General features: G+C 34.0%; 8 protein-coding genes across 13 annotated transcripts; 5 read left to right on the forward strand and 3 right to left on the reverse strand.

Moving 5' to 3' along the window:
- The first annotated feature begins 609 nt into the window (after positions 1-609).
- Positions 610-3,973, forward strand: LOC149403586 (squamosa promoter-binding protein-like 15). The gene is made up of 4 exons (XM_089609396.1): positions 610-1,184; positions 1,950-2,315; positions 3,031-3,155; positions 3,259-3,973. The coding sequence occupies exons 2-4, from the start codon at positions 2,080-2,082 to the stop codon at positions 3,696-3,698; spliced, it is 801 nt and encodes a 266-aa protein (XP_089465522.1). The 5' UTR covers positions 610-1,184; positions 1,950-2,079; the 3' UTR covers positions 3,699-3,973.
- Positions 3,974-13,314: 9,341 nt separating this feature from the next.
- On the forward strand, positions 13,315-19,407 carry SEP3 (K-box region and MADS-box transcription factor family protein). Of its 4 annotated transcripts, none has more exons than XM_089609391.1 (8): positions 13,315-13,767; positions 15,559-15,649; positions 16,997-17,064; positions 17,162-17,261; positions 17,566-17,607; positions 17,721-17,798; positions 17,946-18,094; positions 19,119-19,407. In XM_089609391.1, exons 1-8 carry the CDS (start codon positions 13,583-13,585, stop codon positions 19,204-19,206), a joined length of 801 nt encoding a protein of 266 aa, XP_089465517.1. In that variant the 5' UTR covers positions 13,315-13,582; the 3' UTR covers positions 19,207-19,407. The 4 variants fall into 4 exon arrangements, with proteins under 4 accessions (XP_089465517.1, XP_089465519.1, XP_089465520.1 ...); XM_089609393.1 differs by having other exon boundaries at positions 17,721-17,762; XM_089609394.1 differs by lacking the exon at positions 17,566-17,607.
- A 6,223-nt stretch (positions 19,408-25,630) lies between these two features.
- LOC149403588 (uncharacterized) lies at positions 25,631-27,048 on the forward strand. The gene is made up of 2 exons (XM_089610097.1): positions 25,631-26,412; positions 26,723-27,048. Exons 1-2 carry the CDS (start codon positions 26,016-26,018, stop codon positions 26,737-26,739), a joined length of 414 nt encoding a protein of 137 aa, XP_089466223.1. The 5' UTR covers positions 25,631-26,015; the 3' UTR covers positions 26,740-27,048.
- A 1,551-nt stretch (positions 27,049-28,599) lies between these two features.
- LOC149403589 (uncharacterized) lies at positions 28,600-34,199 on the reverse strand. 2 transcript variants are annotated; one of them, XM_089609062.1, is made up of 3 exons: positions 33,992-34,199; positions 33,705-33,714; positions 28,600-29,025 (listed from the first exon to the last, which is right to left on the reverse strand). In XM_089609062.1, the coding sequence occupies exons 1-3, from the start codon at positions 34,184-34,186 to the stop codon at positions 28,802-28,804; spliced, it is 429 nt and encodes a 142-aa protein (XP_089465188.1). In that variant the 5' UTR covers positions 34,187-34,199; the 3' UTR covers positions 28,600-28,801. The 2 variants fall into 2 exon arrangements, with proteins under 2 accessions (XP_089465188.1, XP_089465187.1); XM_089609061.1 differs by lacking the exons at positions 33,705-33,714; positions 33,992-34,199 and having other exon boundaries at positions 28,600-29,072.
- Positions 34,200-38,481: 4,282 nt separating this feature from the next.
- On the forward strand, positions 38,482-46,456 carry LOC149403590 (Calmodulin-binding transcription activator protein with CG-1 and Ankyrin domain). 2 transcript variants are annotated; one of them, XM_089608869.1, is made up of 13 exons: positions 38,482-38,724; positions 39,062-39,196; positions 39,286-39,401; positions 39,842-39,930; positions 40,064-40,109; positions 40,216-40,630; positions 41,102-41,232; positions 41,311-41,395; positions 41,861-42,018; positions 42,099-42,745; positions 44,127-44,706; positions 45,617-45,925; positions 46,280-46,456. In XM_089608869.1, exons 1-13 carry the CDS (start codon positions 38,706-38,708, stop codon positions 46,367-46,369), a joined length of 2,820 nt encoding a protein of 939 aa, XP_089464995.1. In that variant the 5' UTR covers positions 38,482-38,705; the 3' UTR covers positions 46,370-46,456. The 2 variants fall into 2 exon arrangements, with proteins under 2 accessions (XP_089464995.1, XP_089464994.1); XM_089608868.1 differs by having other exon boundaries at positions 38,483-38,724; positions 41,807-42,018.
- Positions 46,457-46,513: 57 nt separating this feature from the next.
- Positions 46,514-47,673, forward strand: LOC149403591 (uncharacterized). The gene is made up of 2 exons (XM_089608870.1): positions 46,514-46,973; positions 47,045-47,673. Exons 1-2 carry the CDS (start codon positions 46,857-46,859, stop codon positions 47,438-47,440), a joined length of 513 nt encoding a protein of 170 aa, XP_089464996.1. The 5' UTR covers positions 46,514-46,856; the 3' UTR covers positions 47,441-47,673.
- A 299-nt stretch (positions 47,674-47,972) lies between these two features.
- Positions 47,973-49,683, reverse strand: LOC149403592 (nuclear transport factor 2B-like). The gene is made up of 3 exons (XM_089609617.1): positions 49,525-49,683; positions 49,112-49,417; positions 47,973-48,333 (listed from the first exon to the last, which is right to left on the reverse strand). Exons 2-3 carry the CDS (start codon positions 49,406-49,408, stop codon positions 48,259-48,261), a joined length of 372 nt encoding a protein of 123 aa, XP_089465743.1. The 5' UTR covers positions 49,409-49,417; positions 49,525-49,683; the 3' UTR covers positions 47,973-48,258.
- A 470-nt stretch (positions 49,684-50,153) lies between these two features.
- Positions 50,154-56,969, reverse strand: HK3 (histidine kinase 3). The gene is made up of 12 exons (XM_089610115.1): positions 56,552-56,969; positions 55,640-56,192; positions 54,890-55,183; positions 54,632-54,801; positions 54,344-54,556; positions 54,057-54,243; positions 53,909-53,960; positions 53,588-53,817; positions 53,398-53,496; positions 52,266-53,311; positions 50,808-51,098; positions 50,154-50,681 (listed from the first exon to the last, which is right to left on the reverse strand). Exons 2-11 carry the CDS (start codon positions 56,114-56,116, stop codon positions 50,876-50,878), a joined length of 2,991 nt encoding a protein of 996 aa, XP_089466241.1. The 5' UTR covers positions 56,117-56,192; positions 56,552-56,969; the 3' UTR covers positions 50,154-50,681; positions 50,808-50,875.
- Positions 56,970-70,623: the final 13,654 nt, after the last annotated feature.

Raw genomic sequence — 70,623 nt, forward strand, 5'->3', positions numbered from 1 at the left:
TGCCATTCGTTTATTTTTCTTTTTCTCAATTAAATAATCTTTTTCTCTTCTTCATAGACTCATCGTTCTACTTTTGCACACTACTTCTCTCATCAGTCATTACAAGGCCTACAAGGCTAAGAATAAAGATAGGTAGGTATAGGTGTATTAGGTTTAGCCATAGGGAAGAAGATTAAAAGATAACTCACATTATCCATCATCAAACGTTTTTCTTCTTTCTTCTTCTCACTCTCTCACCAATTCCCATACACAAATCCGAAAAATAAAGGGGCCGTTTAGTTTAGTTTTCTAAACTCGTTTTCTGTTTTTAAATTCTGTTTTCTAATTCTAATTTTTAAATTTAAAAAACAGATTTAGAATTACGTTTCAGAATATTTTAAATGTTGTTTGGTTATGTTTTCCATTCAATTGTATAGAGATAAAATAGAAAATAATTTTTCATTGTTTTCTGTTTTCTAAACAAATTTCAAAGAAAACAGAAACATGATTCTAAATCTGTTTTCTGAATTTATAACCAAACAGTTTTTCTAAAACTGTTTTATAGAATTTAGAATCAGAAAACAGAAAACAGGAATAGAAAATATAACCAAACGGGGCCAAAAAGTACACAGTCTCAAAATGCCAATTATTTATTCAGTCCTCCTATTTTACCTTTGGTGAAGCTATAGCTCTCTCTCTCTCTCTCTCTCATGTACTTAATGTCAGAAACTAAGAAAGTATGGCTGTGATGATCAAGATTCAAAACCAATCTCCTTTTTTTGACATCTTTTTCACTCCATGAAGTACTTCCATGGTTAGCCATAGGGAAGATTAAAAGATAACTCACATTATCCATCATCAAACGTTTTTCTTCTCTCTTCTTCTCACTCTCTCACCAATTCCCATACACAAATCCGAAAATTTAAAAGTACACAGTCTCAAAATGCCAATTATTTATTCAGTCCTCCTATTTTACCTTTGGTGAAGCTATAGCTATCTCTCTCTCTCTCATGTACTTAATGTCAGAAACTAAGAAAGTATGGCTGTGATGATCAAGATTCAAAACCAATCTCCTTTTTTTGACATCTTTTTCACTCCATGAAGTACTTCCATTGTTATTCAAGTCCACAGATTTTCAAGCTTGATCACACAATCTTACAACGGTCGGATCAGTCATAGTTCCTCTCTGCTTTGCTTCTCCAAAGGTATAGTACCTCCCATGATTCTTTTTGCTTTTGTTTTGTGAGACCTTTTTCTTATTATTATTTTTTTTTTCATTTTTTTGTCCTTTTTTTTTATATATATATTTGTTTAGGATGTATGAAAAAGACTGCAATTTTGGGGCATCCTTTGGTCTCTTTATGTTGCAATTAGGCTGATCCTGATTTCTTTGGAAATATAAAGGGTAACGATATTCTAGAAGAGTTGGTTCTCTCAACAGTGACATTTTGAAACCACAAAAACAGTATCAACTAGCAGCTCTGTATCTTCAGAAGTAATGCCTTTAAAGAGACGACATAATAATAATAATAATAATATCTGTCAAGAAATTTCATCAAAAGGATATGTACTTGAAAGCTTTAAAATTTCATCTGGGTTCAAGGATTTTTTCTCTTCCCTTGAAAAGGTGTGGCTGGAACGCAATAAATTGGATGATTTTTATGTGTAGTGAGTGACAATCATATCCCTTTATGAATACTTGTCATGATTATTGTGATAATATACTGTTGGTGATTGATGATTATTATATATAATAGCTCCAAGAGTAGAGACAAAGTGCAGGTAGTTAGTTAGTGAAGTCTTCACCCTTGGCTTGTAGAGGAGACAATAAAAAAAAAAAAAAAAAAAATTAAAGCAATCTAATTAAGCCATTAAAAGTTTTTATCTTGACCAATTTAACCTTCCTTGTAGTTCAAGGCATTGTGCTTAATTACATGTTACATTTTTTTTTCCATTTCTTTCTCAAGCAGGAAATCAATGGGTGGAAAAGAAAGGTTGATGGAAGAGAATAACATAAGCACAAGCACATAATAAAGATAATTTTTTTTCCCGCCTCCAAAAGAAGAAGAAGAAGTCGGTTGACTTGCGACGCAAGAAAACATGGACAAGATCGCGAAGCTGAAGGATTTTGTGGGCCCGAGCGGTGAGCCATCGCCGTCGTCGAAGAGGGCGAGGAGCGGGGCCCACGTGGCTTCGTGCCTTGTGGACGGGTGTGATTCGGACTTGAGCAAATGCAGAGACTATCACCGGCGACACAAAGTTTGCGAGGCTCACTCTAAGACCCCAATTGTCACAATTTGTGGCCACCAACAGCGATTTTGCCAGCAATGTAGCCGGTAAAATTTTATTACAAGTTTTTCTTTTTCTCTTCTTTTTTTTTGCAACAAATAAACTTTGAACTACCATATATTGTCAATGTCACTTGTGTTTTTTTTTTTTTTTTTTTTTTTCTTTATCAAAGTGGTCTAAAAGCTATTGATTTCTTTTTTATATAATATAAAAAGTATTCTAGGTTTTGCTGTGAAAAAAATTAAAATTTGTAGTCATTGAACCAACATATCTTATCTTATCTTGTCTTTTTTTTAGAAGAGTCGTGTTGAATTGATTTGGTAGTATTTAAAAAAAAAAAAAAAAAAAAAAAAAAAAAACTGAAACGTTAATATTTCCTTGAGGAAATTCAACACTAAACAATCTAAAACCTGCATACGAACTTAAATAACTTTGTTTTAAAGCTTAAATCTTGCTTTAAAAAATTTAAAGTTAAATTTTATTTTCATGTTTATATGGTTAGAAGATAATTTAATCATTTTGATTTATTAAAGGAGAATACTAAAATCCTTTAATTAAAATCTCTTAAAATTATTTGTTTGAGAATTATTTTACCAAACAAACTTAATTTTTACAGGTCAAAACTTTTAATGACTTATAAAAATATGCTTTGGTCTATTATACACATACATAGCCCTATACCAAGAATTAAATCATAGATGAGTGATTGAGAAAAACACGTGTTTGTTTGTGACCACTGAAAAAAAAAAAAAAAAAAAAAAGGTTTCATTCTTTGGGTGAGTTTGACAATGAGAAGCGAAGCTGTCGGAAGAGACTCGACGGACACAATCGCCGGAGAAGAAAGCCTCAACCAGACTCTTTGACCTTGAACCCTACTTTTCATCAAGGTACTCAATTCTTTTTTTCATTTTTATTTTCCATTTCTTTTTCAAAATCGTCACTTGTGGATTTTATTTTTGATTTTTTAATTTTTTTTAAAAAAATTTCCAGGCACGAGATTCCCGCCTTTTCACAGCCCGCAAATGTTCCCGAGCTCGGCGCTGGCCATGAGCTCCAACTCCGAGGGCGACACGTGGCACTACAGCAGCCAGTCCACGATGTTCGCGCGGACAGAGTACCCGAGCCGCTCCGCGTTGTCTCTCTCTCACCATCAGTCCGACGTGGCCGCTTCCTGTGGGGCCCAGAGAGCGTTTTTCTCCGATTGGAGCTCCAATTGTGCTCTCTCTCTTCTGTCATCCACGTCACCACCTTCTTCGGCCCAGGCCCAAACTTTTCAGGCCCAAGCCCAAAATATCGCTTCCTCTATTCGTTCTTCTTCTGGTTTGGCGGTACAAAACGACAATGCGAGCCAAGACTACTTGTTCCGTATTGGGCCTGATGGGTCGTCTTCGTCTAGTGGGCCCAATCACCACTATCGCTTGCCTCATTGAGTTTTAATTATTAAACGTGTTTAAAAAATTAATTTTTTTTTTTTTTTTTTTTGGTATCTAGCATAGTTGTTAATTCCACTTGATGAAATTTCCACTGGTAGCAAAACTTTTTTTTTTTTTTTTTCAATTGAATTAACTTGTGACGTGAACACATTTGTTGGTTGGTTGGTTGGTGGGATTTGGCAAGGAAGTTGCATCTGAAAAGAAGAAGCAAAAAAGAAAGTGTTGATATTTTTTTACCCAAATGTTATTTTATGAAGATGTGAATATAATGAAAATATTGTTTTTGTTAAAACATTCTAATACGACTACTAGAAAGTCATTTATATATGATTATATATTATAAGTGTGTACGACATGTTCATATGGATTCCATGTGATTAACTTTTTTTTTTTTTGAATAATCGCATGAAACTTCCATTAGAAAATGGGTAAAATACCCATTAATACATGAGAATAATATCTTAAACACAACTCGAACTTAGGTCGGAAAGAAACTAACACTAAGTACAGGTCTTCGCTCATCTTGTGCACACTTCCGTCAAGAGGAGAGATATGAAACACGTGAAAATTCGAGCACTCATTTGGCTCTTTCAATAAACTCAAAATGGTTGATGGAAAGGTCCCACAACTGCAGTTCGATGACTATGAAGAAGATAATTCTTCAACCTGAATAGACAAAACTCTAACAGGAAGTCCAAAATGGGATGGTGGAAAATGGCTAATCCATTTCGAATAAAAAAAAAAATCAGACAAACACCAAAATAAAAAAGTACATTCAACATCCAAAACAGGAAAATAAAAAAAATTAGACTCAAAACTATAACGCAAGTTAATGAGATCTCTCTTATACCCAATGCATAGACACCAAATTCCAACCCACACAACAACAAAACTCACACCCCAGATCTTGGCACGCCAGGGCTTGACCTCGTGGACGGCAAAGTGACGGACTGAACGGCAACGGCTTCATCAACGAGAATCAGATCTACCGAAGATCGAGTAGGATCCATAACTAGATCAGAAATTTCAGATCTGGTCGTCAAACTGAGCAGCCCTGCAAAATCCGTCGTCGTCAAAGACTCCTACACCATCAACGATGAAAGAGATCAAGCGTCTCCAGTACAACACATCCGGCAAAGTCGAAGCAAGTCGGCGAACTCCAAAACCGACGTCGGAATCCGATGGAAGCGAGGATGAATAAAGAGAGCTTCAATAGATAGACGAGAGATCCTTCAATCCCCCCTCCCGGGTCGGAGCCGACCAACGCCGACGTCCATCTCCCACGAGGGAAGTGACAAAAGCTTCAAAGAGAGACTAAGTTTTTCCCAGATCTGGAGAGGTGGCTAGGGTTTATTTTTTATTTTTTATAAACCTCCATGTGATTAACTTCTAACCGACCAAAATTCTTGTGTGCGAACAGATATACATATATAGAGAGAGATAAAATGCGGCAATGTTGTTAGATTGTCAATTAAATTTTCTTAAAGTTAAAGCTATTACGCAATGTGTACGCTAAATAACATTTGTGAGAAATATTACAAAATATAATATTTATAACGCGGGAATAAAAAAATTTGCACGGAAATAATAAAAAAAGCGAATATAAGAAATTAGATAGAGATAAACTGAATAACAAATGAAAAGTAACACAAAAATAAATCTAAAACCGGAAACAACAAGGAAAGAAAAACGGAAGACGTTGATGACCGTTCAACGGTTTCCTTAAACCTTATATTACTCTCACACGAGTGTTGGAGTTATTTAACGATAAGCCTCCCAATATACAACGACGTTGAGAAGAATTTTGGGAGGAGTTATTTAACCAAACCTCTAACAAAACCAATTATCGGTTATAAAGGAAAACAAAGTGTTTTCGGGAGGAGAAGAAAGTAGAGAGAATTGTTTTCTTGATGTGTGCTTCGAATGAGAGCCCGATGCCTCATTATGTATCCAAAGGTCTGAGAGTGGCTACACGAATTTGAACCATAAACCGTTTAGCCTTTATGGCTTTTAATATCATTAATTCTCGTTAAATGCCTTAAACAACCATGGAACACGTTCATGTCCGTTTTCGTTGAAGTGCAAAAATCAATGCATTAATTGCACGGTTACACAATTCTATAATTTTATTCCCAACATAACAAAAGAGTTATTTGTGGAATTAAAACAAGTTCAAGCCCAAGCCTAGTGCGGCTCGGCACGATTAGACGGCGGCGGTGCCTGTGCAGTGGACTTGTGCTAGCCTAAGCCTTTGACCCTTTACAAAACTCGGTCACCTTTGGAACCAGAGTCTTTTTAACAAGTTTGTTATATAAGCTCGCATATTTATTCATTCTTTCTCGATGTGAGACTCTTGTATTCACTTCTTACATAGCTTAATGTGTTTATTTAAGCATACATTGACCATCAATTTATCATTTATTATAACTTCGAATCTGGAAAACTAATAATCGATATTATACATTTTTTTTATGTAAGGAATAAGAATACGATAGAATTACTCAATTCCATTGAGTGGACCCCACGCAAATCATTCTCTAAAATCAACAGCTCACATACTAAATACTCTTTATCATCCATTATTCTCGTTTTACTTGAGATCATATAGAATATTCATACACGAATTAATAAATAAACCTGAGAGTGGTATCCGTGATCATGAAACCTAGCTAATTGGCTCACGTGTAGAAGCATTTGCCTTGCAAAATATTATTAAAGTATTCTCTTTACTTTTTAATGCACTGTTTTAGATAAATGTTGTCGTCTAAGTGTAAGTAAGATCACCAAAATGGCCAAGAAAATATTATTCTTTTTTAAGTGAATATGGCAAGCAAGCCAACTTTATTTAGGCTCTCCGAAAACGAAAAAAATAAAGAAGAAAAGAACACGATTAGACATGAAACTATTATCCACCTTACTATAAGTGGCATCAATTATTCAATAGTCCATGACTAGCACTGTTAATATATCTTGGATCCTTGTAACATATTTTGAGTTTCGACCAAATATGATATTCTCTAAGGATTTATTTGCGCACATTGTTCGCCATTGTAAGAGTTTTGTTTTAGGATTCTAAACTAGTCCAATTTCATTTTTTAGGCACGCATATTAATTAAGAGATATGATCGGATATTGTTGTTATGTGATCTTGTGGGTTTTACTCTCTATGATTAAGTACAACTATATCATTACTAAAGTCAATGCATTGACTTATTCAGTCCAAGGTCTTAATATGTGTTTTGACTTGCGCGTGCGATATTTGTGTCTCGAATCCACGTGTCATTGTGGTAGCAAAAGTTGGGATAGGCTTAGGTTGTTATTAATTTTGTTATATAAGATGGATTATGGATATACAATTATGCGGCTATAATAATTACAATTGTAATATCTTATTATAATAATTATTAATTATCCTACGTTCGATGCTGGGCCTACGCATATGGGCTTTTTAGTCATAGCCCGAGCACTGGGCCCACTAAGATGTGACTCCCTCCTTTAACTTTAAAGACAGCTTTCCCAAACTGGAATGTGGGCCCACTCTTCATTAACGCTTGAGGCTGACACTGCCTTTCCCAAAATAGAAACTATTTGACATCGCCACAAAGTACTCTCGTGGGACCCACCACTCAATTACAGCCATTGGATCTGCGTCCATCAAAGTGTGGTCCCCACACAAACAAATCATTTAATTCCCATTCCCACTTTCTTCCTACTTTTTTTTTTTACACGTTTAAATTAGGTGTATAATAATACATGTATAAAAAGGTTTTAAATAAAGCAGAATGTAACAAAATTTACAATTGAAAACCATGAATGAATATGAAGTGATAATAGTAAAAAAAAAAAAAAAGTGATACACGACGAGTACTTTTTCATTTCGAAATTCCTATGTTTATACTAATTGTGGACTTTGTTATAGTTTTTCTTATTTAGGAACAAAATATTGGTATATTTGTGGAGTGTGTGTAATACCATGTATATTGTACCGAGGTGGTAAAATGTAAAACTATAGCTATGTTTTATATTGTTAGTCAATAAGTAAAAAAGAAAAAAAGGAAAAAAAAAATATGTAAGTGTGATCCAGATAGTAATTATGGGAGATATTGGTTGAAAATAAGACAAGAAGGTAGTGGTTCGCAATCACTATCACATCACAATTTCTTTTTCTCTGGCTTCATCGGATCAGCATCTTTTTTATATTATGTGCATTACAATATAATGTGCATATATATATATATATATATGTATATGTATATTACATACGTATAGGCTTTGATTTCATGTGTACTTGTTATCTTCTAGAATGTGTAGTATATCTATTAGAGAAGTGAAAATGATGAATAATTAATTTGAGATTTGACCGTGTAATATATTTTGACAAGTTGAATTATAGCATTTTGAAATAGTGCACCACATCGTATTAAAAGTTACTACTTCGTTTATTAAAACGAAAAATTCCATCATATACTTGGAAAAATAATTAGGCAATAATTAAAAAAAACTTAACGTTCAGTGCGCGTCTAAATTGAGAATTTCACTAAAAATATGTCATAATTTAAAAATGGAGACATATTGGAAAACAAAAGAACTCACGTCCAACTGTCATTCAAAATCAAGGCGTAGGCCAAAACCAATACTTATGATCATTATTTGTAGACGACGACATAAATATACACTACTACAAATTAACATATTGGGTGCGTAAGAATATTAAGTGCGACATGTCACACCTAATAGTCGCACCTAAGCTCATATTAGGTGCGACATGTCGCACCGGATACTCGTCCGGATGACTAAAAATTTCGCTAATGTTTAGTGTTATTCGGTGCGACAATGTCGCACCTAATATGAAATTGTCGCACCTATTAGGTGCGACAAATGTCTCACCTAATACCTTTCGGTGCGACAAATGTCGCACCCAATGAGTTTTAAAATTAAATTTGTCAGCGAATTTCGCCGAATTTTTTTTTTGATCTAGGATTTCATATTGGGTGCGACATTGTCGCACCCAATATGATTATTAGGGTTTTAAACCCAACTTTCCACATTTTTTCACACATTCACTCACTCTCTCTCTCTCACCTCTCACAAGGTCTCTCTCTCTCAGCCAGCCCCCGCCGCCGTCCTTCCCCGCTCCGCCGCTGCCGGCCCATCCTGGTACGTCCCCATCTCTCTCTCTATATCTAACCGGCCGTCTATCACCGTCTCACTCTGTCTCTCTCTCAGCCAGTCCCCGCCGCCGTCCCTTTCCGCTCCGCCGCTGCCGGCCATCCCTGGTACGTCCCCCTCTATTTCTCTCTCTCTCTGTCTCACCGGCCATCTCTCACTCTGTCTCTCTCTCTCCCAGCCTGCCCCGCTGCCGCCTGGACCAGCCCCGCCCCGCCGCCTGGACCAACCCCCTTCCCGCCCGCCCCACCGCCGCCTGGACCAGCCCCCCACCCCGCCCCACCGCCGCCTGGACCAGCCCCCTGCCCGCCCGCCCCACCGCCGCCTGGACCAGCCCTCCGCCCCGCCGCATGGATCGATCAGCATCCCCCCCCTCTATTTCTGATTTTGTAATTTTTTTTTTTAATTTAAAAAACATATTAGGTGCGACATTGTCGCACCTGATATGTCGCACTTAGAGGTATGACTATTAGGTGCGACATGTCGCACCTAATGCCTTTTGCTACGGGTTATCCGGTGCGACGCCGTCGCACCTAATAAACTTTTAGGTGCGACATTTGAAGTAGTCGGTGCGACATTCGTCGCACCGGATAACGTTTTTTGTCCTAGTGATACCATGGATTTTCTAGAAGTTATGCAAATAAACTAATGGTTTTAAGATATTATGTGTAGCATCTATTTTTCTCGTCATTTATTCGAGTGAGTAGATATATGTTGTTGACCACATTATAATATTTTTTGGTTTTGTCTTTGCAACACAAATAATTTTTACATTTTATCGTAGCCATATGAGATCAATAGCCAATTTATCATAAAGGTGTTTAGGGTTGTTAAAATAGTCGTTTCGATACTCGATTGGTATTATGAGCTATGGGTTCCTGATCGTTGGAATCACTTAATTTTTAATACGATGCACTGACAAAATATTCTATAAGTTATGGGTTCCCGATTTTTTCGCGCGGTTGAATCTTGGTAGTGATGAATTTTAGTAATACTAAATTTTAAAAATTGAAAAAGAAAATAACAAGCTTTCATATTTTAGATATCTGAAATAATCCAATACCAAAAATATTTTAATTTTCTAAAAGTAAATACGTAACTCTATAATTTGCAATAAATAGCTTAATCCTTTTTTTAATTATAATTTCTAAATAGAATATGTAATGCTCGCTACATATATTCTACATGCATGTATTGCATGTATATATAATATATAAGAATCTTATATTAACTAGCCTTTTGAGGTTTCTTTGAATGATGTTACCTAGTGTATGATTAGCAAAATTCAATTTTCTAAGGGTCCACATTAATATGGCCAGTTCTGTAAATTTTTGGACCACATTTCACAGTCTTCATAAGAAACTTAGCTTTCACATGAAGAAGCCCATGTGATCTTGATTTTGTCTCAGCCCTTAAAAATAAATATGTTTAATAAATATATATAAAAAAAACTTAAAATGGTCCCCTACTATCACTGATGAAATTTCTATATGTATATAGATACAAGTTTTGATTTTTTTTTTCTTTTAAGTATCATATTTTCAGTCTTACGTGTGCAAAAACAGTGAGACATATCTATAGCATTATATACATGCATGTATGTGAATATATACATTATTATACATATATATGTATATTATATTTAATTTCCTGAGTCAAAGAGGAATATAAAACCGGTAAAGATCTAACAAAAAGCAACATGAAAATCCTTGTATACGTATTATATATATTGGTAATACTAACTCAATAATATAATTGTTGGCGTGTTTTCTTATATCATCGTACTAATTCCGTCTTGGTGATTCAACACATTTTGTGCACATTTTTTAAATATATATATACGTGTGTTTTAGAGAGTCAAAACTAAAAAAGAAAAGACTCATTTTTTTTTTTTTTTTTTTCCCATATAAGTCAGGCAAAATGGTACATACTCTTTTTTTTTTTTTTTTCATAATACGTGCACATATGCATGTTACATTCTAGCTACGCTTTATAAGGATAATTTTTTATTTTTTATTTTTTTTTATATAAAATTGAGCAAATGAGTCTCTTTTTTACATACTACGATATATTATACATTTATTATTTATATAACTCGGATTTCGATGTTTGTCTAAAAAATCACTATTTTTTTTTCTTTCACGAGTCATATATTCCATACAAAACATATACTTTTATTATTATTTTTACACTCTTAATCTTTTAAAACAAGTGGCACAAAAAAAAACGACGCATTGTAAAAACTCAATAGACAGTTGATTGGACATTATGATACGCAAATTAATGATTACAAAAGGTCATAATTCATAGGCTCTCATTGAAAATAGTCAAAATACATCTTCCGTTTTTATTTTTACATATATATAAAATACGTAATTCAGAAGCTAAAGGAAAATAGATGGAACATCCATATATATCCATCATGTGTGTTTAATTTTGTCAACTACGACTGGTCACAATATTTAACTATATTTATAATATAATATATTGGAGAATTATAACACATTTTGCAGTTTTTCACTAAACAAATTCTCTCTCCTTTTTTGCCATGTTCATAAGAGGAACTTTTTAATGCCTACAATTACATTGATCTTGAATTGAGAGAACAATTTTGGTGTTATATTAAACTCAAAACTATATCAAAATAAATTAGTTATAAAAATTCAAAATGACATAGAAGGCCTCGCTCCAATCAATGTCTGCTTAGGGAATTTTGGAAAGTATTATGAACTCTCTTAATATGAATTATCCTATATGCTTAATTTTTTTTTCTCTCTAATCTAGAAAATGAGGAAAAATAATTACTTGTAATTAACATTCTAGATTGTTTCATAATCATGATCATATTTTAATTATGTAGAGCTAAAGACAATGTATGTCAACCAATATATAATTCATTTCATGTGTACATATTAGGAGGAACAAAATAGAATGAATTAACTAGACTCATCTCATACTACTTTGTGACAGAGTATATAGTACTCCATGTCTATAGATTAATTCAAATAAAGACAGAAAATAATCAACAAAAAGATGGGTATATAAGTGGTCTCAAATTGATAAAAATAGTTATGATGCCAATACAAATTAGGTGTCATTTCTGAACTAAATTTGAAGTACAACGTATTCAATAAAAAATGAAAGTACAATAATAGTTATGTAGTACTAGATCTTTATTTGGAGTAATGAATTTATTTTACGTGAATTAAAATTTAAATCAGAACACGTTCAAGTACATCTCTCTCATGCAAACTGATCAATACTGGCTTTTTTTTTCCTTTTCAAATTGCAACTAAATAATATACTAAAAACATATATACATATTCGTATATATAAACAAAGGAAGGAGAAACAGATAAGTATGTCCTATAGACTTTTATACGTTATAAATTTTGTCTTGTAATAAATTTGATACAGGAATCGCTATATTCATACAATACCGCATGTTTAAATTACTAGAGACCAACAACTATAAATTACACTTTCAAATAAAAAAACAAATATGAATTACAGAATAAATTCTTGAATATTTGTTTTGAAACAATAATTGACCTATACTATATACAAAATTTTAGTCCTTCAAAATTAATAGATTTTTGAAATAGCTCTCAATAAATTTTTCGACACATATATACAAGATATTTACCCATGTTTAAGTTAATTCATTTATCATACGATTTTATATACTTTGACTATTTTAATAATTTTTTATAAATATTCATTCAGTTTACAAGTTCATAAACTTCAAACGATTATTTCTATTTGGTAAGGGATTTAAATCCAATGCAGAGTTTGTTAAAAAAAAATACATGCTCGTTATACTTATAATCACTATTCAAACAGCTTATGTTTAAAAAAATTATGTAATCCACAACATTTTAAGACCAATCCAATTTACTTGTTCACTACCTTCATACGTAATATTAATGTATGATCTTAAATACTTGGTAAATCTATAACTTAGCCTTACGCAAATTAATCTATGATTTATACACTTAATTTATTAGAAAATCACTCGATTATTAATGTTGGTAATGATTAAGAAGTGGCGACAAGTTAATAAAGCCCTAAGAATAAAGGAAATAACTTCAAACATAGAAGAAGGGGCAAATTAGTAAAAGCGTATGAAGATACCGAACGCTCACATATTTTAAGGTTGGGTCCGATGCAGAATATAGTCAGTTGGATAATCGCAAGATCTCACCAGTTCATAGACTGACACGTGTTAGACTGGAGCTCAGAATTCACTTTTTTACCCTCCCTATTTTTGTGGATTCTCCGAAATATCCCCCGTTTCCTGCACTTCACTCATTAAAAGCGCCATCAAATCGTAGCCGTCCGATCGAGCATGATAATCAACAAATCAATCAACCTATCTAATTGCGTATACAGTACGCTAATTAAACACTGTCTTAAAAGTTAAAACCCAAAGCAAAGAATCAGAGAGAGAAGTAAACTCAGAATTAGGGCAAGAGAGTAAATAACAACAAGAAGAAGAAGAAAGAAAGAAAGAAAGAAAGAAAAAAAGAACTGCGATTCTCGAGAAATCGGTATATAAAAGAGTGACACTGATTATTTCAATCGAGGTGTTTGGATAGAAAGGAAGTGAAAAAGAGAGAAATTCTTCTCAGGAAATTTTCTCGTGAATTAGTTTTTTTTTTCTATCCATTTCGATTTCGATCTCGAATCTCGATCTGAAGAATCAATCGATCGCTATGGGAAGAGGAAGAGTAGAGCTGAAAAGGATTGAGAACAAGATCAACAGACAAGTGACATTTGCGAAGAGAAGGAATGGACTTTTGAAGAAAGCTTACGAGCTTTCGGTTCTCTGCGACGCCGAGGTTGCTCTCATCATCTTCTCCAATAGAGGAAAGCTGTACGAGTTTAGCAGTAGCTCAAGGTATTAATAATAATAAAAAAATAAAATAAAATATACATATATGTGTATGTATGTACATATGTGTGTATAGTTGAGCTTAATTTGTGATAAATACACATAAAGGTGATAAATAAATAAAAAAGCTTCACTTTTGGTTTTTTCATTTGTTTCCGGTTTAGGTTTTGATCTCGAAACCCTAGCAAAATCGTTTTTATGCTGGTTTCCGTGAAAATGAAATTATAGAGGGAAAAAGAACTCGTGTTTACGCGTTTAATAATAATAATATTATTAATTTTATATGCTTTTATTTCCGTTTTAGTGAATGTTTCAGCGTTTTTAGCACAACTGAGCGAGCCTGTATCGGCATTGCTGTTAGATCTGCAACTGGAAATGAATTATCACTGTTGTATTGGCGATCCATTATATATATACATATATTTATATGTCTTTGTGTATGTAGAAATGTATTGTCTTTGTGTTTATATAAGTATAATTTTGATTCTTTCACAAACTCCTTTACCTTTTCCTTTTTTCTTCCCCTCTTTCTCTTTAGCTCTCGGAAGCAATATTAAAATTTCTGAGCTTTTTAGGTTTTTTTTATTAGGGATTTGCGAGATCTGATCTAATCATTTCAATAATTTTGAAGACCGATCAACAATGTTTAGAGCTTCACTGATTTACTTTTCAAGTATTATTATTCTCATTATATTCCAATTTTATGCACTAACGTTTTTGTTTCTCTCATCTGCTTCCAGGAATCTGAAGCCAGGTTTGGTTGATTTTTTTTTTCTTTTTGAAAGACTTAATTTTATTTTCCACTAATATTTATGCTAGATCACTCCTCTCTCTTGTTTATGTACAAAAGTTTGAGCTTGGCAAGGGTTTCGTTTAACCGAATCTTTTTGTTATTTTTTTCTGAGTATTTTTTTTTTCTTTTTGTCAAAATCGTCATATGATTTCATGGCTCAAAGGATTCTAGTCTATAAGAATGTTTCCGAGTTTCAAGATTGCTAATAATTTTTTTCTCTCTATAAATCAGTCTGATGATTTTTCTCCATCTAAAGTTGATTGAAGACATATCTGATTCTGACATAGGGTTTACTAAAGCTCATTTTTTTTCTTAACTAATTATTTAGACTTATTCTCTCTATCTCCCTGTCTCTCTGGTCTGAAAAACTATTAGTCAAATGACTTGTCAAATATATAATAATTGTGTGATTTTAGGCAATAAATTCTTAACATGAAAGGTAAATTTTAATGTTGAAAATAGCAGTTCAAAATAGGGGATATATGAAATCTCTAAAACGTATTTTTAATCGTTATAAAGTTTAGAAATTGGCCACTTACTTCATTCTTTTACATCTACACAAGTCTAGCATCTTCTTCTTAGATCATAATAATTTTTCCTTTTTGATATTGTGTATCTTTATATCTTTTTCTATTTTAATTTTTTTATATTATGAATTTGGTCATTTTCCCGAACTTGATGGATAGTTCTAAATTTGTTGTATCATGTATGACATTGGCTAATTAACGCCTGGATAATAATTTATGATGATTAATAATCCTCATGTTAGTGTAGAGTTGAAGCATAAGAAAGTCTTTCACTTGGAATGAAAAGAAATGGATTAATGAAACCAAAAGGTATATATGTAATACGAAAAAAAACTGGCTATTTCACTGGATGAAGAGAAGAATAAAAAATTGCACCACCTGTTTGTGTTTCTAATTCATGCCAAGTATTTATTTGATGGTAATTTTCTAAAATGTGACACAAATGTTAAATTAATTTAAATGTTTTTTCAAATTTAGCATGCTGAAAACGCTTGAGAGGTATCAGAAGAGCAACTATGGAGCGCCAGAGCCCAATGTCTCTGCCAGGGAAGCTTTGGTTAATATGCAGGTTATGATTCATTCATATTCTCTCTAATTTCATTGCTTTTTTACTTTAAGTTTACAGTTTATTGAATTATAATACCACATTAGCAGAGTATAACATGATATTATGTGTGTTGGGAGATGAACCACCTTGCTAATTATTTCATTGTGTACACTTTGTGTTTAAAGAAAGTTTTAAAATATCTCGGTATATCTCGGTATTAGTTTTCATCGAGCTGAAGATTCACTTCTCTGTAAAAAAAAAAAAAAATTAAGCAATAGTAATACCTAAGCGGTATATATAACTGATTTTTTTTTTTCAATAAATACGCGTCATAAGTATTTTTTTCGATTTAATATTTATTTCTTATTAGAAAAATTAAATCTTAATCATAATCTCTTCAATGTGTAGATTTAAATCTTGTTAGACGTCTAGAATGACTAGTGATAATATTGTATTATTTGAATATTGATAATGTTAAGGTATCCCGAGGTAGTAAGTATCTCAGTAAATATATCACAAGTATTTGTATCAATATTTTAATACTTGGTTTTAAGGTCAATTCGATCGGCATTTGGAAAATGAAGATAATAAGCAAAGACCGGTTTTTAATTTTATGTCATTACAATACTTTAATAAAAAAAAGTCTTGATATGCAATTTTGTGAATTCGTCTAAACCACCGTGCAATATCTCGGATCATTGTTTTGTTCGTCTCAATAGATATCTTGCTTAGGGGAAAAAAAAAGAAAAAAAAAAGGTGTACTTTAAGTCAACAAATTGCTGTTCTAAAAATCAATATAAGTTTGTCTAAAACATCTACTTTGTGTTTGTCTATCATAAACTAAACAGTTCATCTTTTTCATAAGATACGTACGGTTTATAGCAGTTACAGTATTAAGACATGAATCAATCAATGCACTGTCCTTTTTATGTGTTTTAGCAAACGTGATCTTGTGGTAACTAACATGGCGTGTATATGTATATATATGGTTGAGAGAGTGTATATATATATGTCTCTGCAAACTTTCGGAGTTTGTTTGTGCCGTGCAATTGTTCCCCTGAAAATCCCAGCAGGTATATTCATTGGGATTTTTCAGACTCATCATCAAAACAGTTTTTTGGACCACTTTGAGAACTCTTGAGAAACCAGTGAATATTACTGATTTTTACATGTTAGAACATTCCTAAATGAAACCAAGGTATATTGTAAGCAACGACCTAGCTACTGGTCTATAAATATATTGAGAGAGACCACATATTTATATATGTATACACATCATATGCCATACCATTATAATGTCTTTTTAAGCATGCACTAATCATACTGACACTTATATATATACTTGTATACATATATATACATATATAGGAACTGAGCAGTCAGCAAGAGTATTTGAAGCTGAAAGCTCGTTATGAAACCCTGCTACGAAACCATAGGTACTGTATATGTATTATATAAATATCATTTGAAATATCTTTTAAGCTGTCATTAATCATTAGTTACTAAGCATTTCGTTATGACATATGTGGGCAGAAATCTTATGGGAGAAGAGCTAGGAAATCTAAACAGCAAAGAACTTGAGTCACTTGAAAGGCAACTCGATATGTCACTCAAGCAAATCAGATCAACACGGGTATTTATTCTTGTAATTATGTACTTGACGTATTTATATACCAACTATATATATTACAAGTTGTGCCAACCTTGATATGACAATATGAGGTCTAGACAGCTTTAATCATATACAAAAAAAAAAAAAAAAAAAAAAAAAAAAAACGGGTATTGTGAAGTGAATTAATATTAATTAGAGTACTTAAAAAACTGAACTTTTGGCGTATATAGATAGGAATCTTTCTCTTAATACTTTTTTTTTTTTTTTTTTTTTTTAATGAAAGCGTATAAATAAGAAACTTAAAATTCTTCTGTTTTCTGTGCAGACTCAAACTATGCTAGATCAGCTAACCGATCTTCAGCGTAGAGTATGGAGATATATGCATTGATACAATATACAATATATTGATATTACATTGACCCAAATAATTATAATACTTGTTGTTATTGGTAAAACTTATTCTGGGTTACAAATTTGCAGGAACATTTGTTGAATGAAACTAATAGGAGCTTGAAACAAAGGGTGAGCCAGCATGTTCAGATGGACTATAATCATATGGTTAATTTATATTGCTTACTTTCATTATAATTACTTCCAGTTTATTGTATGCGTATAGTTGAGTGATTTAACTTTACTTAACATATATATAACGGAATAGTTATATGCATAAACATGAATAAATTGGAGAGTGGACTGCTTTTGCAGCTGGTGGAAGGTTACCATTTAAACGCTCTTCAACTGAATCCCGGCGGCGGCGCCGGCGACGACGGCGGTTACGGCCGGCAAACTGCTCAACCTCAGCCTCATGATGTTTTCTATCACCCCTTAGACTGCGAACCCACCTTGCAAATTGGGTATATATCTCCCTCTCTCTATATATATATGTATATAGGTATATGGATATATAAGATATGTTTAACATAAAACCTTAGGGTATGAGGTCATAAGAATAAAGATCACTACAAATATAAGACAGCACTAGATAAATAAAAATATATTCACTGGAATATTTTATATTTGAAATCATGCCATTATAACATTTCTATGTATTTGTGTGAATATATGATAATCTTAAGGCTGAGGAAATCCAATATGTTGAAGAGTACATATAAGAAAGGTAGCCTAAAACCTTAAGACTGTGAGGTCCAGTGTTTTTTTTTTCTTCCATTTTTTCATTGATAAATGTTAATCAGTTTCCAGATGAAATTTGATGATGCTTGACGTATAGAGATTCCTTAATGATCACACTAAAAATATAAGTCTAAATAGTAAATCACAAAGTTTTATTCACTGGATCTTATATCCAAAATCCATTTAACATCTCTCTCTCTCTCTCTCTCTCTCTCTCTCTCTATATATATATATATATATATATATATATATATATATATATCATCTTAAGGCTAAGGGAATCCAATATAATAAAACCTAGAATATAATTCTCTTAACTCTATGTTAAAACAGTATAATTTGGATATAGCAGTAGTATCACACAGTGGATACAAGATTATTTATTAATACCTGCTTGTTTTGGAGTTGGATATGAGTAATTTTTTTATTATTTATCAGAAAGTTGGATATGACTTATGAGTATATAGTCATGCATGATAACGAAATAGGGTTATTATGTATAACAGTACTCTTTGAACTTTTCACTTGTTCCTGTTGTTAGAGGTAAAAAAGAGAGTAAAGGAAGCCTTTTAACTGATTTTTTCATGTATATACGTGATTCATATCAAGATAGTCACGTCACATAATTACACACACATGAATCTGGAAGAAAAAAAAATGTGTATGGTCTCAAAAAGTAAATAAATTATTTTTATAAATTTTGTTTAATTATCATAATAAGAAAAGGTGATATAAATGAATTCGCAGTTATCATCATCAGGCGGATAGCACGCTATCAGTGGTGACGGCTGGGCCGAGCGTGAATAACTACATGCCAGCTGGCTGGTTGCCATGACGAAATTACGGTCAAACCCCCGAACCTCCAAAGTCAACGCCTGATCTTCTTCTTCTTATTCTTCTCTTTTATATTAACACATTGTCACCATCGTCTTCCACTTCTATTCAAACACTAGTATGATTTCTTTTCCTGGCCAAATCTCGAACTGATTTACCAAAAATGCCATTGGCCTTTCTTTGTCTTTTTTTTTTTTTTTTTTTTTTTCTATGAATGTGTAATATGTATAAACTCCGGAGCCTTGAAAACGCCATATTCTCGCCCGGTGTCTATGTGTGTGTTTTAGAAGTTGCAAAGACTTTTTCTTAAAATAATTCATGTTTGCGTGTCTGAACAGCTGTGTAAATGAATCGTTTTTTTTTTGTTTTTTTTTTAATTTGGATAACCCAATATTGACTGTTTTTAACCCTGGGTATATGGAACGAAAGTTGAAATTCTGTTACGATCGTTCAAAGAAATGGGATGTCCGGAATTTTACTGGTCATAGGGTCTTTTTTTAGTTAATAGATCTAAATTATTTTAGAAAATTTGGGAGAGTATATGTGTTGAAAGTTGGAAAATTGAATTTCTAAAAGTTTTAGTAAGTTTTAATTTGGAAAATATGTGCTATTTGACAAAAACACTTTGATACAGTACGAATCTTTAAAGATGTATCCTGCGGTCTTTTGATGTACCTTACTAAGATCTGCAATCCTTTGTTGTGTCTTGTTTGGATTTTAAAACTTTAAATTTGAAAACTATTTTTATCAAATATTTTTATCAAATTGCACCCAATTTTCAAATTAAAATTTATTATCCTTTCAAAATAAAAATTCCCAACTTTCAACACGTACTTTTCTAAAATTCCCATTATTTTTATCAATGTGAAGGTCTTTTCGTTCCTAGCCCAGCCAGCTAATAAATCATTGAAGTAGTTACGACTACGAGTGTGGGTGGGTCTTGTAAATTATCGTGGAAATTCAATCATTGTTCATTTGTATATCTCTTGGGCTTGGCATGTTCACTCGCATGTTTTTCTCATGTTCACAAACCCAGGCGCATATATATATAAAAAAAAAATTAGAAAAATAACCAATTTAAACTTTTGATATTGATAAATAGTCAAGGTTTGGTAAATATTAAGTAAATAACCATAAATGATGACGTGGCTTAATATGGCAGTTGCTATTTACTTGATATTTACGTTTGTAAATATATAAAAATGTTATTTACCTACTATTTACAAAACTTTGGCTATTTAGCAATTCTCAACGTTTAAATTGGCTATTTTACTAAATTAATATATATATATCATCGATCGTGATATGCACAACGGTTTTCGTAGTTCTAAAGTTTTAATACAAGTACAACTCCTTATATTGTTCTGACTTCTGAGTTCCAACATGTCTTCAATATTACCATGTTATTTGTACATAGAGATACAACCTATTTTAAAAAGTTTTTAGCCTATTGACAAATCTTAGTGAAAGATAGTGATTCTTATACATTTGAAATTATGAAAACCGTATTTAATATATATACGTGTGACACTTCATAGGACAATTAAGGTATTTATTATACATTTGTTTTATAACAATCTTAGACAAATACAAGTAAAATCAATATTCCTATCACTATAGCTTTGTAAATTTTTAATCATCAATAAATCATATAACAATAACAGCACAATAAATTGAGTCGTATGTATTAAGCACTTATAAGTATATTGTTTAAGAGATGAAAACTATTTTAAAAGTTTTCATCCTATTAATTTATGGATGTTTTTTTTTTTTGAAAACTTTTTTTTTTTTTTTTTTTTATGGATGTTATATATGAAATAATCAATTCAAACAAAATGTTTAATAAAATAGTCAAGATTTCATAAATTATTGTATTCTAACCACTTATAATGTAAAAATACTAATATATCCTTACTATTTGAGTGAACCCGTTTTTCCAAGATTTAAAAATAGTTATTTTAGGTGTCTAAAATTTTAATCCACTAATTTTGTAATGCACTTTCTATATACTAAATACTTCAAAACTAATTCCATCATCAAACTTAAACAACAAATTTTTTAAAAAAAGTATTCATGTCTCTAATTACGTTAATCCAGTTTCAAAACACACAAAAAAGTTACATGATTTCAATCAAGTTATATGATTTCAAAAAATTTGATCATGCCTACAAAACATTTAATCTCTCATTCAAACAAGCAACAAAATATTTCAAGTCTAATAATCTGCAACGAGAAGGCAATGAAGTGTACAAATATATAATCATGCTCTCAAAATATTTAATACATTATTCTATGAACCAGAAAAAAGAAGAAGAAGAAGAAAAAGAAGACAGTGACAGTGACGGTGATGACGATCGACGACGACGATGATGGAGATCGACGTCCGAATCCATCTCCGACGACTTTCGCGAAAGCTACGACGCCATCGCCACCATCGTCTGTTGAGTCCGACAAGAGGCCGACGACGGAAACGACGACGACAACGAAGATTTCAGCAATTTCAGAGGCTTCCGACGACAAACAGACTTCGACGCTTTGCTTGACCAATTTGGATCGATTTTTGGAGTCCACAAAGAACGCGGAGGATTGCGTTCCGACGCGGAGGTGGAAGCGACCGAGAAAGAATGTGGTGGCGGCGGTGATGGCGACGCAGGATGTCTGGACAAGAATCGTTGGTTTAGGGCTAGGGTTCGAGGACGACGAAATTTTGACGAAAAAGCTTCTGATTTGGAACAGGTTGAGCAATCGTACAGAGGATAATTTTGAGCATATGTTTATGGTGAAAGGTATTTTTAGGATTTTTTAAATTTTAGGCTATTTACTTAAACTTTGAAAAATTGAACCATTAAACCAAACTCAAACTTAAAAATGGCTATATAATCACATCGCATTTAATTTATTAGAATAAGGATGAATACCGATATATAGGACGTTTTCCACAAGGCATACCCAAGTCAAATTGAATCTAAAACTATGTAAGTACACTATATATATTTCAATATCCTCACATCATATTTAGATATAATTAATTATATAGAATATTATTTAAGCATATGCATGATGTATACAAAAAATAATATTTTGAAACAGAAGACATTAATTATTGTAATTGATAGATTGTTCTCCAAATAAAATTCCGCGTCAAGGAAAATTTTTTTATCAATCAAGCTACTACACTTGGGGCTTGGCCGCCTATTTTGAACAGATTTATTATATTTTTTTTGATATTTTCCAAAACTAACAATGTGTAATTATCAACCAAATGGTTAAGCATTATTTATTCTAATTAATTAATAATTTATTATTAAAAACATGAATTTTCGTTAATCGAAGTTTAATTAATATCTTTTTAATTGTTTATAATTTATTATTTCATTCAATACAACTTAAATAATTCTGTATGGTAATTTTTTTTATAGAAATTTCTTTATTTTTATAGTAATTAATTTAATTAATAATATTTAACTTTCATATTTTTTTTAATGATGTATTATTTACTCTAAAAAAATGTTGTACTATTTATGTAATGAAGTTTATTAATTTTTCACTTTTTTATAATTATAGTTTTAAATAATTTATACTAAATATTACACAAAATTAATAAATAAAATATAATTACATTGATATACATATATTTAGTAACTAATGAAATTTAATCCAAAGTATATTCTTACAATATTATCTTTAGTGTAAAATTTAGTATTATAACTTGTATCATTGGAGCAAATTAGTGTAAAAATTACATCATATTTGATTTGAAAAAAATTACACTAAAAATAGTATTAGCGTGATTACTTCGCAGTACGTACTGTAGATCATTAATGACATCTCAACCGTACAGTTGAACTTTTCTGACCAAGAAAATAAGACAACAGTTCGTGTGTGATGACATAAAAAGCATATAACTATAATTTTGAAAACAATTGTTCCCTTTTACCTCAACTGCATGTGCATGAGATTAGGACCGCCTCAAGTTGTTTTGTAAACTTATGCGGAATTTTCAAAAATATATTTGTAAACTTATATATTAATATTATTCAATAATTCACAAATTGATTTCTATTGAATTGAAGCAATTGGTTTCTTTGACATCTATTGAAACATTTTTTAAAAGACTTGAAAAATGATCCATACGGATAATTTTACCAAGACATTTAATAAAGGCCTTCAAATCGAATATCTTTAAATACTCATTGAATTTTGTTTTCAAATCAATTCATTAAACATCTTAAAACGCATAATTTTGAAGTCATTTTTAAGAGACTTTATATGTAAGCTTCTAAAATCATTATCCACAGGACTTTAAAAGGTGAATACCAGCGGATTTGGTGGTCGACAACCGTTCGGACGACATTTTTTTTAATGGAACAACAATTCATAGTCGCTTTATAGAGAAGCAGAGGTATCCAGAAGCACTAATCATTTTATTAGAATAATTTTCTAAATGACTTGAAAATCAATATGATAATTAACTTAAACCAAAGTCGTGTGATTTGAAACTTGTTAATCATATTGCTAATAATCGGGAAAAATAATAGATAAATTACATAATATTAAAAAAATAAAATCGAAAACTAATAATATAAAGCGTAGACATGAAATGCAGAAAACATAAAAATAATAAATAAATAAATAAATTGGCCGATATCACCAAGGAATTGATAGAGGAAGGGCAATGGAGAACACGTCGATGCTTTTCCGACAATTTCTTTAAAGCGTTATTGCTCTCCAATTGAGTGCTGAAAAACATGAGTAACCGCCTTTTAAGCACCAATTTGTTCAACTCTGGTAGACTTGAACATGCGCCAAAAAACTACCACCAACACTGAGAGAATTGAGGAAAAATAATGAAAGAATTTTTGTGTGTTTAGCTTCTGCCTTTCAGCCTTTGCTTGGCTCTTTTTCTCCACTCAGAATGAGAAAACCATCCAGCCTTATATAGGCTCGGTTGTAAACAGTTTTGGACAAAAACCGTTGCATGTTAATTGTCCATCTTGCTCGTCAATAATGGTACATGGTGAACGTTTTTAATCATCCTTCAAGGCCAAAAAAACCGTTATCGCATTATAGGATTTTAATGCACATCAAACCCATTATAGTGTGTTGAAGGCTGGAGTTACAAACGTTTAAGAAAAAAATTCGACCTATTAATGCAGGGTAACCACCATTATGCACATTAAAACATAAAAAATGTATTCAATAAATTTATGAAGAGAAATATTGTCCAAAAAGTTAAACCAGAACAAATACAATTTCATTCAGAATTTTTGATGTTTTTCAACACACTTTGAAAATCAATTTATCGTTCTTCTTAACTCCGATTTATGCAAAGAAATAACCGATCTTATACCTCTCACAACGAGAAATAAAAATCAACCATAACATTTCAGTTTTGATGAGTGAACTCCACTCGAATATTTTTCACAAATCAACCTATCAAATAATATTAAATACTTTTTAATATCATTAATCCATAATATTTCCAACGCCACTTTTTTACTAGTGTTTTTCGTTAAGTTTTTTTTTTTACTTCATGGACACACAATTAGAGACACGATGTGCGCGCGCGTGAGACAGCTATATATACTATAGTGAGAGAGACACAGAGAGAGAGTCAAAGATTTGTTGATTTTAATTCATTGTTATTTGAAGAAGTTTATATGCTCAATTATTTGGGATTAGAAAGACTGCCAACTCTTTTTTACATGATTGCTTGCGTGTGAGTGATTCACGTAGTATTATATTCTTACCAATCTAAGATGTAGACACGTTTTTTTTTTATATATTCAATTGAAAGAAAGATTAGTGCTATTTAATTTAGTGATTTTATTCATTATAAAGCATATCTATGATTAAGATTCCTCGATAATCTAATACTTCAATTTTTTTTTTTTTTTTTTTTTTTTTGTGTTTGTACTATTTATTATCTGTTTTCGTTATCAAATTTCACATTTATACGTTATTTTATCAAATACTACATTTTTACGTCACACGTGCGGGGAGAGAAGAATGGAAATCCAGAGAGGTAAACCTTTTTTTTATCATGGGTATTTTAGTCTTTTATGAAACTCAACTAAAATGAAACTGTAGGAGTAAATTGTAACAAATTGTAAATACCTGGGGTGATTATGTTATTTAGTTAAAATTATGAGGATGTATGTGATTGTGATATACTTATGTTTTCTCTGTAAATTTTGGCCGCAAAAGAGAGTTAAGAGAAGAAGATAAGGTAACACGTCACTAAACGGTCCCACATTATCACCACCACCGATTCGGCAATATCCACATCGCGTGTCTCGCACGCGCTACGTTTCTCTGCAGGCCTTTCAATTCAATATGCACTTTTTTTTCTTTTTTTTTTTTATCTTTCCTTTTCTTTTCTGTATATAAATAATTGATCGTGACTTATCTCGTAAGTCGTAACCCAAAAACAACGCAAAGAAAAAGAAAAAGAAAAGGAAAAATACAATTTGCGTTACGGCTTCAAATTTCTGAATTAAGAGTTAAGAGTTAAGACACAGAGCTTTGTAAGAAAAGAGAGAAAAAGAACACCTTTGAGATTTTCTCGGGAAACAAACAAATACAGAAAAGAAAAGAGAAAAAACTCTCCAATCAAAGAATCGCCAATTGGATAGAGTTTCCGAGTTTTTTCATTCTTTCTTCTTCTTCTTCTCTCTCTGATCTATCCATTAGCCTCGATTTTCTCAAACCAAACAAGGTTTATAGATATCTTAAGGTTGAATTTGAAAATAATTTCTCGCGAACAGAAAAAAAAAAAAAAAAACAGAGGAGAGGAAAATTGAAGGAAATATGATGAGGAGAGATCAAGATCAGAATCACAGCCACAGAAACAATAACTCAGGCGTTCTCTACGAGCTCTCGGCTCTGGTTCTCAACATCCTCCGATCTCCTCCGACTCCGATTCCGTTCTCCGATCAGTCCTCTCCGCCGGTGATTCCTCCGTTGAGGCGATCTCCGGCGGCGCAGATCTCGCCGGCGGGATTCGCGTCGCTGATGCTAGGGATTACGCTCGCTCTGATGCTCTGCGGATCGGTGACCTTCTTCATCGGGTTCATTCTCATGCCCTGGGTTCTCGGCCTTGTTATGCTCTTCTATGTCGCAGGGATTCTCTCGTCTCTCTCCATGCTAGGTCGGTCGATTCTCTGCTGCGCTACGGGCTCTCCGACGCCGCGAAAGGACGAGCCTGGTAGGTTTGACTTTCCTCTTTCCGTCTCAGAATTTAGTTAGGGTTTGACCTTTTCGGTAATAGAATAGTTATCGTCTTTGGTTGGAACGAAGGTTGTGAAATCTTTTGATTTTTGGTTGTTTGATTCGTCGTGTTCTGAATTAGGTGTAAGTTAGGTATTATAATCGTCAGATATGGCTTGATATTCGTCACTGAATTACTCTGTTTTTCAACTGCGTAGTTAGTGATGATACGATCTAATCATTCCTAATTACACACTGTAATACTAATTCTTTAATTTAATTTAATTATTTTTTGGTGGTTTTCTCAGATTGGAAAGTATTATGAGAAAACTTTGCTCGCAAGTCTCTCAACAGAGTTGTGATGAAGAAGAAGAAAAATGAAGCAGCGAGAGGTTGTTTTTGGTTTTGCTGCCACGGAACGGAAGTTAAGTTTTTATTAATATATATTTGAGGAATACTTCTTCAAATAAAAAAAAGATAATTATAAATCAAGAAACACGAATTGTGCATAATTTGTCTTTTTTTTTGCTTTCCTTCTCAACGTGTTTTACTTTACTTATATGATACGATGCGATATGTTGATATATGGCTTCTTCTTTAGTTGAAATATTGAATCAAAGAAAAGCTTTCAATACATTTCCTTTCAGTACTTTTCGTTTCTTCTTATTTCTATGTCTGCCATGAAGAATTGAAAATCTCATACCTCATATGGATCATAATATATTTTTTTTTTACCACGACCATAACGTAGAAGGTGAGATATTATGTTGATTTGATATCATGTTGTGATATGTATTCATTTGAAGATATTAATGAAAGATGTGACCAAAAGTGGGGTAGATATGGGAAAGTTTACAAAGGCTCAACGAACCTTTTTCTGTTCATCAAAACAGAGACTCTCATTGACCAGTTCCAATATATTGGACCCCAGTTTTGCCTTAATTCTTGTGGCTGACGTGTATATATAACATATATTGGATTCTATATCTATCTATGTGCGAAAACTGTAAACCCACAAGATTGGCTTTTGTTTTTTTGGGGATAGGTGGATTTTGAAGTTCTTTTGCAGGTTTGGCCTTTATTCAGAAGTGTTACCGAGTTGTCATATATTCATTGTTATAATTTATCTATATAGTTTCTACAATCTTCTTCTGTCAGCAAGTTGTGTTGTGTGGGTCCCTTAAAGCTCTCAAATCTGAAACAGTAGTTGGATTTGGTCTAGCATTTGTTTATTACCCGTGAGCCAAATCCATGAAAATACATTGTTATACCTCTTTTTCCTCATCAAACAAATTCCATTTCAAGAAACTAAGGTCAGTCCTTTTAGGCTAAACCGTCTTAGCCTAAAGTACGCTACACGTGAGTACGTGACTAACTTATGAGATTTGTTCTTAATTTCTTATCACCCAAGCAACAATCAACTAACTAATGAATGACTTCTAACTTCCTCAAGTTAAGACTCGAACGTTAATCGAAAATTCGCGAACATCCGAAACAATGATCGAAATACTGTTACCGTTATCGTTTCGGAACTCAGATTTTGCTGGTATTCGGTGTTAAGCCAATGGTATACCGTCGAATACATAAAATGAAAAGATAAATTGTGCCGCTGAAGTCTCAAAAGCTTCTTCTCGAGTATTGCGCGCGCGAAATAGCATATCACGACAAGGGGAAGACTCAACTATTAAAAACAAAAACAAAAACAAACACGACTAGACGAACTAAATGAAAATGAATTGTGTCGTGAAATGTGGAACGTGAAAAATGAATCCAATTACTCATTTCAACATAGTCAAATTGGTAACGATCATTTAGAACGGAATTGTGGTGTGTAAAAACGTAAAAGTTTCAGCCATACCGATTTCTAATGCCCATGTCGACTTTCACAATTTTATGGTTTTTAAATTAACACCTATAAACCCTTGTTCAAAACTGTCTAGGTTCACAATTTGGTAGGTACAAATTTTAATTATTCTTACTAATACTTGTGAAATAAATTTTAAATAAATAGGTACGCTAGGTACTTTCTTCTATAAAATCTCCCAAATCTCTCCGTAATTAAACAAACCAAGCCCATTCCATGAGTTGGCAATGGCATATTACTCTATCTTTTTGTATCTTATAATACTAGAGGCCACGAAGTCCTGTTTATAGTATAAAATTTCAAAATTTCAACCAACTTGGAAAAATAAATAAACAAAGTAAATAAAACAACGTAAAATAAAAACAATTGGGAACACCTCAGGAAATGCCTCAACTTTGCACACAATCAATGATCACAAACAAAAAAACAACACCACTGAACCAAAAAAAAAAAAAAACCAAAAAACAAAAGCACAATTAATAAACATGAATACACTAGAAGAAAAAGAGGTAATTAAAAATGATCATCCAGTGTAGATATGTACACCAACAGCGATGAGCAATATAGTGATGAGTCCAAAGAAAATGACCGTGTGAACCAGAATCGAAAGACCACTTGTTTGGAAATTTCCAAATTCGACCACTTTGTTCCTTCCCGGAAGCTGAAACAACAGTCCTGGGCTCAGCAAAACAAATAGCACCACCGCTATCACCACCGGTCCCCAATCTGCCATTCTCTCTCTACTCTCTCTCTAGAATATTATATATACGTGTGTATCTGTGGTGGTGTATATGTGTATGAGTGTATGATGTGTATCTATATATATAGAGAAAGAGAGTGTTTAGATATGGAATCAGTGTACAACAAGAAAACCATTTCTTTCTTTCTTTGTGTGTGTGTGTGTGTGTGTGTGTCAAAAAAGAGGTAATTGAGGTGTGTCACGGTCGGTGGATTTCTGGATTTTTCTCCTTGGGAATTTTGTTTCACACAAAATTATTACAAAATATTAACGTGGCAGAATCAGGAACTGGTCTGTTTCAACAAGTCATCGTTTTCTTGGTTAATACGCCATCATTGTTAGGGGACTTTGGGAGTTATTTTAAATTTTTAACTTAAATCTAATCGCTTTCGTTTGTCACTTTTGTTTTCTCTTTATTTAATTAGACAATGGAACGGAGGAGAAAACATTCTCTTTTCCCGCATTATGTGATGGTGATTTGTGCACCAATTTTTTCTTTACATATGTATGAAAAAAAATAAAATAAAGGAGCATTAAAAATAAACGGAGAAAACTGTGAAAGTGGTACTTCACATATTTTAATTGATTATTTCACACGGCTTATAAATTGAGATCGTGAGTTCAATTTCCATCGATAGCAAAATTGTCCTGAAAAAATAAAAATAAAAAGCTCGACACCCTAAAAAATTTCCCATTCTTTAGTAATGACTATTAATGTATAATTAATTGAACTTTTTAAAACTGTTTATTCCTCAAAGCAAAAGATCAATTATTTGTTGAAATTGTCATGTAAATTAATTCATATGGAGACTTGTGCGTATAGGCCCCAAAAAAGGCAGTGTCAAAATTTTCAAATAGGGAAAAAAATAAAATTCAAACTTGATTTTAAGTTTATTGGTTTAGTTTTCTTGATGTTTACGTTTTATTTTTTATTTTTATCACTTATAGTTTCATTTCGAACAAAAAGTTCAACTTTGAATTATAAATCTCATCGGTTGAGCAATGTCGCATTTTTAGACTTTATAAATCTCATATGTTCAGCAATGTCGCATTTTTAGAATAGAATGTGACTCGAACATCGGATTTCTATCCCTTTTTAGTGTCTCCCTTTGTCCCCTTCCAATTATATTATCCCATGACATCATTAGTTAACTTAGTTTTAAATAAGAAAATATATAATAAAATAAAGAAATGAAGTAGTTTATTTTGATCGAAGGGAAATTAAATGAGTTACAATAATAGGACAGACGATCAACACCAAGTGACAATAATAGGATCGACTCTATCATGTGGCATTATGACAAGAAGGGCATGTACTCGGTGAAGAGTGGTTACCACCTAGCCATGGAAACTAACGGAGAGAGACCTGAGGCCAGCTCATCAACACCAAGTGTTTCTCCCATCTGGAACCGTATCTGGGCGCTCAAACTCCCCCCAAAAATAAAGATCTTCATGTGGCGCGCCTGCAAGGATTTCATTCCTACTCGAGCTAACCTTGCGGAGAGACACATCCCAGTTTCTCCTAACTGCCAGCTCTGTGGTGGCCCGTTGGAGTCTTCACATGTGCTTATCTTTTGCCCTCTCGTCGAAGCTGCTTGGGAGGAATCCCCCTATGCCTGGATTAGAGATCTCCACCCACATCGCCATCTGCGGGACATCCTCACTGAGCTCGCCGGGTCTCTGCCAACTCGTGACATTGCGTTAATTTCCATCTTACTATGGGAATGTTGGAATCAGCGGAACAAGCTCCTCCACGGTGCAGCATACAAGAATCGAGGAATCTTCCACCGAGCGCTGAATCTGCTGGAGGACTACGAGCTGTTCACCCAGGTGCCAGAACAACCGGCAAGACTACCGGCGCCGTCTCTCTGGACGCCACCATCTACGACCCGGTGGAAACTCAACGTCGATGCAGCTTTTCCGAGGTCAGGAGCGCGTATGGGAATGGGGGGTTGTATTCGCGACGGGACCGGGAAGTTTGTAGCTGCCTTCAGCAGGACATCCGTCAAGGCTACCTCTGTTCTGGGAGCGGAGCTGGCTGCAATCCAGGCTGGTGTTCAGTTCGCCAAAAGCTCGAACTTCTGGCCATGCGAGATCGAATCTGATTCCAAGGCCGCAATCACTCTGCTCCGATCGACCGAACCAGGTGCCAACGAGGATGGGTTCATCATAGAAGATATCTGGTCCATGACCTCTCCGGGCTACGGGTTTTTCTCCTTTGTCAAGCGAAATGGGAATAAAATTGCCCATTATTTTGCTCAGTGTAATCTCAATAATTGTTGTCCTGGGACTTGGTTTGAAGAGCCCCCCCTATTGTATCACTGATCTCCTTGCAGCCGATTTGGCTTAATAAAACCAGATGGGTTTTTCTCAAAAAAAAAATAATAGGACAGACGATCTTGCTATTTTATGTTCTCGTAGTCAATTTTGGAATAAACTATTTTTCGAGAGCAACTTTATCAAGACGATCTAACATGGGCTCTTAAGAGTTAAATGGTACAACTTAGAAGAACCGGATGAACGAGCCATTTAGCTCAGTTTTTTTAAACTAATTTTGTTTTTTCTTAATTAGATTAATACTTTTGCCATTGTTTAGCTATGTTTTTCTCCCGTTTTGTATATTTTTTTTAGTTTTAGTAAGTCTTATACACTTATCATGCCATTTTAAGCTTAAATCGAAACAACTCTTTAGGTGTTTTTTTTATATATATATGTTTTTATAGTTTTCTTTGATATTATAGGTATTTCATGAGCTAAAAGTGTTTGAGGGCAATGTAGTAAATTTTGGGATGATTTGAAGACTTTTTGAATGAGTTAGAGCAAGTTAAGAAACACGGCTTCTTCTTCTACATGATTTTAGATTATGAAGTGACGATATTGGATGAATTATTTTCACCATTGGATAGAGTTTTCTCTTAGCCTTCCAATTCATGTTTATTTACGAAAATCGGACATCAGAGCAAGAAGTTTCGACCGATTCAAAATTATTGAGCAGTTGTCCATCTTCTTCGCAGTATGGTCAACGTATGATCGCACCTGATGCCCAAAAAGGTTTTTTTTCGCGAATTTCTCGATTTTAAAGTGTTTTTTGACCCTAACATCTCATCTAATGTACAAATAACTCCGAAAATCATCTTAAAACCCTATATATACGAAATTAGGCCCCAAAAATACATCTTCCCCTATTCATTTGAGTTTTGTTACGTGTGTTTTGTTACTTTTGAGAGCTTTTGGAAAATGAAAAAGTATTCTTCGACGGAATTGACAATCAGACGATTTCTTTTTCTCCGAATTCAATTGTTTTTCTTTCTTCTCTTTTTTGTTTTTTTTGTTGCACTATAGATATTTTTGTACATCATTTTTTAATTGATTATGAATTTGTTTTTGGTTTTATTGCTTGCTCTTTTACTTTTGATTATTATTTTATGTTTAGTATTGATTATGAATTTGTTTCGAGGCTATATTTTATGGGGTTGCGATGTAGCCCGAACCGATACTAATGCGTTGATGAATCTTTAATTTAGTCTATTGCTCGTTCCCATATTGTTTGCTTGATTATTAGCCGTGCATATTGTTATGTTCATTGATTAGTTACATTTGAATTGTATCTAGGATCGTTTGTTTTTTGAGAAAGTAAATTATCGTGTTTTTGCTATAATCATCATTGTTTACATAGGTTAGTAGAAAACTCTAGGCGATAGTGCAATCGTTTGAATATTTGTTCTTTATGCGTGTGATTGTTTTAACAGGATTAGAAACCGAGTGGATATTAATCAGTTAATTGCATAGGTTTGCTAGACCACTCGATAGAAGATAGTGAATATTTTAGAAAAGGTGATATTGGTAACATAAGAACGAGGGCAACAATAGGCAAAATATGGATATTAAACGTAGTCGCTTCGTGGTGAAGTCATGATCTTACTTTTTCTTATTATTTAAATTCGTTTGATTTATTGTTTTTTGTATTTGTTTAACTTTTAATTTAATCGTAATAATCGTTAATTATATTTTGAAATCAATTCGTATTTCAGTTAGATTAAATCGTTAAAATTATTAGTATTTGTGAGATCTATACTCATAATTAATGTATATTATATCATTTGGTCGACGTGCTGAGAATTTATCGCAAAAGTAACCACGTTCAGCAATCTCTTTGTACTATGCCATTGACATGTTTTTTTTCGGTTTATACCTTATGAGTTCTGATAAAGTTGTCGTTTTCTTTTGGTTTCTTGTAGGCTTTGACCGGTTTCTTTCTATTTTTATTTTATTTTTTAGAGCAAATTGGTTCTTTGCTTGTTCTCTTACAAAGATGTACGGTACCAAGAGCATCTCAACATGATATATCATATAGCCAAGCAACCAATAATTGCTCAATACGAAAATTTGTTTTCTTCAACAACAAAAAATGTTTTTTTTTTTTTTATATTAGTGTGATAAATTTTTTTTGGGTACAAAGTGGAGCAAAGTACGTCCACAAAATAAAAATGGTTTTAGTTTATCCGCTGATGATCAAAGCCAATGGTGTTAAACCGGACACGTCATCCTTAACCATTAATTTATTTCAAATCCCCATTTGTTGAATACCGACCTAACCCAACACCTCACATGACATGCATTATTAAGCTTCACATATATCGATATTATATTATATTACAACATGTGTTTCTGATACATTTTGTTTTACGTCCACAAATCTTGATCATTTGGTGGCCGTGCTTAAATATTGAAAATATCATTACAAAAAAAAAAAAAAAAAGGCGAATGGAAATACTATGTCTTTAATTTAATCGCTACAACAAGTTGCATAAATGACACAAATCAAAGCAACAGAGTAATGAAAACAAAGCTGCATAATCATGAATCATAATAGTATATAGTACCATATAAGAAAAAAATAACATGCAATAGTAAATTGTTTGTATTAGTAGTATAGATAAAAAAAATAGAAACATATATTCAAGAGATGTAAACATGGAGTTTAATGGCAAGGACAAAGATAGAAACGAGGGCAAAATAGAGAAGAGAGTGTATCATAATTGAGGCACCACTTGTCTGGAAGTTTCCGAACTCGACGCAGCCGTGCCTTCCCGGCACCTGAAATAGTAGCCCCGGCGTTAGCAACACAAACAGCACCGCCGCCACAAATATCGGTCCCCAATCCGACATCTCTCTCTCTTATTATGTAGTAAGCTTTGTTAGTTACACTGAATATATGTGACAATGGTATTGGTAGCACATATTTATACGGAGAGAGAGATATAGAGAGAGAGAGAGAGAGAGAGAGAGAGAGAGAGAGAGAGAGAGAGAGAGAGAGAGACTACTCTTTTTTTTTTTTTTTTTTTTTTTTTGAGGAGTGGACTACTTAATTAGTTAATTTCACTCCTGCCACAAAATATCATGTTTTGTGTGTGTGTGTGTGTGTGTGTGTGTCGTGGCACGTGATTATGGGATATACGATGGGGTTAAGCATAACTTGTTGCTTAATTATGCCGTTTGCTCTTTAAATCTCTGACAAGACTAACCGCCCAATTCAATTCCCAACTTTACTTGGCTATGTTTTTTGTTATTTTTGAAGTCATTTGTGTTCTTCTTATCAACATCTCATATTAAATCTAAATATTTATTCAGGAAATGCTGCGTTTTATTGTTAAGTGCACTCGGATTTCAATTTGTATGTATTTAGATAGAGAAATAAAAGGCACATTGGCATATCATGACCGCTTTTCAATTTATAATAACACTTTTGCACCTTTTTCTTATTTATCTAATATTTTTTGCGATTTTCTCTCTAGATTTGTAATGTTCTTTCAATCGCAAGCGATTTTTTTTTTTTCGAAGTTTCTCTCGCCTTCACATGACTAGGTTGATTAAAACACTAGTTTAAGAAAGGGAAAAAATGTTAATAAAGTTAGTTCCAATTTTAATTTTTTTTAAAAAAAAGCTGTATTTAATTTCTACAAGGAACACACGTCTCTCGTTGCGCCCTTCATCGTCTCTGAGTGCCTAGAAACAGCACTGGACGATGTCGTTGGAAGCTATCAAAGATAACACAGTGAGATAAAATCGATGCATTCCTCGAGATCCCATACCGAAATGAGATACTCGTACGAAGCACCAATCGAAATGACGGTGTAAAGACGTTTGATAGTTCTTTATATACGATTTAAAAAAAAATATAAATAATTTCTTTTGATGATCCATTAAATTGGTATTTTTTAGTTGAATAAAAGTCAGTAAATCAATCCTCACATTTACTATCATGTGCCTATCACTAGTAGTAAAAACCTATGACATCGGCATGAATTGATCACTGGCATTAACTATCATGGATTGACCGTAGGTATCGAAGATACTCGTCACTGTAGGAAAGTACGAGAGAAATGACGGTAAATTGAATCTTTCGAATCCTATCAGTTTGGGCAGACCCGACCCTTGCCTTAGGCAACTTAGGTTATTGCCTAAGGCCCATAATTTTTGAGGAAAAAAAAGGCCTAATTTTAATTTGATGTTAACTTTTTAAAGACCCAATATCGGACTTCCGTCACTGCCTAGCGATAGTGTGTATACTACACATCCCTTGCAATTGAGAATCTCAAAAGATTTTGATGTTTCCGTATGTGTGGCACTGATGTTAAAGAACACCAATATTGGGCTTCTTCACAAGAAATAATAAAAAAAAAGCCCAAATTTTGAGGTGGAAACATCAAGGCCAAAAAGCCATATTGTCCCTTTTTTTTTTTTTTTGGAAGTTAGTGTATTGATAGCGTCAAGGCCGTCAAGGTATTTAGCTATCAAGGTATTTAGGAAGATTAGATCTTAATAAGTAAGAATTAAGGTCGGAGATTATACTTCTAAAATATTTTATTGTTTTTTGATATTTTTTTTCTTTAAAATGGCCTAATATTTTATTCTCGCATAAGGTTTTGGAATGTATTAGGCCGACGCTGAGTCCGGGGTGTTTCATTATGATAACATTTTTCGTTCCTTGCCCATGAATGATCATTTGGAGACACACGAGAAGAGATTGGCCACGCACGCGAGCGGTCTTCTTCGTAGTCATTTTTTACAATAGAAAGACGATACTATACCATGAGAGTGAATTGCCAATTTTAGTAATTCTTTTTATTGATAATAATTAGTATTAGTGTCAACAACTCCTTGAGTTATTTGTTAGAATTTTCAAATATGGGTAGATTTTTTTTTATTTTTAAATTTCATTATTATTCTTAGTGTGGGCATATATATTATAGTATAAAAGCTTAGCACCTAAACAATAATTTTAGAAAAAAGTGAGTGCTTATAAATATATGTTATTTTTGTCTACTACTAATTAAATTAGTTTAGTGCGATTGATTGTTATTCATACACATTTACAGCACGTGTATGTAGTTGTTGGCAGTTGCACAGCTAAACAAACACGTCCTTTTTTATTGATGATATATTAATATAGTACATTTTCATTAAATAATACGGATAATATTACATTAGTTTCACGCCAAAAAAGGGTACTATATTGCATCAAATATACTAAAATAATATTTGTAGGCTTCATCTCAATTCTCTTAAGTCTTAACAAGTGGTTGGGGGTCCCACACTCTGGTGAGAGATCTGCATCAGCGTTGAAAATTTTGAAGGGACGAAATGAAATGTATTATTCATTACTCTAAAAATATCTCCATCAATATTCTACACTCTAACCGCATTCAATTGCATCGAGTTTATTGTTTCGGATAACTATTGATTAAATAAATTTGGAAACAAGATGACCAAAGCTAGCTCCACTATAAAGTTTAGATTAGAAAAAGTCTTATTTTTGTTATTCCACATGTCTATTATATTCTAGTACTTCGTAGACCAATAAGGCTTCACCGTGGAAAGAAATAGAATACTCATATCATTGTATCCTTTGACTTTAGCAAACTAAACTCACTCATCTCTCTTATTCAACTCAATTCATTTTCAATTTCATATTTTTCCGATTCCGTTTTAATTGTTATTGTGCATTTTTATGGAATTTTTGTGGTGATTAGAACCAAAAGCTCTCAATAAAACTCGAAAAAAGTTCCTTCTAATATTATTCTTTTCAAATCTTATTATTATTTTAGCTTACTTGCTTTTAAGCACGTCTAAATTTGAATATTTCCGTTGAAGAAACAAAATTCCAATCTTTAACGATCTGAAACTTCCGATTCCACTAAAGATCGAAATAATATTTATACTTTGATAATTTTTTATTCATACATAACGTCAATCATTAACAACCGAAAACTTTCAATTGCACTTAATTATATTTCCAATGTCCATCTCAATTGCCTAGGAATATTAATTAAAATACATATAATAGTAATATTTTTTTTTTACTATTTTTTTTATTACAATGTTACTTAATTACTTAAAACATTAAAGTTTAAAGAGTTATTGACAATAAAAAATACTCAATGTTTTTTATTTGTTGCAATTTAAATACCCATTCTTTAAAAGTTGCAGAAAAAAATACTTAATGTTGCATTATCTTTCCACCGTTACTACTTGTCTGTTAAAATGGATGGAAGGACATATATAAGTCATTTAAATTAGTAAAATTAAAAATAAACTTAATTTTTTTATTAAGTTAAAAAAATAAATTAAAATTCTATATTCTCTCATCTCCTCTCGTTCCTCACCATGAGCATGAATATGTATATTTATATATACGATCTTTTTTTAGGAAAACTTCATGTTAATAGCATTTTATTTATTATTACTTAATGTTGTAGAAAATAAATAATTTTAAATTAAAAAATTAAATAAACTTCTTATAGCTCTTTATTTATTATTAATTTAATATATTTGTAATTTATTTTAAAACAAAGAGTATTCAAACTTTTTCGGTATTAAAATAAATAATAAAATAAACGAAAATGCGTTAAAAGGGTCAAGAATTTATGCCAAAGATAGAGAAAAAAAACTATTACTTTAAATTTTTTAAATATTATAAATATATGATGTTTATTTTTTTAATTTTGCTCATCTAGATAGGTTATACGTGTATTTCTTAAATGACAAATAGTAACGATGCAATGATATTCTAACACTGAGTATTTTTCTAGCAATTTTTTTTTAAAAAAAAAGTATTAAACTGCGACAAATAAAAAATATTGAGTATTTTTGTCGCTAATAACTCAAATTTAAATAAAACAAAAAAAATCTTTAAACTTATAATAATTTGGAATTTTACAATACAACATTCCAAGCTTTCACTAATCCACCGTCTAAATACAACATTCCAAGTGTTCACTAATCCACTGTCTAGGATAAAGACGGCAAATTTACGAGAATATCCCCAATCCGGGACCCACCACTGTAGATAATCTATAGAGCAATGATCAGCTGCTTCTGGGTCCCATTTCCCAATTAAATAAAGACAATCAAACAGACGATGAATAATCGATTCCGTATCAATTATGAAATATCTTTTCGTTTTCTTAGGAAAAAAAAAAAAGCTGTCTTTGTAGTTTGTAGCTTTGTATGAATCAAGTGTAAAAATACAGTAAATTGAATTCTTTCTCTCCCAAAGTAAAAAATAACCCCTCTTTCGTCTCTCTTGTCGGTTTCGATCCCACAACCTTGGACCTCTCTCTCTCTCTCTCTCCGATCGCTCTTCGGTTGAATTGAAAGAGCGAATGAGCGAATCGACTTCTCGGAGATGAGTTCGATGATCTCAGGTTAGTCCGTCCGTACATAAGCAAGGTCTTTTTTTCTAATTACTTTTCTATTTCTCTCAAAAGTCTCGAGAGACGCTAAAAAGCTACAAAACTTGGTGTTTATGTCCACGTAATTTCGGCGCTAACAGTCTTTCGCTAAAGAAAATTGAATAATTGGGGGTTTAGGGTTTTTGACCTCAAGAAGTAAACTTCTGAACTCAGGATTATGTTTTTTTTTTTTTTTTTTTTTTGCCTTGGTGATCATGTAAAGTATGTTTAGTCCTATGAACAGAGATTAATTACAAGCAGTGAATTACATATAATATTGATGATCATTGGATTATATTATTCCCATCAGAATCAGCAGAATTCGACATAAACGAGCTTGATCAAGAAGCCAAATCCCGATGGCTAAAACCCGCCGAAGTGCATTTCATTTTGCAGAATCACGAGAAGTACAAGATCACTCAAGAACCAGCCAAACTACCAACCAGTAATTTTATCTTTTTATTTATTTATTTTCTGATTTGTTGTTGTTGTTATCTTATGAGAATTCTGTATTGGATTGTTCTAAAAAAAAAGGCGGGTCGTTGTTTCTGTTCAACAAGAGAGTTCTTCGGTTCTTTCGGAAGGACGGGCATAATTGGCGTAAGAAGAAAGATGGAAGGACCGTCGGAGAAGCTCACGAGCGCCTCAAGGTTTGCCTTTGGATAATCGTTCATTATGTCTCTTGAAATTTGTACTAAAGAAAATGAGATGATAGGTTTTTGTGAGGATTATAAATGATCGGAAAAGTTAGGTGTCTTAATCAATAATAGGGCATTAATTCGTACTAAAATCTCACTTCTGATGGTGTCTTGAATACCTTCAAAGTGTGTGAAATTAATGTGGGGACCTGAAATAATTTTTGGAAAATTGTAATGCTTTACCCTATATTGTAGATATTTTTCGAAATCTACACCGAAATATGAATAAATTATCAGTTTTGCCCTCAATTGTGATATTTATTCTAAGCTCTCCTGCAAGTAAATTTTCTGCCTCTATCTGTATAATCTAGTAAAATTTTAATATATTTCTTTTTTTGTTATCGATTTACAATTTTTTGTTTGCTTTACCCTACTTTTTCTTTGATTTGAAGGTCGGTAATGTTGAAACATTGAACTGCTATTATGCACATGGAGAAGAAAACAACAATTTTCAGAGACGTAGCTATTGGATGCTCGATCCGTAAGTATTCTATTCTATTATTATACTCATATATTATTTTTTAAAAATTATTCAATAGCAATGAACTCAAGACTACTAGAAAATAAATAAAGTCCTCTAATTTCTTATCGAATTTTTATTCTTTTCGACACAGGGCATACGAGCACATTGTCCTCGTTCATTACAGAGACATAACCGAGGTTTTTTTTTATTTATTTATTTGTTTCTTAATTTTTTTCTTATTGTTTTTAACTCGAAACCGCTAAAAGTAATTCCCATTCTGATTATATTATTTGCGGTTTGCAGAGCAATTCCAATTCCATATCTTTTGGCGAGCCATCTCCGGGGTCGTTATTGTCTTTCACCCAGAGTCCCACCAATATCTCCGTGAGCGACTATCAGAGCCTCACGAGCCCCGGCTCCGGTGAAGTCAGTTCCGATATCGTCATCCTAACAAACGGAGCCGCCGATCATCATCGTCACGGAATCGGTACGAGCGGTTCTGAAGTCAGCCACGCTCTGAAGCAGCTCGAAGAGCAGCTGAGTCTCAACGATGACACTCTCCAGGATTTCGGAAGCCATGTCGAAGACTTGAAAGCTTCTTCCGAACTAATGGGATATAATAAAGAGGAGGTCTTTAACCGAGATCAGCTTGCGGATTTTCGCGAAACGCAAAACATGTCGCAGAATGACTATTACGGTGGATTTCTTGGGTTGCAAGGTTAGTATATTCTTAATTTCTAATGCCATGTTCTGCTTCTCAAATACATGCATTTAAAGAGGGCCAATTATTAAAGATAGAAGAATTTTTAGAATTTTGTTGATATAATTTATAATTAAAAAAAAAAAAAAGCATTTAAGGGTAGCTGAATCATTAAATAATACAGTAAGATGATACCTACAAATTTTATTGTATTGTATAAAAAAATAAAACTGAATTGAAAGCCTAAAACGCAAAAGCTTATGTACCTAATGTCTCACGCTGTATAGCTTGTCCCTTTGTTCATCTTCCTTTTTTTTACATACGTTTATTAAAAGCATCTAATTATATATTATTGAAAGCAAAAACCGTGTAGGTAAAATACCAAGTATATATACCAGAAAACACAATGCAATGTTTTGTTTCGACGGGTTTATCAGCATTGGAAGAAAGCAAAATAAAGCTTCTTTTTTTTTTTTTTCTTTTTCTCAGGTAATGGAAGTCAGAGTCAATACATTGAGCAACCGCTGTATTCGTATGAAAGAAAAGAGTCTTTGTCTTGGAAAGACGTCTTAGATTCGTGCGAAGTGGAAAAGCAAAGTGATTTGTCATTCAACGGAAATGTGAGTATAATTATCTCTCTTTGGAAATTAATAGGTCATGCAAGGTTATCATAGAATTAACGACGGCGTGGAAAACAGGAACAAGATTTTACGAGAACCGGATCAAATGAAGTCCCGGAACAGCGTCGCTGGCAAACTTCAAGTACGAGCAGCGTCGATCACGGTACGGTTTTAGTAAAGATAATTTGTTCATCGCAATAGATACGTTTGTAAATATGTTTCATGTTATTTTAGGTGTTGAATCCTTTTTTCCCTTTCCCTTTCCCTCGTTTCGTTTCGTTTCCCTTTCCTTTTTTTTTTACTCTCCCCCGAAGAGCTTCAAATGGTTGACATCATTTCCCATCGTCTTTTTGGCTGAACATGCCAAGAAAAAAAACATCTTATTTCGATTGACTCTCTGATGATCTCTCTGTTTCCCATTCCCCGTCCCTGAAAATTCACGAATCTCGCGTGATTAGAGAAACCAAACAGACCGTTCGGAATATCTGTTAGCAGCGAGTCTTAACCGAAAAACCATGCCATGTCACATGCATTATAGTTTCTCTGACTGATTGACTATAATCTTCGTTATCAGCTTCTCCGACAATGGGTCAAGAAGTCAACAGTTTGAAATTTTCTTCCACGTCAGGAATCGGTGTGTCCAATTCGAGCTACTACAGTATGTTGTATAACCAGGGCCAGATCGGATCTTTCGAGTCCGATCTAAGCGTCATCGTTTCGCAAAAGCAGAAATTCAAGATCAGGGAAATATCCCCCGCATGGGGTTACGTTTCCGAATCCACAAAGGTACATCACACACACGAACCCATATATATACATATATATATTAGTAGAGAATACAATAAAGATTATATTATTTTGTGCAGATCATCATTGTCGGATCGTTTCTCTGCGACCCGTCCGAATCGACGTGGAATTGCATGTTCGGCGACGTGGAATCTACTCTGGAGATCGTCCAAGAAGGCGTTCTCCGCTGCGAAGCCCCGCCTCGTTGCTCTCCCGGGAAAGTGACTCTCTGCGTCACTTCCGGGAACCGCGAGTCTTGCAGCGAGATCAGAGAGTTCGAGTATCGGCTCGATCCCGTCGTACCCGATTCGTCTCCGGCGGAGTCGGAATCGACGAGAAGAAGCCCCGAAGAGCTTCTGTTCCTCGTGAAGTTCGTTCAGATGCTCTTGTCCGAGAACAAGAGAGAAGACGCGGCGGACTTTGACTCGTACGCGAATGTGATCGAGGCTCTCTCGTTCGGTGGCGGATCTTCGGCCGCGACCGTGGACTGGCTCGTCGAGGAGCTTTTGAGGGACAAATTGCAGAGTTGGATATCTTCCAAGTCGTGGGAACGGCAGAATCAGACAACGGATTGCTTGCTGTCCAAGAAAGAGCAAGGGATTATTCACCTGATTGCCGGGCTGGGCTTCGAGTGGGCCTTGGGCCCGATCCTTAACCTCGGAGTCAGCGTGAACTTCCGCGATATCAAGGGCTTGACCGCTTTGCACTGGGCAGCTCGCTTTGGAAGGTAAATAATAATAATAATAATAATAATAATAATAATAATAATAATTTTCATTTTCTTTTGGCTCACATAAATGGTAAGAGTAACCGAGAATACAAATTTTATTGATGATAAACTCGAAAATAAAGCCAACCGACTGAAATTGTGATACGAACTTGAATATTCGTGTTAACGAAGATATAAAAGGGAGGATCAGTGCGATGGATAATCTCTTCCTCGTACTACTCTAGTTTCATGGTATTTTATCTAATTCCTGGTATTAATAGGCTAACTTAGCTTTTTAAGTATTATGTTTTTACCCCTTGCTCATCTGCTTATTATTATCATTCTCTTTTACTTATGTTCCTAACAAATTACTAATACCCTTAATCTTGTGATAGGACTTCAGGCAATGGAATAATTAGTCAATTGTTAGGTCGAAATTATAGGATCATTCAGAGTTATTGGTTTATAAATAGAAGCCAAAAAAAATCATTTAGGGGGGGAATTGAGTTCCCGTTTCTGTCGAATACCCGGGTTTATCTTGTATTGTCTTCATGGTTTGTCGATGGAATTCGAAGGTTCTTATCATACATTGAATGTTCGACCCTTTTTTGTAACCCGTTTTCTCACCTTTAGCTATCACATTGTTATTCCCTCGTATTTATAGGCTAGTTAATGTTCATTATTGTATATTAACTCCTTACTCGACTATATCTAAGTTCCTAACAAATCATTAATTTATCCTTATTCTTATGATAAAATATTACAGAATGAAATAATTAGTTAACTGTTAGGGTCGGAATAGTTTCCATCAAGGACTTGTTAAGTCTCTATAAACAGGCCTAAAATCATCACTTAGTGGGGAAATTAGTTTGGTTTTAGGGTTTCAGCCTTTTGGTAGAGATCCCGAATCTGTCGAATACCCGGGTTTATCTTGAATTGTCTTCATCGCTTATCAATCGAATGTACACTCTGGATTGTACCTTTTTTAAAGTCGGCCAATTTTCTCACCTTTAATTGTCAGTCCTTGGTTTGATAATGCCAGGGCATCGTGGATTTTAGTCGCGTTAATGCCATGGCCTCGTGGAATTTAGTCGGGTCCAACCCAGACAGCACAGATATATATATATATATATATATATATATATAAACCCCCCCAAATTTTTTTTTTTAAATTCATTTTTTACCCAATTTTTTTTTCTTCTTATTTTTACCTTAAAATTTTACAAATTAGCCCCCCCTGAAAAAAAAAATCACTCGAGCCCCCTCCCATCAGTTTAGAGTCTGGCTCCGTCCCCGTATATACATATACATATATATACATATACATATATATACATATACATATATATATATATATGAATCAATATGACACATTACCTGGTTTTACGATTGGGCACAGGGAAAAGATGGTGGGAGCGCTGATAGCTTCGGGGGCCTCGGCGGGAGCGGTGACGGACCCGACCTCGGAGAACCCGAGCGGCGAGACTGCGGCCTCCATCGCGGCGGCGAGGGGCCACAAGGGCCTGGCCGGCTACCTCTCGGAGATGTCTCTGACGAGCCACCTGTCGTCCCTCACCCTCGGCGGCGGCGGCAACGGCGGCGGCGAGACGGAGCTCTCTCGCGGGTCCGCCGAGGCCGCGGCCGACATGACCGTCACCAACCTCGCGGCGGCCCACCACTCCGAGGGAGACCAGGCGTCGCTCCGCCGCACCCTCGCGGCGGTGCGCAACGCGGCCCAGGCGGCGGCCCGCATCCAGTCGGCCTTCCGGGCCCACTCGTTCCGGCGGCGGCGGCGGTCGGAGGAGGAGGAGGAGGACGACTTGTGTGGGGGCGAGATGAGCGCTCACGAGATTCGGGGGATCTCCAAGGCGGTCAACTTTCGGAGCAACTCGGCGGCTCTGTCGATACAGAAGAAGTACCGCGGATACAGGGGACGCAAGGATTACCTCACCTTCCGCCAGAACGTCGTCAAGATTCAGGTTCTTTTTTTTATTATTTTTTATTATTATTAAATTAAATTGGCTATGTAAGCCACCTAAACTATATGAATTGTAAATTAGCCACCCTTTGGTAAATACTTTGTAAATAACCAACTTGCATACGTGGCAGCCTATTAACTACCTTTTTTTAGATGTTTGACCGAGTTAAATAAGTCTTTTACTAATCTGTTAATAAGTTAACCTGGCTATTTACAAGAAATTAACCAAAGATGGGCTATATCTCATTTCACTATAACCGTGTGGCTATATAACTTAATAACCCTTATTATTATATTTGGGACCCGGGAAATTTTAAGAAAAATGAAAATTCTTTGTTATATTTTGAATGACAATGGATTCTCAGTTTTTTTTTTTTTTTTTTTGCTCTCACACACACATTTTCCGGGTTCCAAACAGACCCTTATTGAAGCCTTTTTTGTTTTTGGAAGTTTGATTTTATGCTAGGGGAAAAAAAAGGGTCAAATTTTGAGTGGAAATCAGAATCCTTTTTCCTGTGTGGATGTGCTTTAAATAAGGGGAAGTGGAAAATTTTGTAGATTACTTGTGATGTTTTTTTTTTTTTTTTTAAGGAAAGTAAGATCAATAGTTGTGTTCTCTGATTTTTTTTTTTTCTTTTTTGCAATCCAAGAAATACTAGGGACACGCTATACATAGCCAGGTTACAAGCATAGCCTTACGAATAGAGGAGTCTTCTAATAAATTTGAAAAATAGTCGAAGATTTGTCTAAAATTAAAATTTAGGGAACAAAAATACTTGAGTACCAAGTGTCGGTAAAATTTCTGACACTGTCGATAAATTTAAATGCGTAGAGTGGAAGATGTTTTTTGCTAAAAAAAAAAAAAAAAAAAAAGTGCTAAAACCTAAAATTCATGTCGATAATTTGTGCAGGCATGTGTGAGAGGGTACCAAGTGAGGAAGAGCTACAAGGTGATATGTTGGGCCGTTGGCGTGCTCGAGAAAGTGGTGCTGCGCTGGCGCCGGAAAAGGCACGGCCTACGTGGCTTCCGACCCGAAACGGAGGACGACGCCAGCGAGGACGCCGCCAGCGAGGACGAGGAGGACCTCCTCAGATCGTTCCGGAAGCAGAAAGTTGACGCGACGATAAAGCAGGCAATCTCTCGGGTCATGTCTATGGTCAAGTCCTCCGAGGCTCGCCAGCAGTACCACCGCGTCTTCGAAAAATACCACCAAGTCAAGGTCACACTCAAACTCAGCTTTTTTTTTTTTTTTTTACAATTTTATACGAGTTTATAAGCTAAAACTTTTAAACTTCAAACAGTTTCTTGCAAAGAATAATTAAGACTTATTATTATTATTTATAGGGTCCATCTCCTCATTTTAGAATTATCTGATTAGTGTATAGAATGAACCTACTAAATTTTTTTACTTCAATAATATGTAGTAGCTGAAATTTCAATTTTACTCGCTTTTCGTTACATAAGTGTATTACAAGGAAAACCCTCTCTCTTTAACTCACTTCATTTGCATTTTGGTATTAATTAGGGCCTATTTTAAAAAATGTATTATTTAAATGATTATGATTATACGCAGGCGGAGATTGGAAGCGCGAGCAATGAAACAAGCGAAGCGGCCGACATTTCGGACTTTTTCGATATCGACATGCTTCCATTTCCTCAGTAACAATTCCTTGGAATATATGAGAGAGGGACGAGAAACAAAAAAAAAAATGAAGATATTTATTTGGTAGATCATAGTTTGATTTTTGTACATAGCAAAAAGCGTATGATATTGATATTATATAGAAGCTAATAAGCTATGGTGAATGTTTTAGTTTGGTGCAAAAATGCATGTATTCCTGCGTTACTCTTGTGCATATATTTCGTGATTTTTAGTAAATTGACATGTATTGTTTTGCTATGAATATAATAATAATCACGATTCACGAGTCCCTCTTATTTTTCAGTCAGTGGAAAAAATTAGTAAATGTTAATTTTTTTTTTTTTTTTAAGCCTTTTAAAGAACGGAAAAGAGATCCACGATCGTCAAGATTCCACGTGTGATAAAGGTAAGATAAGACACGTCAGCAGAAAGATAGTTTTGAGATCGTATCTCATAATCATCCATTGCCATCCCAAATCCAAGCCAGTCATTTTAATCATCATCATCCATGGATTCCGAGAAGAATCAGAAGCTAGAGCTTCTGAACGAGGCAATCAAGAGAGTGATTGAAGAGAAAAAAACCGACGATGATGACCAACTCTTGCTCTCCAGATTGCTCTCTCAGGTTTCAATCTCTCTCTCTCTCTCTTAATCAATTCAATTCAATTCAAACGGAGTTTCATATCATTTTTCCAGGTGGAATCGCTGAAAGAAGAAGAAAAAGAAGAAGGAGAGAGTTCGAGTTCGAGCGATGAGGTGATGGAGAGAGAAGACGAGATCGTGAAAGAGCTGAGGAACGTGAAGAGGCAAAACACGGTGACTCACTGGCTTCTCTCCGGCGTGATTGTGTTGATGCTGCTCTGGCAAATCTCCGAAGTGTCTCTCGTCCTCAAAATCAAAGGAGTCAAAGACGGTCTTACCAACCATTTCCGGGGCGTCGGAGATTTCTTTAACAAGGCTTTCAAGCGCCGTCTCGGCGATGAGATCGCCGGAGTTCTTCATCCGCCGCTGCCGCCGCCGATCGAGATTCCCGACCTTCCTCAACTGGAGATCCCGGCGTTGGGTCTGAATGGTCACAGAGAAGAAGATTGAGAGAGAGAGAGAGAGAGAGATTCTATTTCGTGTTTTAATATTTTTATTCAATGAAATGGTTGTAGTTTTGAAGGTATCTTGGGTTTGAGTTTAAGAAAATGTGCAACTAAAATAAGAAATTCAATTGTTTTACTTTTTCGTTAATTGTTGGAAAAATGAATGGAAAATGAGAATCCAAGTGAAGGCAGCCATGTATGAAATGAACAGCTCTATCTTTGCATCAAAATCTCCTTTGATTTTCAAACAGATTGGATAACTATTTAATGTCACCTCGCCTTTTCTTATGAATTTCATTTTCCAAGCTTCAAACATAGCGTACATATGAGTGAGCTAAAGAAGACATCATATTTATTGGAGTAGAGAATCGAGAATATAGAAGCATAGTCACACGGTGATTCAGTGGTGAAATGAAAAGAATATTAGCTCAAAGTTATGTTCTATTCCTCCTTAGTTGGGTTTTTCATTTTCATCTTTTTTCTTCTTCAACGAATCATGGCATTATCAATATAGAGAAACAACACACCGTAGAACATACAAAAAAAGGTCTTTTTTCTTCAAGACTTCAACACCAAATGCATTTCAAGGGAGAGTTTCTTACGTCCCGACCAATCACAAGTTCACAACCACATATCAAAAAACGAAAACCAAATTCAAAAACAAAAAAATCCCACCACTTTCCACTTAGAGATGTCCAAAAATAATAAGCGAAAACCAAGCTTGTTTTTTACTTTTTCTTTTATGTTTTAAGACCCTGCAATCTGAAGAGAAAAAAAAAAAAACAAAAAAAGAGAGAATCCCCACAAAGTTTAGTTGAACTCTCAAGCGTAATTCAACCGGAAAATGTCGTTCAGCACATAAAAGCTTCCCTGTGGTGTTGGCATCAAATGGAACATCTGAAAACCCCAGAAAGAATTGATTACTGATAAGAACAGCATAATAGAACACAAGGAATATGCAATCAGCTACACTCTATACATATCTACAGAATAGAAACATTCTTGACCACATCCATGGACATATGGTAAACAGAAGAATGGAATTGTATACGGATCTAGATTCCCCGGTCCATAATAACACGTAAAAAAAAAAAAGTTGAACCACCATATCATCGGTAATGTATAATAAACACTCGCAATTTAACACTAATTATTAATGATGATATACTGGAACAAACAGCTTATAACACAATTGGAGAATCATTTCGGTGGCTGAACAGTCACAAAGACCTGAATCCAAAAAGGAATTCCTCACTGAGAAAAGCAGACAAAACCGAAATCAAAACAACGAATCGAAATACAAGTGGATTGGTGATCACACAGCGATGGTGGGTAGAAATACAGACAAGGAAACCTAAGGCGATTAGAAAATCATTTCAGTAACCAAAACCTCTACAGATTCAACACCGTAGAAACTGAATTTGAAATGAGCAGTACACATTCATGTATCCAAAAAGAAATTCATCATCGAGCAAACCTTGCAAAATTGAACCAAAACAACAGCGTATATCGATGATCCAGGGAATCACAAAGTCACAGAGATATAGACACGAACTAAATCTAACGAAGCTAAATCCATTCATCCAAGACCAAATCACCGAATCGTTAACTAGATCAATACTCGAAATCAGAAGAATCCGAGACAAGGAAAATCTGAGGAAAAAGGAAAGCGTACCTGGCTGAACTTGAGAGTGTGCTGTTCGCCGGCGAGCTGAAGATTTCCGCTGACGAAGACGAGCATACCTCCGGCGGCGCCGGAGGGCTGACAATCGACGGTGGTGATGCTGTGACGGCACTCCTGAAACGGAAGGCTTATGAGCTTGGCGACGATGTTCTGCGAGCCTTGAATCTTCTGTCCTTCGAAGGTTAACATAGAGCCATCCTGGTACAGACTCGCGAGACCAGGCCTGTTAGAGTCGAACGTCGTGTAGTAGTGATCCACGAACGCCTTCGAAACCGTGTCTGGATCCATTGGAAAACCCTACAAGAGAGAGAGAGAGCGAGAGAGAAATCATTGGATGATTCACTCACGAACAAACCCTAGGAGAGAGAGAGAGACAGAGAAACGATCCAAAAAGATGGTTATACCTGAGATTTTCTGGCTCTGGCTCTCTTTCTCTCTCAAGGAAAGAAAGAAGACGACGATGAATAGGGTGTGGAGGGAGAGAGAGAAATGAGGTTTAGTACCGTCTCGCTTTTTATATACTCGTGATAAGTTTTTTTATTTCTCGCGAGAATTAATCATTTGCGCGATATGAGTGGCGTAGTAAGAACGCCTTTTTTTTTTTTTTTTTTAAGTCTTGGGCTTCCATTTCTTCCAAGTCCATGGGCTTTTAGGCTATAGTGAGATTATTATACAAATACCAAAACCTATACGAAGGCCATAGTTTGTCAACTATAAGCCAAATAAAACTTAAGCTTTTGCAAAATAGCCATAGTTTGTCAACTATAAGCAAACTAGCCAAAGTAAAATTAATCTAGGCTGAATTAAATTTAATCCCAACGAACTATAAAGACAGAATGTAAGCTTTATGAAGGCTGAATTAAAATTAATCGAGGCAGAATTAAAAGTCGTAGTACTCTCAATTGGTTATTTTGCTATACCTAATGAAACTATGACTATTTTGCAAAAGTTATAATTTGAATTGGCTATTTCATATCATTTTTCCATTAATAAAATGGAATCTCGTATTTGCAATCTATCCAAGATAAAGACGTGACACAATGTACAAATTAGTGTATAAAATTGTGTGAAGGAAAGAAACGAACAGGGAAAAATGAAATGCCAGAATTGCACATACTTTATTGTAAATGAAATATGCATTGATTGCTCATAATCCCCAGAGAGAGAGAGAGAGAGAGAGAGAGTTCTTGATGAATCTTCTTCTGTTCTTTTTCCTACCTTCCTTCCTAATGAATCAAAACCTAGTATAATATATATATATACATATGATACATTACACTTTTATCTATAAGAAAAAAGTGACAGTTTGTTTCATGGACTGTATGGGTGTTATTAACATGGTGTGAAACAGAATCGCGAGCTCCGTGAGTCCCACCCGGTCATCGCTTCTCCGTCGCAGAACTTTACAAAGGACGAAATGAAAAACGGATCTGCTTTCGACTTCTTCCTTTTTTTTTTCAATCCCAAAAAAATCGAACCGAAATTCGAGGGCTTGATCAAAACACAAATGGACTTTGTCTATGTATATATACACTCTCAGCTACACTAGCAAACGTCGTCTCTGCCAAAAGAAATATGAATCAACAAAAAGAAAGTAGCCAAAAAACAAAAGTTGTCATAATTCATATTTTTTTTCATACTAAAAAAGAGTCCAAAACATACTAAATAGTCGAAAAGATAAACTTACTCGGGGGTGAAGAATTTCCGAGTTGGTTAGGGGAGGCGGTCAAAGGGTTGACCCGTGGGTGATTGTGCTTAGGTGGCGGTGGCGGGTGAGAAGAGAAAAAAGCGTGAGACCTCTCGGTAGAGCTGCTCGGCCTCGAAGGGCTTCGAGACATAGCCGTCCATTCCGTATTTTGAGCACTCCTCTTGCGTCGCCTGTATCACATCCGCAGTCATCGCCAGTATCGGCACGTGCCACCTCACCCCGCCCTTCGTTTCCCTCTCTCTCTCTCGTACCCTCTTCGTCGCTTCAAACCTAATATTGACATTTATATTCCCATGTTAAATTTTGATACGAACAAATATGTTTTCAAATTGATTTGAAATATAAAACGGAACCATATACAATAGTAGGCGATATCGTAATTTCTTTACTCGCTCTAGTCTATCCCACTCCTACGAAAATACTGTTAGAAAATAAAACGTAAATAATATTTATTTTCGGGAATAAATAAGACAATAATACGAAAGAATTATCAAATTCCGTTGAATGGACCTCACTCAAATCTTTGCCTAAAATCACCAACCCATTTGATAATAAATACTCTTTCCAACAAATACTTCTTACTAATAAGCTCCCTAACTTCCAAGCATTCTCTATTTGACCCCCTAACTATCTCTTATTATTAAAACTAGCTATATCCTCAGTACCTAGGAATGGCAACGGATACGGGTTTTAGCGGGTACATCAATACCGGTACCCGTACCCGCTTATTAAAATACCCGTTAACCCGTACCCATTAACCCGGTTTTTCCAACGGGGCGGGTAACGGGTATACCCGCCGGGTGACGGGTGCCAAAATTGAGCACCCGCTAACCCGTTAACCCGTTTAAAAAAAATAAAAAAAATAATTTTTAATAAGAATCAAAACAACCTACTCATTATGATGTAATCTAATGTTTTCTTAAAAAAAATATCTAATTTTTTTCCATAAAACTAATTGACGGGCGGATTAGCGGGTTAACGGGGCGGGTTTAACATTTTCGCTACCCAACCCGTACCCGCTAAAATACTAACGGGTAATACCCGTTAGCCCGTTAACTCATTTTGAACGGGTATTACCCGACCCGTTAAGACCGGGTAACGGACGGGCTAACGGATTTCGGGTAAAAATGCCATCCCAGTACCTAGATCCTACCAAAATTTAACTCATCTCACTCCTATGTTGATTCTCCTTATTTATAAGCTCCCCAACTTCTAATTATTCTATATTTAAAGCTTCAATATAAACTCCTATGTTGATTCTTCATATTTATATATGCAGAAGTGCATGCCCACTTAAGATTTATCACAAATCATGTAATCTTGGTCAATAGTGTCACATGCGCTTGCACTAGTAATATATATTATAATCTTGACCAACAGTGCCACTTATATATATATATATAAAGAACGAAGATTTGAGAGGCGGTGTTTGTTTACCCGTCCATTCCGGGCATTTGGATGTCCATGAAACAGGCGTCGAAGTGGTGGGGCGGGGCGAGGAGTTTGACGGCCTTGAAGCCGGAGTCCTCGCAGACGACTTGGGCCCCGTACTTCTTGAGGGCCCCCGCGGCCACCTTGAGGTTGACCGCGTTGTCGTCGATGACGAGGATCCTCCGCCCCCTCAGCAAATGGCCGAGCGACTCCACCCCCGCCTCACCGCTCCCCCGCGGGTTCTTGCTCCCCAGCCCCATCGCCCTCTGCACAGACGCCGCCAGCATGCTCCCCCTCAACGGCTTCATGATCACCGAACGCCCCCCCGGCGACGATGACGTGGCGCCAGAGTTCGCCAGCACGAAGACTTTCGGGCCGAGGGACCCGAGCGCGCCCGCCTCCTCGTCCCACACGTCCTTCTCGACGAGGACCATGTCGAAGGCGGCGCCCGTCAAGAGGAGAGACTGGCACTGGGCCGCGTCGGAGACCGCTTCGACGCGGATCCCGAGGCGCTCGATGTGGTACCGGGTGACCTTACGCCTCACGGGCCTCGGGTCGACCACGAGCGCCGACATCCCGCGGAGCTCCGGCGGGGGCGCGCTCGCCTGGCCGGTCGTCCTTTCGAACACCGCGGTGAAGGTGAACGTGGACCCGATTTTGGGGACGCTGGCGAACCCGATCTCGCCCCGCATGAGGTTCACCAGGCACTTGCTGATGCTGAGGCCGATCCCCGTCCCTCCGTGGGTCCGGGAGATCGACGGGCCCACCTGCATGAACGGGGTGAAGATCCGGGGCTGGGCTTCGAGGGGGATCCCGACCCCAGTGTCCTCGACGGAGACGATGAGGTTGATTTGGTCGGGGGACGAGAAAGCCGGGCCTTCTTGGCTCAGAGCGCGGAAGCCGCGCCAACTCTGGCATTTGTCTGCGACGCGGAAACCGCTCAGCGTGTTCTTCGACAACGACGATGATGTCTCTGTCGTCTCGACGTCTATCGAATTGATCACCTCCTCGACAAGGTGAATGGTGACGAATACGTGTCCTTTGTCGGTGAACTGCAAAAAAAATCATAAAGAGATTCGACTCAGCTCACATTGCTTGCCCTTTTTCGAATACATGAATCAAACTTGGCGGTACTTACTTTGATCGAGTTTCCCATGAGATTAGTGATGATCTGGCGAAACCTTCCCGGGTCGCCAATCAGCATTTCGGGGACTTGGTCCGATATGAAGACCGCCAACTGTTCGGATCGGATCGGATCAGATTGTGATCATGGATTTGCATCACCAAAAAAGTACAACATAAGAAGAAGAAGATAAATATGACGATACCTCCAAGCCTTTTTCTTGAGACTTGCCCGAAAACAGCGACAAAACGTCGTCGAGAATCGCCCTCAAATCGAAGCGCACTGCTTCGAGCTCAAGGTTGCCGGATTCAATCTTGGCTTGGTCCAAAACCTCGTTTATGAGCGAGACCAGCGCTTTTCCGCTGCCTTGCGCGGTTCGCACGAAATCCAGTTGATTCGCGTCCAAATCAGTGTCCATAAGCATATGCAACATTCCTTGAGGAACAAGTCACAAAAATTTCAACCACAATATCAGAACTCTGTAATTCCCTCTCATAATCCGGAACCAAAAAAAAAAAAAACTCACCGAGGACACCGTTCATCGGAGTTCTGATTTCGTGAGAAACCGTAGCAAGAAACTACACATAATTTAAGTTTGGTCAAGATTTTACAATGTATATATATATATAAAAAAAAAAAAAAAAAAAAAAAGGATATTTTCCAATAATCAATACCTGGGATTTGGCAACATCGGCGGCCTCAGCTCGTTTCTTGAGCTCCATCATCTGATGATAACCATCTTCAACTTTGGCAATCCGATTACCAGTCACGTGGAAAATATACCCAAGGAGCGACGCGATTACCAAGACCCCAAAAGAGATCGCCATCGCTAGCCAAGGCCACGGCATCTTAGCCTTGAATCTATTAACAAGCCCAAAAAAAAAAAAAAAAAAAACACCATTGTAACAATCCAATTTTTTCAAAACAAATTCTAATACACCTATTTGACTCAATCACCAACCTGCAATGCATCTCGTGGCTCCTGTGAGGGTCCCCGAAATTGAGCGCGCTAACGTATCGCAACCCATCGTCGGAGACGTTGGAGCCGTACATGAGCATCGGATCGGAGCGGTTGGTCGTGTCGTACACGTTCACAAGTATCGTCTGTTTGCTCGCCAGCTGTTGAAGCAAGTTCTCGACTAGCGACTCGATGTCGAAGATTCCGCCCAGATACCTGCTCATATCCATTTGGATTATTTCGAAAGAAAAATTAAAAAATTCAATTTTTCAAAACGTCGAAATAACTTACCCGTCCGTGGCTTGAATTCTTTCGTTCGGGGTCGCGTTCGAGGGAAGATCTCTCTTGTAGACCGCGAAGGTCAATATGACTCCGAGCCGGTTGGTCTTCAGGAGCGGGAACGGAGCCGTGAGAACCCCTTTCCCAGACGCCCTCGCTCTCAACACGTTCTCCCGGTCTTCCTGCTCGACAATTTATCAACAAAATTAAATTTTTTTTCCCTTTTTTTTTACCGACTATTTTTTGGAATGTAATTAAGCGTCAACTTACTTTTCCGGAGAGCATGTCGAGGGACACGACGTGGGAGACGGTGTCTTGGGCGAAGATGACGGGCGCGTACTCGTCCTGGGCCGGGGACGGCTCAGAGGCCTCGGGGGCGGAATGGTCATTTTCGCCACCCGGGCGTTGGTCCTCTTTCTCGAGACTGTACATCATCTTGATGGTCCACCCTTGTTGCCTCTCGAATTGTTCCCTCTCGGAGTGAAGAACCCTCACCGCATAAGCCACTCCGCTCGTCAAAGGCCTCTCAAACGCCGTCCTATCCGTATACCTCGCAAAAGTCCTCTACACACACACACACACACACAAAAAGTCGATTCCAATCTATTAATTTAAGTTTCATAAAACCATGGGTTACTCCTCAAACTGTCAACTAATTGATTCTAAACGAAAGAAACACGAGTAACCACTCTGATCGAAAATTGGTTTTGAGATGAAACCTCACACGATGTCATCGCATGTTTTACTCCTCGTGACATCATACCCGAATCTACAATTAATTGAATAACTAACCCACGAAAAAAAAAAAAAAAAAAAATTGAAGAACTTTTCATAAATTTCAAGCAAATACCCCATTACGATGATCTCTCATTGTTAGCATTCCTTCTACGCCCTTGAAATATAACCGTTATTTACAAGTTTTAATGCCTTTCTGCTTCTTGTTATTAAAATCAAAATCTGAGTTTTCATATTTTAGTCCTCTGATTGACAATTGATTTTGAGACGGAACCTCGGGTTTACCTGATCAATGGCGGAGGGGTATTTGGAGTGGTGGAAAGTGGAGATCAAGATCGACATGGCTTGGATATGGTTGATGCTCACATTGAACTGTTCCTGCAACATCCTCGCCCTCTCGTCGCACATGCTCGCCAGAGTGTCTTTCCTCTTCTCCATCGCATGACAACTCATTCCGTACACAATCCACACAGCCACCAATACCCAACCCACCGCCCAGCCCCACAAGACCCTCCTCCACCAATTATTCCGCGACCCCACCCCAATCTTCCTGTTCCAGTCCCACGGGATCATCACCCTCCGCAGCCTTGAACAACACTCCATTGTCTTCTTGTTCTTCTTGTTCTTGTTGATCTTGTTCTTGTTCGTGCTGCTGACAATGATGACGTCAAGTGAGACCACGCGGGTTATGATCCAACGGCATAGCGTCCACAGAAGATGACCCACTCTCAGGCCGAACCCGAACACATGAAGCAAATGCATCCACGCGCTTCACTCGCTGCTACTGTGTGTATCAGTGTATGTGATTCTCTTTCTCTGACCAACAATCTTATCAAATCTGCTCACAGGAAGATTGTTATTATTATTATAATCGAGTGAGATAACACGAGAGGAATAAGAAGAGGAAATGATGATGATGATGATGATGATAAAGAAGAGAGGGTTTTTTTTTTTTTTTGGGTGAGAGTATTGGATGCTATCTTATCCACAGGAAAAAAAAATTGAGAAAATGTGTGAAGAAATTTGAGAGGAAGAGGGAAGGTAATTAGTATTAAAACTGGGAAGAGAAGATGCTGAGTAATAATAATAATGTTAACATACCCACCACAGGAATCAAAGAATCCCCCGAGATTCTGGTTTCCAATTCCAACTCGGGATTTTTATTTATTTATTATTAATATTATTATTGTTGCTTACCTTTTATTTATAGCCCAAAGGGAATGGGCTAAACTAAAGTGACGAACTGAGATTCCGAGTTTTTGAAGAAGAAAAAAAAAAAGAAAAAAAAAACACTCTCGAGGGGAATCTGATAGTGTTTAAAATCCCAGAAATGAAAAGTCTCTCAACCCCAATGAATTTCTAGTGTTGTTTAGAGGTTTGACTGGTGATCTTTTTGCAAGGAGAGTTGGGTTGGAACAAGAGAATTGAAGCTAAGGAAATATTGATTCATTGAAAGAAGAAGAAGAAGGATCAAGGAAAAGGAAAAAGGAAAGAAGAGAGAAGGGAAAAATAAATTATATATTATTATATATATATTGTATGTTTATGCTTTATATTATTGAGAAAGAATACGGTGGTAGAACTAGAAAACTAGAAATGTCTGATAGCACGGACCATTATCTCTATATCCAATACAATTCCACCAAAATAATTTCGAAATATAGATAACAAATATTTATTTTATTTAATGATTAAACAATAAATAATGTACAAGATAAAGCAACTCACAGAAGATTGATTAGGGGCAATAAAGGTACAGTTCCACTCTCTCTCTCTCTCTCTCTCTCTCTCTCTCTCTCTCTCTCTCTCTTCATTACTTTGCCTTTGTTTTACTTTGCATTCCTTTGTTTGGTGTGTTCACATCTCTGTCTATGCTTTTTTTATAAAAAAAAATAAAACTTGTACCATTATAGTATGGAGCTCCTTATAGTATTTAGTATGTTGCAATGAAAATTTACTAGAAAGTCAATTTCCAAACAATGTAAATAAAAGTGACACTTTTATAATTGTAGGATAATTTCGTACGAAAGTTTGGAACTTATCTGAATTAAACCATTTAAAATTGAAAAAACTGTTGTAACTGACTTTAAAAATACATTCTTTCTTACACTAAATCAACCAATATAATTCATCTATTAAAAAGATAGCGAAAAGATTTACTAAAAGTTATCATTTAATTGAGTGATTCTTTATTGCAAACAAATGTATACTATCATTCTATTTCATTTTATTTTTGTAAAATACAAAAACTCGTGAAGCATACGTATTATTTTCTCTGAGTTAACAATTGACATAAAAAGTAAATATACGTGTAATACAAATAATGAGGACACAAAGACTATTTGTTTTATTAAAAGAGAGGAAAAAAAGAGAGATATATTTGTTGATTCCTGAGGATAGACAAATTCTACACGCCAAGTCGTTAACTCTCTCTCTCTCTCTCTCTCTCATTATTTAAATTTATAATATCCATTTATTAAATTTATTTGTTGTGTTGTGTTTGTATGGCTGTACTTTCATGTTGATAAATAAATATTAAAAAAGGCCTGACAATAAAAATAAAAATAAAAATAAAAATAAAAATAAAAATAGAAGCTCGGTAATAAACAATTATATGTAGCCTTTCCAAAATTTTAGAGAATGCCCTTATACGTTTTGAGAAATTACAAATTGAGGTTATGTGGCTTGATAGTCAAAACTCAAAACAGAGGACGTAAAAGTGCATCCGTGTATATATATTTCAATATATAGTTTCATTCATGTTCATCCCTCGAGTTTATTGTTTATTACTTAATTATCTCTTAATTTTCTTATTGATTTTTAAGATATATCTTGATTTATTGTTTTCTATTGAGTTTGTCATTTAGTCGGAAACACACTCATGCACAAATATAACTAGAGTTATATTGAAGAAAAAAAAAAAAACAATCTCAGTGGCAGAACCGTAAGAATATGGAAATTAAGGGGGTAATTGGGAAGAGCACTTCAATCGAGGTTTTGTCACAAAGGTGATTAGGCCATCACTACTAATGCCTGCTTTAGTGATAGCGACGTCCCACGTCAGCGCACCGGTTCTCAGGATTCTTCCAATGGTGATTCGAAACGTGGCATTAATTCATTGGCTTTAATGTGAAACGTGTCGACAATGGGGTTACGGGAATAAAGCCCCGGGAAGAGCATCTACGTGTACAGAGAGGGATGTGAAACGACACCGTATGATCTGTTTCTTTCATGTGCGAGTCTCTGTCTGTTTGTGATAGTCTTATCCTCTTTCTCTTTTGCTTTAATTATTTTTTTTTATCTAGAAATAAATAAATCAGCCAATAAAATTTTTTTTTTTTTTCTTGTGGAGTACTAAACACTATTTACCTTCCAATAAAACCCCGCTAAATTTTATAAAAATAATTACATACAATAGAATCCAAAACTCTATAATTAAAAAAAATAGTCGAAATTTTAAGTTTACGTATAACAAAATAGTAAAGTTATATCGTCTATAAAATATTGACACTCAAAATAAATATTTACCCGTGCATATGAATTTATACACAATGGTAGATATATGGGTAAAAACTTTATATACACAAGCTAAAAAGCCCCTTTAATGACCAACTCTGTTTTTCATTATTTATTATTACTTGCAAATTAACCGCTATATATATCCTCACCTTTTTTCTTTCTTTTTTTTTACTTGCCTCGTCGTAAAGTACTTCCATTATAATGACTAGATCAACTTGTTGAAAAATGTCCTAATTTATTCCTTTCTATTCTCTCACTTTCTTGTGTATTCATTTTTCCTACGTTTCCCAAATATTGGCTACTACTAAAAGAGTCTGAGTCAGAAAACTTGTATGTGTTCAATGTCCTATTTAAAGCTTAAACCCACAAAAAAGAAGAAATAAAACTACTTGTCTAAAGCTCGTTGAAACTAGACTTAAAGAAAATGACCTTCGTGGATGAATTTCCCCAATTAGTACATGAGCTCTTTAAATCGTTACATCTGTCATGTCACTAAATAAGACATTTTTAATTGGACCACTTGTATTGTATGTACATTATTTTAAATTCTCAATTAATATATGTGAAAAAAAAAATTCAGTTTACGTGCTCCTATAGAATTTATATAGCCCCACAAACACCTCATCCTTATTCATAAAAATAAATTAAAAAAAAAAAAAAAGCGTTTAAATGACTCAGAAATCATTGACATCTAATCTAATGCATTTATATATATAAATATATATATATATATATATATATATATATATATATATATATTTCATTCTTAACATTGCTTTGATAGAAGAAAGAAAGCCCATTCATTTAGCAATGTAACAAAGGTATTAAGTCTAATATATGATTGAATTTGAAAGTGATACATGATAATTAATTTGCTTATTCTTTCTTCGACATTTCCTTGTTACCGAACATGGGATGTTTGTTGGGTTAGCTCTATGGTAAATGTAAAATGAATCATTTTTCAAAAAGAAACAAATATGTGACATGTAAAAGTCAATACATAAATAGAAGTTTATATTCTTTGTGTTTTGTGTTGAACCCCACTATTTCGGCTAGTCGGCAGAAAGTAGTAGTTGGTCTATATATCCAAAAGAATAAAGTAAGTTTCTTACATTTTTCTTCTGTCAAAATATTCCAAAGAAAATACTTGATCAAAGACAAAACATGTTGTTCAAAATGTTTTATATATATATTAAAAATATATATATACATATATATTGTTCAAAACTTCAAATAATAAACTAGCACAAAATTCACACGAGGACTCGAAACTTAGGTTTTATTCAAAGGCCGGATTTATTCCATCCAAATATGTGAAATAATCGAATTGCAAACGAACTAACATATAACCACTTACTTTGGCTTTGATGTCACTCAAAAAAAGAGATTACAAATACGACTCACCATAAGTCAATTACAAATACAAGATCATATCGGAAAGCCTTTAAATATACTTTCATGGCCAATCATCTGATATGAACGACGTGATTATCGAAGTATAAGTCGTCTCACGAGTTGTCGATTGAATGTCACATTCTCACGAACTCTTTTTTGTGAGTGTCGTATTGCTTATTGCTCTAAAATATCACTTATTTGTTCATTCTCCTATATTTTCATATTAAAAAATTGTTTATTTTCTATGTGAGTAAATCACATTCATAGTAATTTAAAAAAAAAAAAAAAAAAAAAAAAACAATAGCAAGCGGTGAAGATATAGTTTTCGGTTAGTATTACTATTACGTACTTGAAAAAATAGCGATAATTTATAATTCTGGTTGTAATTATGATTGCGCTTGCAATCTACTTTCCATTTTCTTTTTTAAAGAGTTTTCAATTTTTATTTGATCATTCGTTGTATTTTAAGCCGTTTGAGCTTTCATCCATATATTATTGTCGAGGAGCACTTCTATTCAAAAGAATGCTTCCGTACTTTAAATTTAATTTTTATAACATTAATCCTCTTAGTGTGAAATTGAGGTATGACTATTAGGCCGGCTCAGTTAAAAAAAACAAACAAAAAAAAACAAAATAGAAAACAAAACAAAAACAAAGGTCAGTGTCTTAATGAAGAAATTGAATGTTCTTTTATTATAAAATAAAATTGGTAATGTCCTCCTCTCCAATCACATTACATGCCTTGTGTAGTTTTTTTTTTCTCCTGATGGAGTTTTTTTCCTTTAAATTATTGAGTTACTGTAACATATATTCCATTAATTCGAATAAAATGACACCACACACTACATTTGAAAGAATGTGCATATTATTAAATCGTAATATAATAACATAAGAGAATAAGATACAGAAATAAAAATCAACAAAAATGGTGACAAAAGCAATGTGAAGGCCCTTATTATTATTAACGACAAACAAACATAGCCGATAAATAAGGTGGCTGTCCATTTCCTATTCATAATATTTCTTTAGTTAGTCTTCTTAATATTTTTTTTTTGTACTTTATAATATTCTGGTTAGGCTGTTCTCAACTGCAAATAATCACTGAAATAAGTAATTAAGTATAATATATACACGTCACTCATTTTAAGCATATGTAGGCTTGACGTAAATATCCATGTCCATTGCATCATCTTGTCTCATTTCACAATATTCAAAATGCATGGAATTGAACTATACATATATATATATATATATATATATGTATATATATATATATATGTATATATATATATGGATAAATCAGTTATTAACAGTGTAACGTTTCTATACATGCGTAGTGACGGAGCCAGGATTTCAATCAAGGGGGGGCAAATTTGAGAAATATTTGTTAGGAGGGACATTATTGAAAAAAAACTTACAAATTTGGGTCAAAAACATAATTATTAGTAAAATTTAGGGGTAAAATTATAAAAAATATAAAAATTTGAGGTTAAAAAAATAATTTTCAAAAATTGAGGGGGGGGCATTGGCCCACCCTGGCCCCCACCTAGATCCGTCACTATGCGTGTGTGAACGGTTTATTTTTTATATAAAATTTCTTTGTTTTTTTTAAAATCTGAAAACTCGTATTTTTATATTGGTGTCAATGTAGTTTTAATCATATATATAAATAATTTTAGATGCAACTATTTATAACTATGTTATCCATTAAGGAGTTTGCACGCGGAGTTTTTTTTTTTATTATAAATATTTAGAAATACGGCCAGTAAAATTCAACTTTCATATTTTAAAAAATAATAAGATGTTTTTTTGTTAAAAAAAAGAAAGATGATATAAATAATAAAAATACTTTATTCATGAATCATGTTCCATTGAGGAACATGAATGACAGCAATATATAGCGTCTTCTTGTTGAATCTTTCAACATTTAACGAAGGAAAATGTCTTTCAATAGATTCTAAATAGTCAAATTTGGAACATGTCACTACGTTCAAAAACTATCACCTTGAGAAAGAGGGGAGAGATAAATTACAATTATTAATTTATTAATCCCAATGCAAGTTTGTCCGAACCGCAAACATTAATTTAAGAGATAATTTTTTGTTTTTTTCTAATAGATAGAGTAAAGTATTCTAAAGTTATTCAACACAAAACATGACGGAAAAGGACATCACAAGCCACAAGGTACCCATTTGATATGCTCAACAAGGAACAAAAATAGTATAAAACACAATTTAGGCTCGTTCTCTTATACAAAAACATCCAAAATATGAAGATTAATTAATTAAATTGATAGTATGAATCGTCATAGATTACGGCATTTCACCCACCAATGAACTCTATAATTACATGCAGCTTATGAAATGCTATCGTCAACAATAGAGAATTTTTAATTTTGTTTATAATAAATATTATTATTTTTCTTTTGCCTGAGTTTTCTTGCACTATATGCTCAACTAAAAAGAACATGCCAAAGATAGTTCTTAATTAGACTAAAACAATCCGGATGGATGGCCTAGCCTTTTTTTTGCTTCTCTGATAATTCCTCTCTGTAAATTATATAAATGTACAACTTTATAATGTGTTTCTTTTTTTCTTTTCTTTTTTTTGCTCTTGAAATCTCTGTCCTATCTAAGTGTTTTATTCATCACTATACATGTCCGCACAATTGATAAAAATATGTTTGAAATCATCCAAATATCAATTGTTGTTGTTGATTGTTTAAATTTAAATATACTGTGATTTTATCAATATATACATTTTACAATGAAAAAATATGATACTTTTAATAGAAAATTTTGATAGTTCGTTGTCACAAGCTAATCGCTTATAATGCTACAATCAAACTCGAAAACCATAAAACCACATTAGCCATTGCCTTAGGCCTCAAAATTCAATAGACTTAATCATAGTTGTATTTATGGGTAATTAGAATTCTATGAAAATCGTTGAATCGCAATCCCTTGTACAAGCAAACGAGCATTCTATGAAAAAAAATTCCTCAAAATAAGTCGTAAGTGTAAATAAGGAAGGATAGTAGTGTTATAGCTTCTTAAGGCCCCTTTGCTTGTATGTCTTGGTATTTTTTACTTAAAAAAACTTGTAATTTGACATTAGATTATAAAAATAAGCTAATTTTATAGTGATTAGAAGTTTAAGCAATTGGTATTATCGAGGATAGTCATGACCGATTAACAACGAGATAGCTTTGAGCATGGTGTGACTCGTGAGGTCACCGCGGTCCGGCCCTTTTTTTTTATATTAGTGGATTCTACGGATGATTAATTACTATATGATCTTCCTTGATAAATAAATAAAAAATTAAATAAATAAATAAAACTTGGGCTTTAAATACTTGATGAAATATGGGTTCACGGAACATTTCCATAGTGGACCCAAAAAGGAAGCCCCACAAATGTGGCGTGCGCGATGGAGATATGTACACATGACAATCCATTGGTTGAAATTTGCCTAATCTCATTATTATTATTTATTTTTGTCCATTAATTGTTTTTTTTATGATTATTACAAGTTTACTTTACGACATCCGCCCGAAGCTATGAATTATTTTATAGGGGAATATGCCTAACTAAGCTAATCCCCCAGATATTATTTATAAAAAAAAAAAAAAAAAAAACAAATAATTACTAAAATGGACAGTCAAATCACCGATGTTTTAGTTGTGTTTCACTTTCTCGGATGAGTCATACCCACAATATAAAGTTTATAAACATACCAATCATAGTTCACGTTCTCGATATTTTTTTTTTCCTTCAATAAATTGTTTTATGATTTATGAAGCAAGCACCAATTAAAAGCCAGTGTTTTGTCTTTTAAATGTTGTGGCAATCGATTACTAATTTCTTTAAGTCATCTCATATATGGAAAAAGCCAAATTTATTCAACTTTGGCCGTCAAAATGTGACTTCGCCGACCGAGGAGGAAATAAAGAGGACCCTTTGAAAAATGCATGAACTCGAAATTTCCGATCCCGATTATCTCTAAGGTATTAAATACCTTAGAGACCACTAGAACAAAATTTTTTGAGTTCATGCATTTCTCAAACGATTCTCCTTACGTACTCGTTACAATATTATATTATATATATATATAGGCTCTGTTTGTTATTTTTTATTAAGGTTGTTTTTAGTTTTTTTAAAAGTTAAATCATATTTAAATATTTGGTAAAATTATTTTTAATAAAAATTAAAAAGTGATTTTCAATGTTTGAACTAAAATCTAAAACTACATTTTGAAGTTTTTGTAAATACATATATATATATATATATATATATATATATATATATATGTTTTTTGAAAACAACTACAATTATTTTAATACATATTTTACCAAATACTATATTTGCTTCCCTTAACAACTACAATTATTTTATAACAATTTATAAAATATTTATCTGTTTTTTAAAACAACAGCTTTTACTTAAAGTAAAATTTAAAAATATTTTTTTTAAAAAGCACAGCAACACTAAACAGAATTATATACCTATTGGACTCGATCATAATTTTACACATGAAATATGTCCCTCTTATTATTTTGCGATTTTGGTAAGGGAAATAATGACAAGGCAAACGTGGCAAGAGAAAGAGGGATCATAAGAAGATAACACAATTACTTTTCTTTCTATCTCTTATTATTTTCTTTCTATCTTCTTCTTTTTTTTTTCTTTTTTTTTTTTTTTTGCTGTGCACATTGGAAAAGAACTATAAAGATTTTTTTTTATAAAAATAATGCTTTTACACGTGTCTTAGTTGAGGATAAATTATAGGCGTGAAACAAAGGAAAACACTATTAGAACTTAGAACATGCTTTTACACGTGTTTTTAAATAATGCTTTTAAATATGAAGTGCAAATCCTCAAAATGAAACAAGACCAACTAAGGCTCATCTTTTAGAACAAATGTTGAAAATGGGTCCTCCAAAATTGCTGATCATCACATCTCTGCAGGCACACACTAAGTCATATCCATTTCAATCATTGAATATGTTTTTTTTTTTTTTTTTGGAGAAATTCTGCATCTTTCTCAAAATACATAATTTCATAGGATATGTTGCGATTAAAATTATTAATGAAATACTTTACGAGCTAAATATTTGAAAAAAAAAATTGAACTATACTTATTATCTTTTATCTACCGTCGTCGACGATTTTAAAAAACAACTCGCTTTAAAAAAAAAAAAAAAAAAAAAGAAACGATCGCCTGAACCTGAAGTAAAAACATAATAGAAAATGCACATAGTGAACTAAATAATCTCAAAATAAGAATGAAAAGCCATAATTCATAAGAAAATATTTTGAAAAATGAGGTAACACATTTAATTTCTGCTATTTATCAAAAAGAGAAAGTAAAAGAAAGAGAATACTAAAAATACAAGAGAAATTTGGTTAAATGTGACTCATATATAACATATGAAATTGAACTTCTATCATAATCATGTTGTATATTGAGAAAATATGATTTGTTAGACTAAAACACTATTATAGATCAAACCATTTAAGAACTATGACTTAAATCAAAATTTGGTCGGAGATTTATTTTTTAGCCATTCAAATTTTTTTTTTTTTGTCAAACAAGTCATTTTTCGAAGACACTTATAAAATCAAATTTAACAACTATATAAGTCTACATGGCTATAACCCAATTCCTCTTTGTGATATCAAATCATGTGATTGCAAAATGTGCTCTACCTTACATGTTGGAAGTTGGAACTTACAAGCCAATTATGAGCAGAGAGTAAAAAAAAAAAAAAAAAAAAAAGGGCCGCCATGAGACTTTACAAAAATAAATAAAATAAATAGATAAATACTCAAAAGTTGTGTGCACAAACATAACTACGTTATCGCATTGTGAATGTTAGTGCGCATGAATCATCATCGTGATGTGATCATAGATATGAACTACGTTTCTTTCTATCCTTTTGCTTTTTATATTATACATTCTTTAATAAAGCTCAAAGCCACCGAAGATTGAACGATGAATATATAACGTGTGAAATTATTGTTAGGTCTCAAATCTTCAATACATTTTTCAACTAAGTAGTGTCATGTAATGTAACACATAAAACATATTTAACTCAAAGTGATATTCTGACAGCAACATAAGCCTTTGATTTGATTGGAGAAGCCAAAGAAACGGAATATAAGTTAAATTATAAGGTCAATAAGAAAATTATATCTATGTCAAAATTCTAAAATGAGATAATTATTTCTTTTAAAATAAATGTTCAATTTTGTCTTCTAGTTTGTTTATAATGTTTACAATTTAAGAACAGCTACTCGTATGTATCATTCAAATCGTCTCATTAGAATTATAAGTTAATAATCTAATAGTTAAGAAAATAGCTGAAAGTAATACAAGATGGTTATATTTATTAGGTTATATTTTTTTTTTATTGTTTGAATAATCAAGTTCTAATTTTGATCGAGAGTAGACATTGAGCTATTTCAAAAAGTTATTGATCTACTTCACGGATGGCCCAAATTAAAAAAAAAAAAAAAATACGAAGTTGAATGTCCATTTCACATATTATTCTAATGGGGTGATACCTTGTAAATGGGCTGTGGTGGCAAAGGTGTTAGGTTAGGTCCAAATCTTTAGTTGACTTTGGTCTTAGATTTTCAATATGGGCCCTTATATTCAGGCCCAAACATACCATTTTGTCATGTGTAAATAGTCGAAAGTAACCGCTTTTTGTAACTTTTTTAAATATTAGCCGTTGAATCTTTTAATTTTCATAAATAACCGTTTTCAATAACAGTTAACAAGATTTCAATAGTTGTACACCAGATTTTAAAGTTAATCATATCTCAATAGTTGTTGATCATATTTAAATAACTATTGACCAAATTTCAATAACTTTTAACCCGATTTCAATATCAGTTAACCAGATTTCAATAATTGTTGACTAAATTTTTAAAACATGAGGATATTTTTGTCCGAAAGAAACATAAATGGTTACTAGTGAAATATTTTGGAAATATGAGTAAAATATGAAAATGACGATGTTTTGCATTAGCTATGAAATTTTCCCTTTTGTCTTTCCCAAACATAGTTGACTTTGGTCTTATATTTTCAATATGTGACCATACATGTGTGAAAAAAAGTCAAAATTGATAGTTTAACCCAATGCGTTTTTAAATTGAAAAAGCTTTGTTTATTTATTTATTCTTGTTTTGGACAAAAATACCAATCAACTTATTAAAAACATTGTTCTCCGATTTCTCCTTTTCATTCATACCCTTGAACCTTTGACTTTTCCTCACTCACGAGCAATCGTATCTTCTAAAATAGCATTAACCTCTCTACCCATCATTGATAAGTACATTTTATACATACTAATCTCTCTTTCCCAAGTATGAATATGGCAAGTTCTTAAGTGCAATGGAGGTTATTTGGTATTTTTAGAGTGAATTTCAGGGTTTGGATGCTTAATTGAGCTTCAGGATGTCGTGTAAGTCATTTAAAAAACACAATAGTCAAATCGGAGCAAAATGATCATTTTCGGAAAAAGTCAACGCTTCAACGCGCCGCGCTAAATCACCCGAAACAGATCTTGGTTAAACGTGTGGACTAGCGCGCCGCGAAGAAGAAAAGTCACAAATTCCACTCCAACTCCTCATCGTGCTGCGCTAACCTCCGGAACATCAGTTTTAATTACCTGTTTATAAGCGTTTTTTAGCCTTTGGATCCAATCCAAAGACCCATATTGCTAAGAAAATCACCTCTAAGCCTATTTGAAAAGTCCTTGTAACCTAAAAACACATCTTTCCCTTTGTTTTAGTTTTTATTTTATTGTTTGGCTATTTTTTTAGAGCTTTTGGAAAAGAGAAAATGTGTTCTTCGACCGAATCGATGCCTCCGACAAATCTCTTGAACTTAACGTCAATCGTTTTTCTTTCTTCTTTTCTTTTATTTATTTTATTGCTTTACAATATTGTTGAACATCGTTTAGATTAATATGAATTTTTTTTTCTTTATTTGTTCATCTTAATGCTTTCAATTATTATTCTTTGTTTGTTGATGATCATGAGAACGATTAGATGCTAGGTTTTTTATGGGGTTGCGATGTAGCCGGGATAGATGATGGTGGGGGGTTCGTCAGGGTTAGATAATACTTGTTTGCTTCATCATTATGGATTGCTTTATATGAATTATTTTTAATGTTTTCTAGGACTGTTCACTACTTTAGAAATAGTAGAGTTTTGTGTTTTTATTCATGTCTTCATAGTTGACATAAGTTAGTAGAAAATCTATGCAATTTATGTAATCGTTTGAACTCTTGTCGTATTGCGTGTAGTTGTTTGAATAATATTAGAGGTCGAGAGGATAACAATCTGTCAACTACATAAGTTTGCTAGAACACTCGAGAAAGAGACTAGTGGATAATTTTGATAGAGTGAGATTAGTATCCATAGGAGTAGATTTTGTTGTCCGAACCCGAAACCCCCAACCTGATTATTAGTTTCAGTGAAGTCGTGACCCCCTGCTTTTTTATTTATTGAAAACTTGTGATTATTCTTTGTTTTTATTTTAATTATTTATGTCAATTGTTCAAAACCATCTCCCGTTTACTTGGAATCAATTCGCAACAAACTAGATTAAATCGTTAACTTTTATAGTCCTCGTGGAATCGACATTCGTTCTTCCATTCACTATATTACTTGGCGATACGTACGCTTGCTTGTGTGATTTTATCACAACAATCATCGGATAATTCGTAGGGAAAGAATCAAATCTTAGCTCTCTTATGCCTTTTTTTTATCATTAATGACATCTAGGATAAAATTTATTAAGTTTATCATGCTCAATAACAACTTTTAAGCTGATACGTGAACGAAGTTTTGGGACATGTCGTTATGTATCGTGATTAAATTTGTTTGTTCTTGTTCATCTCTTTTATTCCCGTTTCAAAAGAAGTCGTGACCCCCTGCTTTTTTATTTTTTGAAAACTTGTGATTATTCTTTGTTTTTATTTTAATTATTTCTGTCAATTGTTCAAACCATCTCCCATTTTCTTGGAATCAATTCGCAACAAACTAGATTAAATCGTTAACTTTTATAGTCCTCGTGGAATCAACACTCGTTCTTCCATTCACTATATTACTTGGCGATACGTACGCTTGCTTGTGTGATTTTATCGCAACAATCATCGGATAATTCGTAGGGAAAGAATCAAATCTTAGCTCTCTTATGCCTTATTTTTTTATCATTAATAACATCTAGGATAAAATTTATTAAGTTTATCATGCTCAATAACAACTTTTAAGCTGATACGTGAACGAAGTTTTGGGACATGTCGTTATGTATCGTGATTAAATTTGTTTGGTCTTGTTCATCTCTTTTATTCCCGTTTCAAAAGAATTTTAGGTTGTGTTTGGTAGTTAACTCAAAAAATTTTTGTTTTCTATTTTCTAATTTTTGTAGTTGTGCTGAAAAATTATTTTGCAATTGTTTTCAAAAAGCTGTTTGGTACAGTTTTCATTTTTATTTTTGAGAAAGTGAAAAAACTGGAAAAAGTGTTTGGTATAGTTTTCATTTTTGTTTTTGAAAGAATGAAAAGAGAAGATGAGGAGAAGGAGGAGAGAAGAGAATAATTTTTTTTTTTTCCAAAAACACATTTTATTTGTTTTTAGTTTTCTTTACTCTTTTACAAAACAACTTCAAAAATTTTTGAAATTTTTTTCCAAAAACTTAAACCAAACATGTTTTCAATTTTTTCAACTCAAAAATAAAAAAGTGTTTTTGAGAGGAATACCAAACACTACCTTACATACTCAACGAAATGTCCCAAAACATAAAAAGCGATGATAACAATTTTTCCGATAATTTTTTTTCCGCTTTTTATGTTTTTTTTCCCAATGCTTTTTTGATTAAGCTACAATTACAAATTGCGACGTCTCACATAGAAGAGAAGTAAATGAAAGAGAGATAATTCAAATGCTTTTGTGTCTCATCTTGTTATTACAAAGGACTAGTTTATTGAATAAATCCATAAGTATGAAATGAAGTATAACAAACAAATTCGTTCGGAACACATAACAATGCCATAGATTTGGTATTGTTTTCCTTCTATTAAGCTCTTAGAGCTTAGAATATATTTGCTCATATTGATAAGCCAGTGTACGTGGAATATAAAGATTCATACTACTCTTGGTAGATTTACTAAAATGAACTCATCTTATATTGATTTTTAAATGTTGGTTTTAGTTTACACTTTATTTTATCTTTTGAAATCGAAAATATATAGTCATAGTGTCATACCACGACACGACTATAAATGTTGAATGATCATTGTCTTTGTATATCAAAGCTTGGGATTTTTTATACTTCAGATT

The sequence above is a fragment of the Urtica dioica genome, chromosome 3 (assembly GCF_054948205.1).
Source record: "Urtica dioica subsp. dioica isolate 48M chromosome 3, U.dioica_male_clone48M_v1_H2, whole genome shotgun sequence".
Taxonomy (NCBI): Eukaryota; Viridiplantae; Streptophyta; class Magnoliopsida; order Rosales; family Urticaceae; genus Urtica; species Urtica dioica.

Coding starts and splice junctions, on each gene's coding strand:
- HK3 (XM_089610115.1), bottom strand. CDS start 56,116: ATGCATTTGCTTCATGTGTTCGGGTTCGGCCTGAGAGTGGGTCATCTT. Junction 55,184..55,639: donor ACCCCTCCGCCATTGATCAG/GTAAACCCGAGG, acceptor GTGTGTGTGTAG/AGGACTTTTGCGAGGTATAC. Junction 54,244..54,343: donor AGCCACGAGATGCATTGCAG/GTTGGTGATTGA, acceptor GCTTGTTAATAG/ATTCAAGGCTAAGATGCCGT.
- LOC149403586 (XM_089609396.1), top strand. CDS start 2,080: ATGGACAAGATCGCGAAGCTGAAGGATTTTGTGGGCCCGAGCGGTGAG. Junction 2,316..3,030: donor TTTTGCCAGCAATGTAGCCG/GTAAAATTTTAT, acceptor AAAAAAAAAAAG/GTTTCATTCTTTGGGTGAGT. Junction 3,156..3,258: donor GAACCCTACTTTTCATCAAG/GTACTCAATTCT, acceptor AAAAATTTCCAG/GCACGAGATTCCCGCCTTTT.
- LOC149403589 (XM_089609062.1), bottom strand. CDS start 34,186: ATGTCGGATTGGGGACCGATATTTGTGGCGGCGGTGCTGTTTGTGTTG.
- LOC149403592 (XM_089609617.1), bottom strand. CDS start 49,408: ATGGATCCAGACACGGTTTCGAAGGCGTTCGTGGATCACTACTACACG. Junction 48,334..49,111: donor ACACTCTCAAGTTCAGCCAG/GTACGCTTTCCT, acceptor TGGGGTTTTCAG/ATGTTCCATTTGATGCCAAC.
- LOC149403590 (XM_089608868.1), top strand. Junction 40,631..41,101: donor TGGATTTCTTGGGTTGCAAG/GTTAGTATATTC, acceptor TCTTTTTCTCAG/GTAATGGAAGTCAGAGTCAA. Junction 44,707..45,616: donor AGAACGTCGTCAAGATTCAG/GTTCTTTTTTTT, acceptor TAATTTGTGCAG/GCATGTGTGAGAGGGTACCA.
- LOC149403588 (XM_089610097.1), top strand. CDS start 26,016: ATGATGAGGAGAGATCAAGATCAGAATCACAGCCACAGAAACAATAAC.
- LOC149403591 (XM_089608870.1), top strand. CDS start 46,857: ATGGATTCCGAGAAGAATCAGAAGCTAGAGCTTCTGAACGAGGCAATC. Junction 46,974..47,044: donor TCTCCAGATTGCTCTCTCAG/GTTTCAATCTCT, acceptor TCATTTTTCCAG/GTGGAATCGCTGAAAGAAGA.
- SEP3 (XM_089609391.1), top strand. CDS start 13,583: ATGGGAAGAGGAAGAGTAGAGCTGAAAAGGATTGAGAACAAGATCAAC. Junction 13,768..15,558: donor GAGTTTAGCAGTAGCTCAAG/GTATTAATAATA, acceptor TTTCAAATTTAG/CATGCTGAAAACGCTTGAGA. Junction 18,095..19,118: donor GAACCCACCTTGCAAATTGG/GTATATATCTCC, acceptor ATGAATTCGCAG/TTATCATCATCAGGCGGATA.